Source organism: Anabrus simplex, chromosome 1 (genome assembly GCF_040414725.1).
Source record: "Anabrus simplex isolate iqAnaSimp1 chromosome 1, ASM4041472v1, whole genome shotgun sequence".
Lineage (NCBI taxonomy): Eukaryota > Metazoa > Arthropoda > Insecta > Orthoptera > Tettigoniidae > Anabrus > Anabrus simplex.
The window spans coordinates 1,097,537,950-1,097,610,038 of NC_090265.1; the positions used below are offsets into that span (position 1 = coordinate 1,097,537,950).

Below are 72,089 nucleotides of genomic sequence, written 5' to 3' on the forward strand. Positions count from 1 at the left end.
AATTTCCAATGCGGTAGTGATGATTATTATTTCTGAATACATCCACTAAAAGGGTAGACATGCGTTGGGAATTATTACTCTTTCCCTAAAAACTTCATTGCACAGGCTGAGATTGTGTTTGAGTTGGGGGATTGTTCGTCACGTATATTTATTTTCGAGCTCACGTTTCGTAACGAGATAGAGACTTACTGCATTTTTTCGACTTGCATTCGTTTAATAGTAAGAGACGTGGTTCCGTGTGTGTTATTAGTCTGACCAGGTTTACAATTGAAATGTCAGAGTTGGTTCAAAATTGCTAGTTCGCTGGATATGCTAGGGGATGCGTAGTACGACCCATTTTTACGCCCGACCATAGATTTAGGACGTCACATGTTATCCTTGGAGTTACTGATAATGAGACGTCCTAGTTCACGCCCGACGATAGAATTTGGAAGGTATCGTGTACATAGAGATTAGTGTTAGGATGTACAGATTTTAAGTGAGCCCGACGATAGGTCTGGGATGTCAGCTGTACATACTCAAGTCTCAGATTATATGTTTCTTTTGTTTTTGCGAAGTGACCTGGGCGAAGGTAGCATCTACAGTAAAATATGAAATATGATGAGGGTTGCCCAAACATTGGATATCGACCTGATGGAGATTAAATATTTTACTGCAATTCTCCATGCGTGTTGAGTTTTAAATGACTTCGATATGTTATTTTATTTTACGGACTTAATTGTTTTGTCGTTCTGACGTCCGTTTTGTTTTGATAGTGCGCATATTGACACTCAATGTATTAGTGTGAGACTTGAGCTGCGAATGTGGTTTCGATTCGTCAGCCAGTAGTATTATTTTATTTTCAATCTTTGTCGTTCTTTCACTTTTATACGTAGTTAAATTCGATTAAGTGATCACTTTATAGGTAGTGTGTTGGGACAAACAATAAGTAGATGGATCTGTAATGGTAGTCATTGTTTGAGAAAGGAAAGATTTCCTTTTGTTGTATTTTTCAATGTGGACTGGTAATTTTATTAAGCGTAACATAACCATTTCTAACCTGAAAATCGGTTTGATAATAATACTTTTCAAGTGATTTACCACTTTTTAATTCACTTCAGTGTTTGGTATTTCTTCTAAATGCGTGATGAATAAGTGTTTCCTGCATTTCGCAGTTTTGTTCCTTCAGAACGACGTAACGTAAGATCCTCGCGGATCATGTTGTTGTTGGTTCCTTCCGAACAGCTGTTTGGGTGATGCACATTTAGCATCGGGATTACCTTATCACTTAAGGGTGTCATGAATGACAAATACATGGTGGAATTTTATTTCAATTGTGAATGATGCTGTTAACTCGTAGTGAACACCATGCTTTCCCATAATATTTCGCAACCTATCCAAAGCAACTGATAGTCAATTTGGTTCGATTAAGGGTCCATTCGGCGGGTGTTCCGTATCCGTAAGGGTATTCGACTGGTGGATAACCTTAATTGAGAGAAAATCAGGCGTTCTACTTGTTGAAAGTCAGATTTTCCACGGATCGTGTGGATTAATTCTCAGTTCTCGTTTGGAATGATAGGTGCCCGGTTTTCAGGTCTTTCCTTTTTCACTTTTCAGTTTCGCTGTCCACTAATTTATTACTTTCTCCGAAGCAAATCTTCGATATTGTGAGAAGTAATCAACGCTATGCAATGTGACTACGTTTGAAACATTCAATAATAAATGACTTATAATTTTTTTCAAGGATTTATATTAAAATAATAATGTTGTCGTGCCATTTCGAGTTTAATAAAAGTTAGTAAGCACATATTTGCTCCTCATTTCAAGTAGTTAGGCTCTCTTCTGAACTCCATCGTTTGGATAAGATCGTGACCGAATTTATTCCCGCAATGACCCATGATTTAAGAGTTCTATATTGTTCTACTGTAGCAGCCGCGGCCGACCAACGATGGAACGGTAAGTTCAAGGGTACACTATCAAAGTTGGTCCTATGATATGAAAGTACGTCTCGATCACGGCACGTTGGATTGCTATTTCCAAATAACAGCCACGGTCATGAACCTCTTAGCAAGAAAGATACTTTATAAAACATGGCGGCGTGTTCCCATCCTCCTATATACAACATTTCTTACCGGATTCTCATGAAATAGCGTAAACTGTTGTCGCCTAGCGACAATCTGTCCATCATCTCGATCCAATCTTGGAGCGGATTTGCAATTAAATACATAAAATTACTCATTATAATAAAACTACCCATCCATCTGCATGAATTAGCCCATCAGTCTCAAGGAGCATAGTGTGGGAATGATTAATAAATCTTTACATCACTTGTGTACAGCCTATTCTTTGATTGGTTGTGTAGCAATACATGCAGGAAGGTAAACTAAGTACGAAAGTTGGAACTTAAATAGTAGCAACTATTTATTTACAACAAATACAAAAGAGATACATGTTAGCAACCTTTACTGTCCTTCAAAGTAGTCACCAGCGTTGTGTATAAACCGTTGCCAGCGATGTGGAAGTCGTAGTATACCTTTAGCATAGCCTATTCTGTTGATGGTGCGAATGGAGTGGTCTGCTGCCTGTCGAATCTCTGCAACAGTTCTGAAGCGAATGCGAGCTCACGAACCGCCTGCTTTCGATCACTGTTCAGTAACGCGGCAAGAGCATGCACTTCTTCACTAACGTTCGTAGGACGACCTGTCCGATGAATGTCCGCCACAGTTTGCCGACCATCGTTTTAGGCTTTTACCCAACGTGCCACTGTTCTTTGAGGCAATGCAGATTCCCCGCAAGCCGCTTGAAGACCTTGATGACACTGTCGTGCTGTGCGACCTCTCGCACATTCAATCTTGATCCATCTCCGTTGTTCCTGTTTGAAAAACATAGTGACAACGTTACGTTATACCCCTAGCTCACAAGTGACCGTGTTTCTCTCGCTTGTGCGCACGCAGGTGATGTGGGAAGGGCGAGTCCATTTGCTATGAGGTAAGGTAGGTATGTAACCAACGTGTGCTATCAGCGACAGTATTAGATTCCGTTGCATAGCGTCTCCACGGCAGTGTTGCCACTATTTAAGTTCCAACCCTCGTATGCAAATTACAGTGACCAAATGTCTAAATATCGTTTCTATCAGTGAGAAAAAACATCTGTGCAGCGAAGACATCAGTAGCAGGTGATACGTGGACAGCGCGGGTATTTTGAATTTTGCTGAATCAGCAGTTTTGATTGGTGCAGACATCATCAGGGTTAATGACCGCTGAAGTCCTCATGGCGTCATAACATAACCTCAAATGCTCCATGGAGGAGTGACCGGTTTTGGAGGAGAGGGAGCTAAGCTCCTCCTCCCCCCTTCCTGAACCAGTGACCCTGAACCGATCCATCAAACAATTGCCAAGCGCTGACCCAATGGGCATTCACCGGTTTCCCTTCAGCAGTCCTCCAGTTTCCCTCACACTCGAAGTCCAAGAGTGGAGACCATCTGGAGACCAGCAGCCGGCAGTCTGTCTTACGACAGTTTGCAAAAATGTGTGGCATCTCTTGATTTTTTATACGAACAGTGTGAGGTAGAGAGTGAGTAAATGAGAAGACGGAGGGGAATAGACAGAGCACCACTATCGTTCAATGGTGAGTGCGCTACCAGTGACCAGAGTTAAACTGTTTACTGATGGAGGGCAGCATGTGTCTTAAGATGGCTGATTGGGAATATGGATGGGGATACAGAGAGCACCACTATTGGTCAGTCGTGGGAAAATATAGAGTACGCTACCAACGATCAGAGTTCATTAACTGTCTGATAGAGGGCAGAGTGTGTCTGAAGATGGCGGTAGGATCATATGTTTTTGAACGAGGGAGCGTATTTTGAATGTTGACTGCTGTCAAAAAACACGGGTATATGTGCGAGAAAGTTCCTTATATAGTTGATAGGGCGCAGTGGACATATGTCTTGAACGGGTGTGCATGTTTTGAATGTTGATGGTTGTCAAAATCTACGTATACATAGATAGCTTATAGAGAGCAGTTTGAGTATTTCTTGAAGGATTATTGCAAGAATGGTATATCAAGTTACAATATCCAATTTAAGAATACATACATCACATGTTTAAGAAATAGTCAAGGTTTTAGAAAAATGAAACAAATGTACTTTGTGGGGAAAAAGTCACTCTCAGATTCGTAGTTTATTGATGGTCACATACAGTAGTATGTACAGTCTATTGTGTTGAACAAGTTTATTTACACAACAGGGTAGGAAGCTGCAGTAGCTACACCACACTGGTTGTTGTAATTACGGTAGAGAAAGAAGTATCCACTTTGTCCCCAGGTAGTTCCCCACGAGTTCTTGAGGGTCCAGTATGCATAGCCGTCAGAAGTTGTGCCGTACCCAACAACCAGCACAGCGTGGTTCGTATTGGAGCTGCTACAGGCGGTATCGTAGTAGATTCCTGAAACATTGTGTTCATATTTGATACTGTTAATGTCATGAAAGTTTCTTGAAAACGATTATTCTTGTTCGTCAGATTGTATTAGACGCCTGGATGCGAATATGGTGAAAACATGTACTTATACTTCAATTTGCATTTATTTTTACTTTCAAAGATAATTTTTCGACATAGTATGTGTTTCCATATTTTTATACCAGTTACTCACCATTTACTCCACCTGGCCTTGGATTGTGACCAGGATGCTTTGTATGAGATCACCGAGAGGCATCGCAATATGATGATGTTATGTTCCAAATTAATTTAAAATGCAAGGTGTTCGGAAATTCTCATAACAAACTGCTATAGGGAATCTGCCACCTGGGCGACTGCCCTAAATGTAGATCAGTAATGATTGATTGATATAGAGCTTTTATTAAGAACTGAATATACAAGGGTTTTGAATAGAAACCCACGTCTGGAAACATACCGTATTGTGAGAGGCAGGGCAGAGAATATTATGACTGTCATTTTGTCATGACGTAACTAAAATAGCCCTCTTCGTTATCTCCTTTTGACACATTGTCGTGCATTCCAAGGACTGTTGTAACTGTAGCAGTGAATCTCGACGCAATTAGGTCTTTTAGTGTTTCCCTATCTGTGAAGAGAAATGTGATACAGACTGTAATTTTTTGTTTCTTTAACTACGGTAGTTTATATTAGTGGAGTGCTGCATAGCGTGAACAGCAATTATGTGTGAGAAATTAAAATTACGTAGTCAATATTAATGTTTTAATCAGCTGTCCGATAGCTAAGTACTGCCGTTTAAATACTTCTGGTATGCATACTGCCTACATCTTCCTGGAATTCCGTAGCTGCTGAGTTCCCAGAGTTGTTCAACAAACCCACTCCTCAGGTAAGTACACAGCTATAAACATCTTTGCTTGCTATGGTTACACAATATGAAAGTTCAATTTTCGTATAGCAGTAAGAGATGTACCTAAATAATTTTGTGCTTGGATCATCGTAGTACCGGAAGGAAAGCACAGCAATGGGGTCAGAAAAGGCAGTCGTATTGGAGAAATGTATTGTTAACGACAGTATCGTTAAATCGAGAGGATATTGACATTTAATTAATTCATTAATTCCAGGACCGGAACATTTTACAGTTACATAGGAGATTATCATTGTATGGAGATTTCACTGTATTTTGGGTGAGTCAATATGCTGGTACCATTCTTTGGCATTTAATTTCGTTACAGTTTCTTTTGATTCTCTTTCCCTATATTATTTCACTGAGATATTTAAATTGTTAAATACTTAGTGAAGTTAGGTTTCTCCTCTTAGTATAAGGGAGATGCATTACCGTATACTACAATTAGTTTGTAATTTTACGTTACAAATATTTTAGGCACCTCACCTCCGCTGTAGAACTGGAAAGACTGCAGACTACCGTCAATGGCAACTGACACTGGTCCAATGGTGCCGACTGCTTCAGTCAATTGACCTTCGTCACCACGCGCGATGTTCACATAGGTAGAAATGGTTGCCGCTGAGTACTGAGGGCTATAGCGACAGCCGTCTTGCTGCAAGAAGAAAATGAATATGCAGTACCACAATTGATAGACGTCAGCTCTAGAAGAATTGGTGAAGCAAAACGTAGTGTGAGGATTGAATTTAAAATAAATGAATTTGTTTTAGGGCTGTGATTAAAGAAAGATGTGGATATACAGAGTGAAAGGTGACTGGGAATCCTACGATCCCGATTGAAGTTTTGAAGCTAACCTGATGGTAAGTTCTCCACGTGTGGAGCCATTTCTAACCAATAAGAAAGTTCTTCCCAGTGGAAGGATACTACTGTATAACTTTGTGACATCGAGCTTCTGACTGGAGCATACAGATGGATATTCCCCGATTGAACTATAGTTTTCTAGAAACAATACAAATGTATCCAGCCTTTAACCTCCCTATTTATAAAACTTAGTAGCTCTTTTACTTGTATCACTGGCAGGGCAGTGGAACTTAGTGGAACTCTTCAGTTCTTAATAAAACTGAAAAATATCGCCCACTACAAATGGCAGAAAACCCGAGCGGAACAACATAAAACAACCTGTTACGACAGGGTCGGCCAACTGGCTGGCGTGTGATGTAAGAGAGACCGTGTGACGTCGGAGAGACCATGTGACGTAAGAGCGCAGAAGGTGGGGAGCCGCTGTCGTAGACTGGAGACGAAGAGACAGCCTCGCTTCGTAGTAAACACGTGAAGTGCCATACATGCTGATGGCTACGGCTTTTATAGACACTTTTCACAAAAATCCACACAAATCCTTCGTATTTAAAAAACGTATCTCTTAGTTCTCTATCACACTGTAAATCTAATAACTCCAACTGTAGATCTAGATCAACGTTATCTGCAACAACTGAAAATGGCGTGGTTAAAAGTTGAATATAAGTTTCCAGACACTCCAAATTGTTAAATCTAGGATCAAATTCCGAAAAAAGGTTTTTATGATTTTGACATACGGTACCTATCAATATCCTCAGCCGTATGGTGTTAGTGCTACAGTACATAAGTATGGACGAACCGGGCACATCACGGTGCAAGAAGCTATCTACGACTCCTATCTTTTTATCTTTATAGGAAGATCTATATTTATTTGTTGAAAATGATAGGATTGCTACAGCTAAATGTTTAGTTTGTAGAAAAGAGCTACAATATATAACAATATATAATTTACAACGCCACTACAGTTTGTATCACGCTGCAGATTATGATCAGTATCAAGGCGAGGAAAGGGTACATGTAATTACATAACTAAAAGGTAAATTAAATAACCATGTTGAGCATTCGATCAGTGAGTCAGCAGTTCGACTGAGATAAAATTTCATATTTAATTGCAAAGAAACTTAAACCGTTCAGTTGTGGTGAATTCGTAAAGGAATGTTTAATTCTAGCAGGTGAGGAGTTTTGTGTAAATATCATTCAAGAGTTCGAAGCTACCAGCTTGTCCGCGCACACAGTGTCGACGAAAATTCAAGACCTATCTGATGATGTCCACCTACAATTATTAGAACTGACAAAAAGCTTCCGGGCAAACTCCTTTAGCAATTGACGAGGGTACAGATATTTCTGACACGGCCCAGCTAACCGTTTTCATACGAGGGGTTGACAAAAACTTTACAATTTGGGAGGAAATGCTGGATTTAGTGCCTATGAAGAATACCACGAAAGGCATCGACATTTTCAACTGCATTGTAAGTGTTGTTGAAAATGCTTATTTGCCATCGAACAAACTAGTTTCAATAGCAACAGATGGTGCGCACATTCTATGTTAGAGCGCAATTCTGGAGATTTTTATGCTTTCATTCCCCACCTGAAGGGCGGGGCTGGCCCCCTAGACCGTGACGCGATCTCTCGGGCCAAGAGAGGTGAAGAGAACTGATAGGTGTGGTAAATGAAGAAGAGGGAAAAAACGGTGTGAAAACTTGAAGGAAGTGCTACGGGACTGAGTTTATGAGGGTGTGCGGGAGGAGTGAAACATGGTGAGTTTTACAATTCAGAGTGATGGATGAGGTGATACAATTCTTAATGATGAGTATGATGTGCCTAAGTTGGTCGGAAGTAGGGTCCGGGGTAGCTATGGGAGGTTAGGAGCTGGAGGGTGGTGGTGATGTTATGGAGAGATAGAATGAGGAGGCGAAGAAGGTCATATGTTTGGAGAGGTAGGGGGATGGGTCCAGTTGGGAGAGGGTGCGGAGTTTGCTGTGGATATGGGGGAACACGGGGGAGGGTTGGCTGGGGACGGCGGTGTGAATTGTTTGATGGTTGGCGGTTGGGTGGGGTAGGGGTGGGGAGTGGGAGGGCTCCACTCGATGGCGGTGACCATATACTTGCACGCCGGTATTGATGAGGTGCTGGGCATCTGGTGGCGCATCATGAATGTAGGTCCATGGGTGCTGTGAATTCTTATGGCTCTACGTACACTGACTCCAGTTTGCCGTGGTTCTTGGATTATTTCTTTCTCGGTGATATCTGGAGATATCCCGCGTAGGACGCAGCTGAAGACGGCTGGTGGGGGCGACTGTTGTTGGTTTGGTGGTGGTGAGAATTCGGCGTCCGGCGGAGAGAGCGGTGGTGGGGTGGCTGGGGTCTGCTGGGATGGGGGGGGATGATGATGTCAGGCAGGATGATGACATTACTGGGGATGGGTGGTAAGTTGTGACGGTGGTGACTATGTCTGGGGAGGGGGTACGTGTTGACGGAGTTATGGTTGTGAGGGTAGTTGTTGTTGTTGCTGTTGCTGCTGCTGCTGCTGCTGCTGCTGCTGCTGCTGCTGCTGCTGCTGCGAAGGTAGGTAAGGTTGGTAGGGGCGATGGGGGCGCCTGGAGGATGAGGACGTGATAAGGGTCGGCTTTTAGTTGGTTCAGGTTGTATGGGGGGTTGGCACCACTGCGTAGGTTTTATTATGGATGTTTGCTGCGGTGGTGAACAGGCGGCGTTGGGCTTCTTCTCCTTCTAGTTGGACTAAAACGTGAGTAGATGATGCTACAGTCTGGCCGTCCTGTAGTCTGAAGGCGTTAATAACTGGAACGTCGGCTGCTTGGAGGTCTTCATATATGTGGTCTTCGGAAATGTTGAGTTCCACGCCAGGGATGAGGCAGTAGGTCATGATGCGGTGAGGCGACTGCCAACTAGGCGTATGCCTGTTTATGTTTATATTGGGCCGACTGAGTGGGCGATTAAAGGTGATGGCCACCCAGCCGAAAAAGTTCGGGCGTGTTTCTGTGCGTTTTCCGAGTTTTTCGGTTTTTTCCTCGCACCTCGCCCCCTCTCTCTCTCTCTCTGTTCTGGAGTAGTTGGGCTCATAATATTTTTTAAAAAAGGTTTCCCCGATTGCATAGGTTTGCAGCGAGAATGTTAAGTATTTTCGGTTATACGTATGCCTGTGAACGAATCTTTTCTATTTTAAATCAACAAAACCAAAACATTGAAGCCAGTTGTCATATCACGATTTGAAGTGTGCTCTTAAACTTAGTGTTTCCTCAAACATTAACTCCAAATATTGCAAAACTAGTAAACGAAACAAGACTACAAAAATCAAAGAAACCCACGAATGGCAACTGAGTATCGATATTATGAGATAAAACGTATGTTTTGAGTTTAAAGATTACTCTCTGTACTATTTTTGTTGTAAAACTGTACTGTTTTTCACTATTAGCACTATTTTTTACAGTGGGTGATATTGTAAAACACAGCAATTTTGTGTTCAATATCAGTTCCGAAGATACACCGGAAAAAGCTAGTTTAGTTTGTATATGTAGAAATAAAGTTGCTTTATAACTTTTATGTTAATTCATAACAAAGTTACATTACAATAAATTATGTGGAGAGAAATATGTACTACACATAACCGCATTGTACACCTGCAGCCCTTGGGCCTCCCCCTAGGAATGACGTTGTGATTCCCCTCGCTCCTCTAGCCTTCACTTCTCAGTTACAGTACTAAGTATTATCCGCGCACTTTTTAGCGATAGATTTACACCCTAGTGCTGAATTAGCAATATAATAATTAAGAACCTCCCACTGGCATCACTGGAGGGGCTTTGTGCTATCTACAATGCAGTAGTAAGAACAGGACACTTCTCCACACAATGGACATCTGGCGTACGCTTTACGTACTAGTACCGTTGTTATTTACACAGCAAAGCCAAACTATAGAATTCACTCTAGGAATAAGACTCGCATCGAGAAATGTTATATAATGTGTGTGTGACACAGTTGTTGGATTAAGATAACAAAGGTTTAGAAAAGGTTTAGAAAATTCATATCGATAGATCATATTATCGATTCAATTCAGCTTTAATTTCCATTCAGTTGGCAGTACTAACGGAACCGCGAGGGCTCCCTCCTTACTCCTCAAACTCGTACACAAATCTATCGCTAAAAAGTGCGCAGATAGCACTTGGTTTCGCTGCCCGAGCAGAGTGTGTGACGTGTCACCTGACATCACACGTACACGCAGTTGGCTGATCCTGTGTTACGAAGATGTACCGTAAAGATTATAGAGTACAAGAATGAGCAATGGAATAATATACTCTGTAATCTCTCGGTACAAGATAATATCATATGGACGATGACTAAAGCTCTCAAGAGAGAACCCAACGACATCCCCATACTAAGAGAAGGAAACGGCAACTCAACACCCGTTACAAACGCAGAGAAGGCGGAACTGTTAGCTCATACACTAGAGGAGCATTTTCAGCCAAACGAAGACGTTTACCCTCAGTTTACATGGGGAGCGGAGGAGGAGGTAAATAAAATACGTACCACCGTTGAAAAAATGAAATGTCGTATGGCTTTTAGTGCCGGGATATCCCAGGACGGGTTCGGCTCGCCAGGTGCAGGACTTTCTAGTTGACTCCCATAGGCGACCTGCGCGTCATGATGAGGATGAAATGATGATGAAGACAACACATACACCCAGCCCCCGTGCCATTGGAATTAACCAATTAAGGTTAAAATCCCTGACCCGGCCGAAAACGAAGAACAGGAATATCCCCAGATTACGATCCAGGATATGAAAAACACTATAAAGCACTTAACCAACAACAAAGCTCCTGGCCCCGATTGAATTAGCAATATAATAATTAAGAACCTCCCACTGGCATCACTGGAGGGGCTTTGTGCTATCTACATTGCAGTAGTAAGAACAGGACACTTCCCCACACAATGGAAACATGAGAAGTTAATAACGCTCCCTAAACCGGGGAAGAAGAGGGACAATCTCGGGAATTCCATCAGTCTTCTGGATAGACTGGGGGAAATTCTGGAAAGACTGATCTATCAAAGATTTGTTAAAGATACTAACATCCACGACACGATTCCCGAGCAATAGTTTGGGTTCCGAAGAGGACACTCCACTGTCTAGCAGCTTATCAGAATAGTAAATGCCATAACCAAGACGCTAAACACAAAGAGAGGGAGAGGCATTGTATTCCTCGGCGAAACCCAGGCTTTCGATAGGATGTGGCAAGAGGGCCTACTGTACAAGAACTTTCTATGTCGAAGTGGCAGGAGAAAAGTCAATAGCCCGCCAGATGAGAGCGGGCGCAGCGCAAGGCTCTATACTGGGCCCCTACCTCTACTTAAACTTCTGTGCCGACACACCTACAACAAATAGAACAGTATTCGCCTTACATGCTGAAAATTCCGCAATAATGGCCGAGTCATTCCAACCTTCAATAGTGACACGAGATCTCCAGCATGCGATAGCTCACCTTGAAATGTGGTGCCGGATGTGGCGCATTAAAATCAATGCCAAAAAGTCGACAGCCGTGTACTACACTAAGAGGTACGAGCGTAAGCTCACAGCAAACTTAACATTCAATGCATAGTGTACCGGAGGTTTAAAACTAGCGCCTTGTAGAAGGCCCCCTAGATCAGGACACCTGAAACTCATTAAGGAAATAGTGGGAACATTTCTCAACAGATGTCGCTACTATAAACTTATGTCGTGCCCTCTAGGGTGAAGATGAACTATTAAAATTCAAGAGTAATTTTGTATGTAAAGTTTTCCTAAACTGGAATGTTTAGTAGTCTATTTGTTTCTTGATGTTCAAAAGTTATCAAAACTTCCATCTCTTCCCGCCAACTTAAGGCGTTGGCCAATCAGAAATGTTGTATATTTATTTATTCACCAATGACAAAATTTTGATATTTATTTTATTATCCAATGATAATTGGGGAGGGCCGATGACCTGCGATATTAGGCCCCTTAAAACAACAAGCAGAGAATTGGGGGGGTGTCAGGGCCTTTGCCCAGAGTTTTATGGAATTTTCCCAACGGCTATAAAAGCTGGCACATTTTCGGACCAGGTTGTCTTCGTAATCGCTCCAGTCTAGAGTGTGTTTGTAATGGAGCCGCCTCATCCATCCTCGGAAGGTCCACCAGCTCAAGGTAATGGCAGATCCAGTTTAAAATCTGATAATCTGTCAAAGCTAGCTCGAGAGGAAAGTTTCAAATCTTTAGTAATGTAACTTTATTTTATAAAATGTAAATTTCAAACTCGAAAATGAAAAATTTCAAACTCTAATGTAAATTTCAAACAAGCCGAAAGAACTTAACTGAAATCAGGGAAACACTCTCTCGTTTTCCCTCTCAACTTGATTTTGAGGTGACTATGATTTTGCAACCTTTTCTATCTAGTAATTTCTGTTATTTAAATATTTTTCTCCACCTAGTCACCTCCGCAGTATAGGCTTAGCCTCTGTGACGTGGGGCCATAAGCCCAAATAGGGTTTTATGCCTTTAATATAAATTTTAAGAAGTGCAAGTGTTGGCCTCTTCACCATTTTCGTTTCTGGGCCAGTAAATTATTTAACCTATTTGTTTTTACCAAAGGCCTTGTAGAATGAGTACTTGCTACCCCTGAAAATTCCATTTCATTCTTTTCATGTTAAGGATATCAGGCTGTTGAGCAGTTAAGACACTGAATACTGTTTAATTTTGCTAAATGTAGGTTGTGCCTTTGAGGCCTGCAAAGTGTGAATTTTCGAAAATAGATTCCTGAGTGTAAATTGATAAAGTAATACGGCTCTTCCTTTTGATGTGAAAGAAATTGGGAGATCCGTCTCCTTGACTATTGACTTAAAGGAGCAGTAGTGCTCAGTTAAAAAAAAGTACTTGGGAGCTCGAGCTCAGACTGTAAAATTGCTATCTGATTATTCTAGACCTCTCTAAAAGTGTTTTTCAAGCTTACGAACTAAATTTCTGTAACTGATTGTTAATTACTTGGCGAAGTATTAAGATTTCGAAAGAAAAAAGGGAAGGTTAAGAAAGGAAATAAAACTACCAATTTTAAAGTTTTAAATCAATCTTTCTATTTTCGTATAACCACCCATTCATGCTCGCACCTTGCTTCACCTCTCTGCTCCACAAAAGCACTCTAACAGAGAGGAAATACCATGCGCAAGTGAGGCGAAGTACTTGGGGGTCGTACTAGATGAAACACTGTAGTATAGGGCGCACTTGAAGTATCTTCTGGCAAAATCACAAAAGGCCTACAAGGCAATAGAATGCCTGGTAAACAGAAAGTCACAACTCGATACAAGGAATACGCTTCTGATATACAAGACACTCCTTAACTCCGTCATCCTATACGCCTCAATAATGTGGTGCACGGCTAAGGAGTGCTATAAAGAAGCTCTAAAAATACCAGAATAAAGTCCTCCGGACAATCGTTAGCGCCCCTTACGACCTGGATAACCGAGAAATCCACAAACAGCTCGGAATCCACACAATTAAAGAGGAGGTTGTAAGGGCGGGAAAGGACTTCTATAGACCGGGGCAAGAACATGCCACTACAACAATACGACAAATAGATGTGGACGGTAACGTATTTTACTGTACACATTAAAGCATCCGGAAACACTCATCAATGAGTGTAACAGATCATGGTCTCCAGGAAAACAGATAACCTATAAGAATCCATTATAGATATTGTACCAAAATTACCATATGTTGCTGAGAGATGCCTGTTCTGTAGATTATTCTGTATTCATTTGCGGCAGACTTGTCAGTGTCTTTCATTTTCTTCACGTCTGCTTATTGTATATTACTCCCTGCGTATGGGCGGAAGAGAACACTGATCCATTTGATCCGTGTGGATGATGAGTTAGTTTTTGATTTGGTTGGAGACCTTTTATTATTTTCTTGGCTTCGACGTCTGACTTTAGCTTATGTTCTGTTAAAATGTTTTAACGCTAATACTGTGCTTTAATGTTCGCCCTTTTCGGGCGATATGAATATGTTATGTGGCGTGTGTGTTTTGGTTTGGTTATGATGTCCATTGGGTGAGCCTGACCTATATTTCGGCGACCCAAATTTCTGATCTGTGTTTTCGGATCAAGCTCACGGGCCTTGGATTTACTCTTGTCATGCTGTTACGAGCCTTATCGTAACGTGTCTTGATACTATATTATTTATTCTACCTTGATTATTTGTTCTCTCTCTCTCTCTCTCTCTCTCTCTCTCTGTGTGTGTGTGTGTGTGTGTGTGTGTGTGTTGGTGTTGCGTGATTGCTGGATCTGTGTTATATTTCAGTGTCTTACTGATGTTGCTTTATTACTAATATTTATTCATTTTATCTTACTGTCTGTTTATTTGCCTATTTTTGGGGTTTTACTCTCAATTCTATTTATTTCATTTAAGACATGTTTACTTACTTTCGTAACTATGGCAAATACTTCAATCTCCTTGTGTTTCTTGTTTGTTCATTTTCTGCCAGGTTATTTCTCTGGCGTTTGATTTCTGGTAGATACAGTCTGCTTAGAGATTGTTGGGATCGTTGTTTCTTTGAAAATGAATTGATGTTAAGCCTTGCTTAATCTGATGCGAATATTGTATTCTTTTAGTGTGAAGGCTGCTTCTTTCACCTGTTATCAACGTCTTGCCCTTAGAAAAGAAATGCTTGGCATCGAATATTAATTATCTCTGTCAAAAATAGGAGAAAGGAATTGAATAGAATTGTATCACTTTTAGCTATGCTTCTGTTGTGTCTGTATAAGAGTTCATGAGATTGAATTTTATGACTCAAGACTCGATTGTGATTACGATACCCTCAAGGACTATGTATGTGAGTACCCGTTCCCCTTTGTATCTCCCTATTTTGCTTTTGTGTCCACATTTTAATATATTTGCCTAGTTCATGTTAATAAACGTTATTTTAGCTTTCTAATCAATCTGTTTTGGGTATATGCCTTTTTTTACTCCATTTTTCAGTTTAAAAGGCCCGAATTCAGCTTCTGGCAGTTTCTAGCCAGTTTCGACCGGTCCACGAAAGTTAGCTAGCTGGGTGGGTAGGTAGCAGTTTTGTGGACACTTCGAAAGAGCTTTCATTCAGCCTAAATGAGAAACGAGTACCAGGTTTATTCCTGCGGAAAAAAAAGCGATGACTTTTTAGTTTGGTGGCCAGGTGGTGGTGACAATACGGCCCTAAAGCACGTAGCTTTTATAGTATTTTTGAGGGGAATATTCCAGAACTCTTCACTGATAGGCTGGGTTCCTGTATACGCCCCAATTTTAATTGGCTAGAGGAAATATTTGTAAATTTCTGATAGGTCGATTACAATTCAAGAAGGCGCAGCAGAAGTATAGACAACTTTGATAATTTAAAACATCCTAAGAACCAGGTTGATAAACCTCAAAATTACAAGTTTCTTTGTGGAATAATTATAGTTTACCCCATAATATGGAGCAATTAAATCTATGGTAGAGACATATAACAGTTGAAAAGAAAATGAGATCAGAATGTTGCTTAGATGGAAGTAGTGATTATGTAAATGAACAAATGGACAGGAATTTAAATGGTAACGAGGACAATCCAGATTCAGCAGAAAGAAGGGTAGCGCACTCAGCAGAATGTCATCTTTTGTCAGAGCCAGACAGTAGTGGTATATCGTAACCCTAGATCAGCTGGCTCTTGCAGGAAAAATATGAGTCAACACCAGGCTGTAGCTTGCATAACGAGATTGCCTTATTTTAAGATATCTGGTTACGTAACCTAATCAACAGGTGTCGTACCAAATTTTATCATTTTCCAATAGTGCCGATTGCCGTGGTCCTAGAGTTTCTATTTAGTTTGAGCTAAGGACCTAGTCGATGGTCCCGAGTCTTATTTTGTTCCTTGGACACTCATTCTGGTTTTGGTTCGCTTTTTTTCCTTTACAGTTTATACTAAAAGATTGTTCAGTTCATTAGCTTTGAGAACATGTAATTTGGGCGAAGAGCCTGTAATGTTCGATGTTTAAACAAATATAACAGTTGAAACCAAACTATTTAGTACTACAGCAGTTCAAGTTAGATTACATAGATGGCCTTATAGAAGGCGCGCAGTTTAACTGGCCGGAGAAGGTGTACCCCCGGTACAATAATAATAATAATAATAATAATAATAATAATAATAATAATAATAATAATAATAATAATAATAATATAGCAAACCATTCGTTTTGACGCAAGAAAATGGAACACAAAAATAAATAAAGATAGGCTATCTTCATGTAGGCCTACATTAGTGCAGTTATACCTAATAATTTTAATAATAATATTTGAAATAATTATTAACAGCAACAATGCTGACCTGGGACTCCTGTTGCACGAACTAGCCTCACGACACTCGGCCGCCTTAACTTTGAGACGTTCCTGATAAGTCTCCTAATTCTTGGCATTCTTTTCACAGTGATCACTTTTGGAATCTAAGAAGCCTCTCTATTCTCTTGAATGCGTTTTCGTTCATTTTGATGCCCTTTAATGTCCGTATGATGCGACAAGTTTCCCACTGCTATGCACCATATGACCTTAAATGGTCACCATTCATTTTTATTACCGTATACTCGCTGAGACGAAACAAATGGCACGTCACACGACGTGCCACCACGCCGGAATCTAGAGTTCCACTAATTCTGAGCCACGTGTCATGCCGATTCTAGCACCTCAAGATGGAGGTAGAATTGCACCACCCGAGGGCGTCATTCGGATATCAGACTCTTGTTGCAGAGTACACTGGCCCTTCCTCTTAAACATGAGATACTGAACACTGCCATCACAAGTGTTGACCAGAAATAATTTCGTTTTAAAAACTATCATGCTTTTTTGTAATATTTACCGGCCCAAGTACGGTTTTGAAACCATAGACGTACTGAGCGTAAAAACTGCGAATTCTTTTGCCACCCACTTTAACTACAAACTCTGTCACCCGTCAACCATCAATAATGAGAGTTAAAATGTTGAAATTCTTAGGCTTCGTAAGACAATTCTTTATGTAGTGCATACCTGAGCTTCGTAAGGGTAAGAACTTTCAGAATCGATACCACCGTTGTCGATCACATACTGGAAGGCGCTCTGAAAAACTCCACCATAACAACCATTATTTCCATACTGAGTGGTACAATCGATCAGGTTCTGTTCACTGAGAGACACAGCCTGGCCTGTAGCCCTGAAGTGCTGACCTTCGATGGCACCAGTCTGGAAAAAGGAAGAAAATATGAGAGCAAAAAGAAATCCAGATTTATACAGGAATATTTTAACGAACTGTACCTTTACGTCCTGGTATCTGTTTTGCATAACCTATATCAATATCATATTAATATATTCAGAAGAAGGGTAGCCAGATGTCCTTATTTTCCGATACACGTCGTGATTTACAGTTAAAATTCCCGCATGCCTCTTCGAATCCAGGCAGAATGCAAGGAGTTCTGCATTTAGAAATTTAACATCACTTTAACATTTTTGTCATTGATTGTAACATTGTAACTTTCTTCCTAATAATTATTTAAGTGTAAATGTAATTTACGAACCAATGAGCGTGTCAACTTTTACGCATTTTAGCGCCCCAATCTGCAATCTGAATCTCTCATAAACTGAAATGAGATCCAAATATTTGGTGTAAAATAGATCCATTATTTGAAGAATCGAAACAAATCAGGATGCAGATTTTTGTAGGGAGAAAGCTGACAAAAAATAGGTTCAGTTTCTTTCTTTCCATATATAACTTCGTAAGTCAGTCTGAGAAAATCATTTATTTTGCGTTTTCTATACGGTACCTCACCGTTATCCCTCTTCAGAAATTAGTTTCTGTCTGATGAATGCGTTTTGGAGAAAATAAAGAAATAGCTAAACCATAACACCCACGAGGCTGAGTTATTGGTAAAATTAATTTCTCATGCCAAGATGTTCAAGGAATTTTTAAATCAGTGAATGAAAAAAGGGGTTGTTGAAAATCAAGTCCAGTGATAAATATGAATCTAGTCCCTCAGTAAGTACATGGTATAAAATAAACGGTCAAGACCAGATAAATATTCATACGTATCTAATACGTTGCTTTAAAATTATGGCTTTTGAGATTCATATTATTTGAAGCCTGCTATCAAAGAAAGTTGTAAATCACATATGGCAACTTTCAGGAACTAGTAACTAGGGGAGGTCTGGTTTAATTCTTTCTGTACATAAAACTTACACATTCTCTTTCTTAATTAAATAATATATTTGCATGTAAATGTTATCATAGAAGGATTACAGTGAGGAAACTGCAAACTCCCTGGAAGAAAGATGTATATCACCAGATATTTAGAACGTTGTATATAAAAACATGAGTTCTGTAGTGCTTTTTGCTTTGAATACACGACAACTCGAAATGTACATTGTTTTGAAAAAATACACTATCAAGGCAGGAACATGTGTACTGTTGTAACTCAAATGATCTCGAAATACAGTCATAACATTCCATTTAAAATCAACCTTTGGGATTGCACACCCGGACCTGAAAGGAAACAAAGATTTCAGTAATAAACTAGTTTGTTAAACAGAAAATCATCGTTATGAAAAGAACGTTACGCAAATATAGCACTTGACAGTGGCGGCTCGTGGCTGTAAAGTACGGTGAAGAGCTATAACCCGTTCGGTTTCGAGCGACAGATTTAGGAACTTCTATATTTCTTACCCTCCAGGGTTGGTTTTTTCCTCGGACTAAGCGAGGGATCCCACCTCTACCACCCCAAGGGAAGTGTCCTCGAGCGTGAGACATTGGGTCGGGGATACAACTGGGGAGAATGACCAGTACTTCGCCCAGGAGGCCTCACCTACTATGCTGAACAGGGATGGGAATTGATAGGCAACGACGAGGGAAGGAAGCGGCCGTGCCCTTAAGTCAGGTACCATCCCGGCGTTCGTCTGAAGGAGAAGTGGGAAACCACGGAAAACCACTTCCAGGATGGCTGAGGTGGAAATCGAGCCCACTTCTACTCAGTTGACCTTCCGAGGCTGAGTGGACCCCGTTTCAGCCCTCGTACCACTTTTCAAATTTCGTGGCAGAGTCGGGAAATCGAACCCGGGCCTCCGGAGTGGCAGCTAATCATACTAAACACTACACCAAAGATGCGGACAAGATTTAGGAATTACGTGTTGTTTTTTGGTTGTTTTGTACTCGTACTTGTGACTGGTGGAGGGTCCAGCACGTGACCACGATTTATTGAATTTAATGTTCTAGTTCTTGCTTACTTAAATAGAGCACTGCATCAATTACAAACTGAAGGAAAAGTCTATTTTAATGTACATTTTTATTGAACTGTACAGTTACAATATACAGTCTGGCATTTTCCTTCAGGACGTCAGGGATCGTATTTTGGTTTGTTTCCAATGTCTTCAAATTTAGCTGCCATATTATATGTTCCGCAGAGTCTGAGTGCTTATGTGAAGAACGTGTTATGTTCAAAAGGGCTGAAAATCCTTCTTTATTCCAAACGTTATTTTTGTTGATAAAAGGTAAGCAGGCCCAACAAAACAACTTCTGTAGAGCTGGAGAGGAGCACAACCATGGAAATTCCTTAAACCACGATCGTTTGAAACTAAGATTGTAAGATTTACCGGAATGTTTCACTTCTTTTGTAGCACAAATCTGCAGTGATTCAGTAGGGCGATCAAAACGTAGAACTTCATTCTGATCTTCGTTTCTCCAACGTGAAAATTGTGTTTATAATAAAATACCCACTATGTCATAAATAGAATACATGTTTAAATAAAACAGCACAACACTACGAATGAAGCACGTATCGTAAGTACTCGTGCTTCACACAGGATGACGCACGGAAGACGAAACATTCCGATCCTCCGACAACTTCACTTGCACATTCTGTTATGTGGAAAGCACATGTCTTTGGAAAGCACGCGGGTGACGTCACGTTTGTCATGGCAACCGCCAAGGCCAAGCGCTAGGAGGGAGCACTTGGGAGGTAGAGGCAGCTGCGGAATCTCTCGTCTTCACTCAGTCTCACGCGCCGTACTGTGGCCGACAGCCGGCGCTTTCGTGAGTTCCCCTGGTTCTCATCAAGTGATGCGTGCTCTTGGTGCTCCAAACGCCGTACAATAAAATATTTTCTTTCCGTAAAACCAACAAATGTCATAAGAAAAATAAATTTAAGTAATTCATTATGGTAAAAATAAGTGGTGAAGCGGCACTTCACCTACTTCACCTGAAAAGCCGCCCCTGGTACTTGAACAACCAGCTACCTGATATACAACGTTCTTCCCGTACCTGAGTTGGACGTTGATTTTCTTCCAGTACACGCCCTGATGTTCATGTATAACTTGTTCCGCTATCCCTCAATCGTTAGTGTACGTTGTCATTCTAATTCAGCTTATTAACCTTTTTCTTCCTGCTCTTATTCAGTGTTAACATCGATCGACGTGACACACTCAGATTACTGACGTCGGCCAAATTTGTTGATGTACAACGTTCTTGCAGGGAATCCAATTATCAAACAAAACTTTCACTGTCATTTGTTTGAATATAGAGTAACCTTCTGGTGCCAAGATACTCCTTAGATGATAAAAAGCCTTATTCCATGAATATCTCAACTTGTCCATATATTGATATACAACGTTCTTTGACGTCAGGCCTAATTTGTTTTAATTCGTATGAAGGTAACTGTTCACCTTGTGAGTACTTGTATCACAATTCCTCAAGAAAAATATAACTACAGGTTCTGTACATTGGCTAAAGTACCGCAATCAGGCAATTCTAAAATCTAGTAACCCTGGTTAGAAGCAGTACTATATAATATTTTTTAATGAACAAGATTGGAGGAAATTATTGCTTGTTAGTACTTAATACAGGGTGTTTGAAAAAGAACTCCTTAGTTTTTCTGTATCCTAGAATCTGTACAAAGTGACATACACTATTCTAGTTTGTGGTGTGTGATTCATTAACTCTCCAAGTTTGGCTCCTGCGCAGTTGACAGGTCTGCTTGACCTTGAGACGGCGCCAGTGCTGTTTGTTTCCTCTGCTCTGCACTGCACTGCACTGCACTCACGCCTGGACTGAACTGAGGGAACAGAGGAAACATACAGCACTGGCGCCATCTCAAGGTCAAGCAGACCTCTCAACTGCACGGGAGCCAAACTTGGCGAGTTGATGAATCACACACCACAAACTAGAATAGTGTATGTCACTTTGCACAGATTACAATACACAGTAAAATTAAGGAGTCCTTTTCCAAACACACCGTATAACGTAATACGAGAATACAAGAAGATAAAAGTATTAAATGTTGATACTTAATAGATTAACTTAATAAAACAGACACATTTGGCTCAAACGAAGAAAGAAAAGGACGAAAGAGCATTATCGGTACAAGCTGATATTAGACACGGAATGCTCCATATCCACACAGTATCATCAGACTATCATAAGGAATATTTTCAGAGAACTAATTCAAGTTTGACATTTAAAATTTACACTATAACTTGGTTTAAACTGAAATAATTTATTTCAAAAATAAAAAAAGGTTTTGTATCCGATTTTTCTGAGTAGCTAATTTTCTTAATAGAATCTCTAACATTTCACTTACTACGAAAATATCCTTTCAGAATATTAATGACAACAATATAAATGCAATTATTAAATTTCAATACCCTGCATTTAAAAATGGTTGAGAAAACGTCCTCTACGTATTAAAAAAGATGCACTGGAAATGGCTTTTACAGTCAGAGCTTTAATGGATGGAGCATGTGTACTGTTTTAGAAGGAATACTACAAATATTTCCGGTTTGAATATTAACATAATTTATACCCTCTTTTAAAAGGGAAGTGACCACGGATTCAAAATTAAATGTTTCTTCTTAAGTGTTGGTGTCCCGTGCCTAATTAATAAACTAATTATTATAATAAACACAATATAACCACCTCCGCCTGCAGTAACTACTGGATGGATTTAGTAACTCAGTAGTTACTGTTGCAGGTGCTAAGCTTCGAGAGAGGTTTGGCTAAACGCCAGAAAACATCTTGAGGTAACCTCATTAGGAACTCTGAAAAGTGGTGGCAAAAGGGGCTCTGGTTAAGACGCAGCAGGTCGTTATGTTACTTAGGTTTCAAAATGGGTAAAAAATAAATAAATAAATGCAGTGTAAATTTTAATCTTATACCAGTTGTATAGTATTATTGGAAGTAATTTCACATACTATATATGAGTTGACTATGTTTGTAAGTACAGAAGATATTATAAGTAATTTTGTAAACAATATAAATTTATTAAGGATGAGCTGTGTGTTTAATATAAAAAATTGTTAGCGTAAATTGTATAATATTGTATTCTAGGAAAATTTTCTCCTCTTGTTAATTTAAAATTTAGTGCTTGACAATAATATATTTTAGTGTACCATTTGCCACCGAGGTAGACACTTCATTTGCAAATAAAGATATTTTGATTTGATTTGTTGTAAACACTAAGATCGACTACGATTGATCTCCCCATTACCTTCAACTGACTAGCATGATGGAAGAATCAGCCAATAAGGCAGCTATCTCACGATACTAGGGTATCACGGTCATCGGATTCTGAGGGACAGAGAACATTATGTGAGAATCTCTTCACCTAAAACGTTTACACTTAATGGGTATATCAAAACATTACTTAAAACTGGCAAAATAAAAGAACTAATAGTCAAATTTGACAGATTTAACATTCAAATTCTAGCATTACAAGAAATTAAACTTGCAGATAAAAATCTCTTCTAATCAGGAAACTACAGAATTTATTAAGGAATATCAGCATTCTCTGCGGTTAATAAACCACTGTAGTTCGACACAGCCTTTGTAGTCAGGAAAATCATTAACCAATTCAGTACTAAATTGCACATCTCATTCTGAAAGAACTTGACTGTTTTCAATCAAATCAGGAAACAAAGCACACATATTAATCAACGCACACACTGCCGCAAACAACTTCAACTGGAAATATCCTACAAAAAGTAGATGACTTTTGGGAACTAATGGAAGAAGTAACAAAATTCCAAAACATCATATCAGAATACTGTTAGGAGGCCTGAACGCGAACATTGGTAAAGAAATTTTTTTTAGAACAACGTTAATATTACACCCTGCACACGAAGGAACCACACAAATAGAGAAATATTAGTAAACTTTTACCAAATATTCAACCTAAAATTTCCAACACCTCCCGTCAAGCATAAAAATCGGAAGCTATGTACTTGTCATAGCCTCAAACGTTTAAGTGACGAATGCGTCGAAATTGAAGAAACAGAAGTCAAACGTTATAAAGTAAGTAATAAATTATATGACTTTTTAAAGATTCATGGTAACTGAATTAAGATACACGAATGGTATTTTAGGTGTGCACATTTCACCATGGTTCATAATAAACTGGCATTTGAAACAAGAAACTGACGTATAAAAATACCAATCAAATTTTGCACCTTAGCAACTTTTAATGGAATTAACTAACACAAACGGTATGCATATCATTGGGTTTATAGTTTCTTTCCTTTTTCAACGATATGCCCAGAACATTAATACGTATCTATTTTACTTTCAAGTCAAACTGAGAACATTCCAAGGCCTGCAGTTGGAAAAAGAGGGTGAAATTTGACCACTTATATATTGAGACCGTATGGTTCCATTTTAATTCCACGAATTTTCTCTAATATGTAGACCTTCTTCTTTCAAACGACATCGATCTTAAATATAGAGAACATTGTAGATGGAACACGTTTGCCAAGAAAATGTTCCACGTTACCCTGCATCAGAACCTCGTAAAAAGGTAATACTGTCAAATTAATACTTAGGAGAATTTCGAATTGATCGTGTGACAATATCACCAAGCAAATTCAAAAGTAAATAATTAATCTTAAAGTAAAAAAAAAGAATTATAGATTTTTATCATCACTTAACACAGTAAAATTAAAGTTTCAACCCAACATATCCAGTGTGAGAACGACTAGGACGTCAGGAATTGACCGAAAAGTCCACAAACTAAATTCATACCTCTTACTTGCAAAGGTACCCTCAAAAATCCATCAGGTTCGAGTAACCTCAAATACATATTATAACAGGCATTTCAAAACATCGGAAAGCCACCCAGAAAACGAAAGCATGAGTGGTGGAATGACATTTGTGACAAAACGGTAGACCTAAGAATTAAACTATGGCAACTATTGAACACTCGAAAATCAAAATCAAATGGCAAGAACTTCTCAAAGTTCAAAAACTTATATCCAGAGTCATCAGCATATAAAAACGCAAATATGACCAAAAACATTCTAACGTAGATTGAACAAGACTTCAAGAAAAAGAACACTAGAAATTACTATAGGAAATTTAAAGAGAAGCTCCTAAATTATAAAGCCCTCAATCTGTGCTTCAACCGTCCAGACGGAACAACATAAGAAATAACACAGAAATCTGCAGATAACTTTAAAAGCCTACCAAATCGTGAAAGTCCCACAGGCCAACTCACCTTTGCAAAACAGATATCAAATCCGGACTCAGCAAACTTACCCCCACATTCCTAAGTATTAAAAGGCTGGAATTAGTGCCTTTAATTCCAAGGTGGAACATAGGGCTTCGACGAAATGTTTCCAGCTCGTTTTATCTGCCGTCAATGCTTTCACCTCCCTCCATGTTTTGTTGACTCCACCGGTCTCCCTGTCTATGGTTATTTTTCAGGTGATTCTCGGCCTGCCTTTCCTACGACTACCTTGTGGATTCCAGCTCAGTGCCTGCCTTTTGGTACTTTGCTTGCGGTCTTCTCAGGGTGTGGACGATCAACCTCCATTTTCTTTTTATTATCTATTGCTGTACGAGACTTTCACTTGTGGCCTCCCAAAGGTCTTTGTTTGAAATAGTCATTGACCTCTATATTCTCATAATGTACCTCAAGTAACGATTGATAAACTTCTGTAACCGTGTGGTAATGTCATTTGTCACTTTTCAGGTCACAATTCCATACAGTAAACAGATTTAACATTTGAGTTCAATTTTCTTAGTTTCGTTTTTAAGCGAACTGAGGGGATCTTCATATCAGTCGTAACTATGCAAAAGCTCATTTAGCTTTATTTATATGACTCCCCACATCTATAAACACACCTCCATCCTTGCTGTCCACACTTCGTAAGTGTCAAAATTTCTCTACCCTCTCTATACATCCGTTCAATCTAGAGTCAAGCTAAAATTGTCACGATGGTTTAAGCACCTTTCCTTAATATTATTCATCTCTGAGCCTACTTCTTCACCTCCTACTTTTAAGTCATTTAATTTTCTTTCCATATCCCGAAAACAGTCCTCAAGAAGACAGAGATCATCTACATTATCCAGACCTTCCAATCGGCTTTAAATCCCACTGAATGCCCCGCTCTCAACATAAAATCCACTGTTATGAGTAACAAAAGTGGGAACAGGAGACATCCTCGTCTCACTCCAGATTTTACAGCAGAAGCTTCATGCAGCTTCTATTTTTGTTCTATTTGCTAAGTATAACAACCATACATTGCCGGTGTAAGACTTTTTTCGAATTTTCCATATTTTCTCCGGTTAACAGAATCAAAGGCCTTTTCAAGGTCAGTAAAAACTAAATACAAAGATGTCTAATATTCAGCAAATTGTTCAATGATAATCCTTAGTGTGTTAATCTGATCCACAGTAGACTGACCTTCTCTGAAACCTGCTTCTTCTTGGCGGAGTCTCCTATTCTGATCATGATGACCCTTAACATCACTTTTTCCCCATATTTTGGTTGGTAATATAGTGTTGTATGTTATACAGAAGTGTGTTAAGACGAACACAAACACTCAGACCCCGGGCCAGAGAAATTAACTTTACACAGTTAAAATCTACGGACAGGGCGGGAATCGAACTCATGGCTCTGTGAACCGTAAACCATTCAGCCAATAAGTCAAACAATCTAACCGACACAATATCAAAAGTTAAATTCTTAGGGAAATTTTCCGGACCGTTTGAAGTTAAAGCAAATTTCTTATAAAAAGACACAATCGCATTGCCCTAGATAAATCATTTAAAATACGTCCAGTCCATATATTACCATAACGTGTGCATAGTTTAAAAGGTAAATGATCACAGACTCATAATATAATAAAATCAAAATTAGTTCTTTTATTCATTTATCCTTTAATCACCAAATTCGAAAAAATCCAAGTAGGTAGATTCAAATACCTAGGCGAAATTATTTAACAAGTGAGGATATATTTCTACCATCATGGCGACTACTGTAACGTACGCATAGGAGTGCGCTGTCTACAGTATATTTCGTAGAAGCCACGTAACTAGTAGAATATCTTTTTTTTTTACTAATGAAAGGGCACCCGAGCCGAGGCTCTTAACGGTGCAATACAAGGATAAAATATTGGCAGAGTTTACAAAATATTTGAAGTACAGTAATAGACTACCTTATTTCTAAATACTGAACCCAAATGGCTCATATCATTGGCCTAGAATATTAAAAGTATTAGAAAGTTACGGGAATAATGAAGTGAAGTTACACGAGATGCCGGATATATGTTGCAATCCCGCTTGCTCAAGTCAGTAGTCAGATAGTACAGGTGTCATGGTTATTTGATTGCACAAGAGAGAAGCAATGGATTCTTCCACTCTAGAGAGAGAAAGTATGCGACAGAGCTATTCAAAATTTAAGTTGGTAGGACTTCTGAACAGCGAATCAAAGCACAGCGCGCTCGTGGCTGAGTAAGAAAAAAATATGGACGCCAAAATGAAAGCCCTGCTATATTTGTAAAAGTCCGCAGGGAGATAGTATAGAAGAAGATTTAGATTTCTACGTAGTCGGAAAATTAAGACGATATATCCTAGTAAATTATTGTAATTTATGAATGTGGCTATTAAAGGCAGGATGTTATGCAACTGATCAGGGAATTCCCTAAGCTCGACGCCACGAGGCAAGCGCACAACAGGAACCCACGCTCTGATCCAGGAGGTTCACGCTGCTTTTTGGTTCAGGACGACTCGGATGGAGATGTGCGGTGTTCGCCGTGGAACGGGAATTTGAGCATTTCTCAGCCTAATACATACCATGTTGAGAATGTATAACTGAATCCGCTGGATTTATTTTATTAGAGAACTGGGAGTATGAATAACCAAGAATTTTGAGATATACAGTCTCACGTTATAAACCTGTTCGTTGGACATTAAGGACCGAAATGGTATAAAGTCACGGGACGCTTTGCAGTGCCACGTGTCGGAAATCGCTAAGTTTTCAGAGACGGAGTATTTGCTAAATTGTGACAAAAGTGTAATATGTACTTGTGTATAATTCATGTATATTTTCCTGTGTGTATTTTAGTGTAAAAATGCGAGTGATGTAGTGTGCAATGTTGTACCAAACAAGAGTGAAGAAAATGGATGTCGAGGAAGGCATTTATGCACACGTTAACGCTACCGTTATGATGGTGTGAATCACATAATGGGGCCTACTGGAGGGCCAAAATGTTGTACGGCTGACCATGAAACTACACCGGATTCGATAAAAATCTCCTGATTCATATTCTTGTCACATATGCATGAAAAGCTGTAGCTAAACTTGCAATTAATTTTCTTGCATGAAATGATTAAGTTCAATTTTTATTTTTCAATGTAGCAAGGGTTAGCTACATATAGGGAGTAAATTTCAATACTGATGCCTTGGGGGAGTGAATATGTGTAGGATAAGAAACTGTGTTGAGATATGATTGATCTTCTTTAACAATAAGAAACGTGTGTCTTCTGTAACGCGTGATCTTCTAACATGATATTCGTGTGTGTAAATATATTAATTAGAATAGATGGCAATCAGTATGTGTTTATAGTCACTGCGATAGGCTAGTGATAGTTTGTGGCATGCTGCATGGATAATTGTAATCGTCGAGAGAGAGAAAGAGTTCATTGACATCATGAAGATATGAACCAGTGACCGGTCATGCACAATTACAGTGGATACTTAGAGTCCGTTTCATCAATAAGTAACATGCATTTGACCAGTAAATGAAAATGTGCTGTGAGGGAATAGGTATTCTGTCATATAATTCATTTTTGTGAGTTAGTTGAGATTAGCTTGGAAGTAAGACCTTTAACATACGAGCGCTAGTGGCAGGTAATGAACCGGTGATATTATGGAACGAGATATTTGAATATAGTGCCGGCAAATGAAGTAAAGTGTTTCTCGATATGTTATGATGAATCCTGGTAAGAATTGCACTAGCAGACATGTGAAGTGTGAGATAAATATTGTGTATTGAAAGCGTTGTATGCTCATGAATGATTGATATTATAGCCCAAGGGGATACAGTTATATGGAAGATGATTTTTGGAGAGGAACATATGGAGTTCATTAGAACGGAGAGATATTAATCTGTATTGACACAAAGATTGCCGTGCGTGTGAAATAGTAAATAAGTTGCGCTCACAGATAAGACGTTCGTACTGCTATGCATGTATATTAAAGGGAGATTTAAACTACGTTGATTAGGGTCATGAAATGAAAGAATAAATGCCATTTATTATATAATTCCGATTGAATGATTTAGGAACAGCACATTGAGATTTAAAGATTTAATAATATTATCCGCGGTACTCCATTGTAAAATAGGAAATTTTAGGTCACTGTAATGTTGCGATCCAGGTGGTCGGAACTTCGATTCCCGACCAGGTCAATGAACATGATTTACCTGGTAATTATGAATGTGACTGATTTGTTTTTGTGGCATATGTGACTTGTATTTACTGTGTATTTGACAACGCAAATTTTGATTTGTGGTTGCAACCTTTGTGTTTGATGGTGTGAATTCATTTCATATGTTGTTGTGTTTGAGGCAATAAGGTTCTGTCCTATTGTCATCGATTCAGTGTAGATTAAATTTTTGGTGGGAATTCAAATTAGTTTAGGTCCCTTCGCTACAAGGTCATTGTTTATTTTATGTATTAGTAAAACAGCTGATTATGTGTATGTGAAGTAATATCGTAATGGTAAATTAAAATGTTAACTTGAGTTTATTTGCATCAGGAGTAGTTATCGATCCGGTTGCGTTCCGTGTTAAGTGTATATAGATGAGGGGAGGAAGCCGATATAAAATAATGATTTAATGAATAATTTAATAAATGTCATGAGATTTAATAATTCTTGAGATTTAACCATCTTTAACATTGTAATGATTTAATCATTTTTAATAATAAATATAATAATAATAATAATAATAATAATAATAATAATAATAATAATAATAATAATAACCTTTTTATAATTTAATAATTTTGAAAGTATAATGATTTAGTGATTCAGTATCTAGTTCAAATGTTTATATTCAGAAAGAATTTTATATTTTGCAGTGATTCATGGAAAGAAGGGAGAGTGGATACGGAGTAATGAGTTCATGTATAAAGGAATGTATTTCGAATTTTGGATATCAAAGGTCACTCAGGAAGATAATTGATGTAATGATGATCAATTATATTATTTTTTAATATGTAACAATGAAATACAATTTAAAAACCGAGATGTATTAGTAAAAGGAACAAGTTGATTAAATGTCGGCAAATGATAATGAGATGAAAAATAAGAGTTCAAGTAAGTGAGATGTATTGAATGAATTTGGAATTCATTAACATGATTGTTTTTTTCATGGTAAAATTGATGATGGAAGTAAATTGATTGGATACTTAGGCCGACAAAATTTAATAGATAAAGGCACTAGTTAGTGGCTTTGTGTGAATAATTGAGTGAATTAAACACATTTTACATATGAAATAAACCATAATATGGTTATATTTGACACGAGGTTATGAGTGACGTATCCATGTACAGTGAAATGTTAGCCGAACGCCTTTATTTTGTTTAGGGATTTTTTCTTTGCCAAAGTTTAATCTTTTATTTAATAAATTTGTGTTTTTACCAAAGGTTCTCATTTAGATCTTTTTATTTAATTTATCTTCTCTCTCATCTTCCCTGCTAAATAATTTAAGGTTACTTATATTATTCGAAGATAACTCTGTGGGTGATACCCGTTTAACGACCCTGGGATTAATTTTTGCCTGTGCCACATTTCAAAGGCTGGAAGGGTAGAGGGTTGAATACGGTATTTGGTATGTTAAATTTACTGCTCATTTTCTTTTATCCGTTGATTATTTGTCTTTTGTTTAAATGTTGACATTGTTGGTGCCTGTTGTACATGTTTAAGGAGAGCATTGCACACCTTCACAGAGTAGTGACATAAGGAGTTACTACCATACTTACTTGTTTTTACAAATTCTGTATGGACTCTCTCAGCTCCTCGGGTGTTACACGAGTGTATGTCAGTGTTTACAATACAGATAGTGTTTGCATGAATCAAATTACGGATAATTTTACATACCATCACAGCTGAGGCTCTAGCACCTAACAAATGGAGTGGCAGGAGTCTGCATTTCTTATACAAATAATCGGTATTCGTTAAGGGCGGTAAATTATTAATCATTCTCGTGCTCTTTTTTGTAAAACGGTAACTTTCTCAATGAGTTCCTTATTGCAACATCCCCAAATATGAATCATGTAAACCAGGTGATTTTAAAAACTTACGGTTGAATTTATATCTTAGTCTGTGAAGCACTCCAATTGCTGGAGTTATTTTTGTATATGGTTTTAATTTGCTCATTCGAGTCAAGCATTATCTGAGCGGCAAATTGTATTTATACAACTGTCATCCGAATTTGAGCATAAATATCAACAGATATGTCAATCCAGATAAACAAGCGCACTAATGCATGTGAAGCAACGATGAAAGCTTTTCAGGCACACCTTCAGTTGCTAACGAATGATGCCAACTTCAAGAAAGAGCCCCTAGACTCGCTTAGTTAGGACTTCCATGACTTTCGAGGCGCCATCTCCTCCGAACTTACCGTGCTAGAAGAAGAGCTGTGTAAGTTAGCACGGCAGCTCGACCATCTAGAAGAGCTCATGATGAAGAAGAACAGTACAGCAGGAATCAATGCAGTCACCGAGGAACTGCGGTAGGATATCTATGAGAAAGTGAGGGACACTTTTCCGAACCAAGGTGAACGTGGACTTCCCAATGGTGAGTTTCGACCAGTGGCAGAGGAGGTCTCAGCGATCAGCAACTGAAGTGGTAACTACAGAGAGTCACCCCATAATAGTTAAATTCACGCGCTGCCACGAACGTGACCGCGTGTGGAAAGCGAGTCCCTCATCAAGACCCCTAAGACAATATTGAACCCACCGAGGGATCACTTCGGACCATCTGGACTCAAGACGGACGTATTGTGATCGACCTTACCAATGAGAGGAAAGGATCTGTCACCACTGTTACTGAACTGGAGAGGATACAAAGTCTGAAACATAACAGAAAACAACTGAGATGAACCTATACAGCTCTACATCGCATTTGTTTGTTAAGTGTTTTTATAAGTGTGTCCCCGTGCGTGTAGTCAGCGGTGGCATTATCAGGAGGATGAGGTAAAGCTGCATGCTATTTTTGCTATACCGTACTGTTCCGTTAAGATCTCCTTATACAGCTGATGCAGATACCTGTACCTGACAAAGACCCTAGCAACATCCTTCCTTTCACTCCCTCACCGTCCGGCTCCATGGCTAAATGGTTAGCATGCTGGCCTTTGGTCCCGGGTTCGATTCCTGGCAGGGTCGGGAATTTTAACCATAATTGGTTAATTTCACTGTCACGGGGGCTGGGTGTATGTGTCGTCTTCATCATCATTTCATCCTCATTGTGACGCGCAGGTCGCCTACGGGAGTCAAATAAAAACACCTGCATCTGGCGAGCCGAACTTGTCCTCGGACACGCCCGGCACTAAAAGCAGTACGCCATTTCATTTACCCCCTCACCGTTCACCACAGGCATTCTTCTCAAGCAGACATTGTCCCGCTTTACCAACCATTTACAGCGCTACCATGTCAACATGCTCTGCGTGGTAGAGCACTTCGATGAAATTCAAGTTACAATGAGTGAAAATAATATCCACATCATTTGCATTAGCGAAAGCTGGCTTACCCCAAGCAAATCCTCCGGTATGATATAGCTAGACCGGTATTCCCTCTTACGCCACGATAGATCCGATGGCAGAAGACGAGGTAGGATGACCATATACTTCAGAAACGACTTTAAAAGCCGGAAAATATGAGTATCATCAAACAATGCACAGCTAGGATCAGAGTTCATGTTTGCTGAAATCATTGTTACCAACAGAAACTCCTCATAGTTTTTGTATTCAAGCCGCCCAAAATAACAAATATGACTGAATTCCAATTCCGTTTACTTGCTACGTAGTTCAGGCATAAAATTGCCATAATTGCTACTTCCTAAAATATACGAAATTAAACAATTTATTGACATGCTTTTTTTCTGTGATGTGACCATCCTCCGTTTAGAGCCTACGAATCACATTTACTGTACGCAAATAACTACGCAACACACACGCTCATTGGCCAAATTGTGACAAATAACATAGGCAAAGTTATAACTCACGGCCAGATTCCCGTTCCAGCCATCTCCACTCACGCCTTTATATACATATCTTACTCCCTTCGAGCGCCAAAATATACACCTACGTATGTTATTTCCAGAAACACAAAAGGCATTAATATGGAACAGTTAGGACATGACGTTTACAATCTATCCTGAAATGGCAAACTCCTCTTGGACGATATAGACGCGAAAGTAAACAAGTAGACACTCTGTGAAATAAAAGACAGATAAAAGTTACTCGTCCTTCTTGTCCTTGGCTAAATAGTGAAATTTAAAACATGATGGTCCACCACGATGCAGTTGTTCGACGGTTTAAACGAACTCGTGACCAAAGTGACATCGACAACTATCGTGTCCTTAGAAATCGAATTAAACAGTTCATTAGATACGGTAAATTTACTTTCTTGCGAAACATCATTGCAAATACAGTACTTAGGCATTGCAAAATCTCAACAACAACATCATGTGCCGGACATACCATACTTCTCAATTAATCCTTTACCTGATGAACAACGTTTTACATTCCATTCCATTACTATGAACGAAGTTAAAAGTATTACATTCTATGAAACCAAAATCCAGAGGAGTGGATGATTTCCCTATAACTTTCTTACAAATATTATTATGAGGCGCCCAGATGCAAAATGCAGTAAATCCACTTTTCTCGAAAACAAGTTGTTGCCACCATTTTGTTCTCTATGCTATTGTCTGTTGATTAGGCCCTTAAAACTCAAGCAAAACTGCTTCAGTCTGCTTTAAATCGTACCTCAAAAAAGCCTACAGATGCAAAAGTGTGTGTATCCACTTCTGTTTGCAAAGCAAAACTGAGTGAATCTTGTTCTTGATGCCTGAGGTGGTTCATTAAGGATTCCTGTTGTATAAAGGAGACTTTTCCTGGACTTTCAAATGTTGGTGGGCAGGTTGATATTTGAATACCTGATGACATTACCTCCTTTAACCGTCACTGAAAAATGCTGAGAAATATAATGAACTGCTGTAATGTTAGTGTACAAGAATTAATGTCGTGTTCAAATACTGACAAGTATTTCACTTCACGGGCATATATAACTGTCATTATCAATTATACATCAATTATAAAATGTGATTAAGTCCTTCACTAACACTCTCTTGTGTGCGATACTTATTACTGTCCATGGTACCAATCCTGTTTCTGTATTCGAAACAGACATTGGATTGTTCTTTAGGAATTTTACTTTATTGCTTCTGCACGTTTTCTGCCTGTATGGAAAAATACCCTACTTCAAAAAAGAAGTTGCTAATCTTTCAAAATCATTATAAGAATGTACTGCCGAAGTAACAAAACCAAGATGTGCGAGACATGGGGAAACTTACAGCGCTGAATGCCCAGCATGATCCACAAGATCCCTGGTTCTTAATCGCAGACACGGCTCCAGTTGAAGTCCAGTCAGCTGAAGCGGGAGCCTTGACGTTGGGCTGACTAACGTACGGAGTTCCCTTCTTGCCCATTTCTTCGGCGTGGGTGCTGTTGTATCCATTCATCATCTTCACAAACTCATCATGAAGCTGTAAATTGAACATAAAATTGAGTTAACATGTCCTGTGAAATGTATCGGTAATATTAGAAGATAAGTATTATTCATCCGGTAAGATAGTGGTAACAGAGAAAGAGTTGAGAGACTTCGTCAGCAGGAATACTCACTAGATCTCCAAACTCATTCATGGCCATAGAGAAAGTGACTTCTTTCATGGCATATCTGGCATTATGCTCGGCGATCAGCTCCCTGTTCTCCATATACACCTTCATACGAAATTCCTCCTCTGCAGTGCTCGAATATTTCTTGTCATGCTGGAGCTAGAACCAAATATAGCAAACCAATAATCCTCTCACTGTAATGACTTCGTTAGTCCTCCAGGATCCATAATAGTTATTGAGTCCATTCTTACTTTAGAGAGTAAAATGTGAATAGCCGTAGAAACCATATTTTCAAAAACAGACATCGTGTACTGTATGCATGATTTTATTATGACAACGAAATTTCTTCTCGGGTGCAAATGTTAATTTACTCTTATAAGCACCCTTAAATGTTAGGTTATTAAGTTAAATGAATAAAATGTCAATGCAAGGTTAGAAACATTATAGTTTATATTTTTTGAGATATAGTTTTAATAATAGTAAATATTATAAATTAATTTTAAAATGTTAAAATGATTTTTATGATGCTTTACATTTCATTCAAATTACATTTCACATTAACTTTAAATTATAATAAACTTTTTTAATTTTAAGTAGTTGTAATGCTCAGTATATTATGTTTATGCAGGTGCATAATTATATGGTTTGGCATAATAGCAGGCTTCATCTGCTAGACGAAAGTTGGGAAGAAGCAATCTGATTTCCCCTTATATGTCGACTCAGCAGTGCCAGACTAGAGAACAAGTCCCAGACACAATGATTCCATTATTAAAGTGACTGTCGTTTGTTTTGTGTCTTTGATTGTCCCTTGAAGACACAGTGGTAAGCGGACAATAACTTGAGGGTGTAGAAATATATGCTTAATACTATGAATCGACACTGTCGACATATCTTTGCCTTTACAAGTTATTACGATACGACTAGTGACTTGCTGTGGTAACAGATCCAGTGTAATGACAATGTTTAAACAAATTTCGATTAAGTGAGATCTATTTACTAAGAACTTTGTTCAATAAAGTCAGCAAATCAGGCTAGGTGGTTGTGTTGTTCTTTAAATAAGATTTATGTATATGCGGCGTTCTTTGTATATGACCACTCTGGCCTTGTCTGCTTGTTTCGTTAATGACTACCTGCTGCAACCTTCAAATGACTGAACTCAATTTACAGTTGCTCAAGAATGAAAACAGGCTTAGGCAGATATGTTCCATACCTAGAACTTTGATCTTGCGATTTATTTATAGACACCAAAAATGCTAGGTTTAACAGAAACTGCAGCCTTCACGTGCAGAATGGTATATTTGGTACGATGAATTCTTCCAATAAAGAATTTCTGAAATACAGGTCGGCCCTGCCCTGCTATAACTTTCAAAACGTGTGTACCTGAAATGATTGCGCTGAGATTCATTATGGAAACTTTCTTCTGTCCTAACCGTCCGGCTCCATGGCTAAATGGCTAGCGTGCTGGCCTTTGGTCACAGGGGTCCCGGGTTCGATTCCCGGCAGGGTCGGGAATTTTAACCATCATTGGTTAATTTCACTGGCACGGGGGCTGGGTGTATGTATTGTCTTCATCATCATTTCATCCTCATCACGACGCGCAGGTCGCCTACGGGAGTCAAGTCGGAAAACCTGCACCTGGTGAGCCGAACATGTCCTCGGACACTTCCGGCACTAAAAGCCATACGCCATTTCATTTCTGTCCTAACCAACCTCCCTTAGTCAACATTTGTTCTTTTCCGACCCCGACGGTATCAGAGCATTCGAGGGTTTGGAGGTCTTACATTTTTAAATAAAATTTTTAGACTTTTATTTTGCTGATATTTTCTTATTTTTCTCATTCTTTCCTTGTTTATTTTCTATTTACGACACACACACACACCCAGTCCCCGAGCCAATGCAAGTAACCAAGTAAGATTAAAATCCCCGACCCGGCCGAATATCGAACCCGGTTCCCCTTGAACCAAATGCTAGCACGATAACCATTTAGCCATGGAGCCAGGCATTTTCACACCCTGGGTGGCACTTGTCTTTCCTTCAGTTTTCGAGGTGTCGGATCCCTTCCAATTTTCCCCTCTGGTTATTGTTAAAAGAGGATGGTTGCCCAGTTGTACTTCCTCTTAAAGCAATAATCACCACCACCACTATGGAAGACACAACCACGTTTTGCTGGCTTTCCGGGCGTAACAGTAGGCTACTCATCACAGGTAATGTAAACACAACACAACTCCGTTTGAATACACTGGAAATTCCATTCGAATGAAGTGGCCAACGGCCAAGCTGAACTGAACCTTAAAACCAGCAGGCGATCATATGATCCCCCCCCCCCCACTGGACCACCTCAAAGCCCCAGTCACTGAAACGAAAATCAGGAGAAGCTTTAACTCAGTGTATACGATCCAGTGCTTGAGATTAAAACTAATTAAAACTGTCACTGAAACTCAGGGATTTGCGGAGTGGCCGCCTTGTTAACGCGCTACGGTCTCTGGAACCAAGTTCTACATTCGAGAGACTCACCGTCGGTTGTCCTCAGAATGGTTTTCTGTGGTTTCCCATTTCCAGGCAAATGCCGAGACAGTTCTTATTCAAAGGCCGTAGCCGATTCCTTCCACCTCCTTATCCACCATCATTGATTTCATTTTCATTAGCTGCTCAATTGAGGTTGGCGTCAGGAAGGGCATCCGGCCGTAAAAAGCATGCCATATAGTTTCATCTCATCTCACCCCCGGTCCCTTGTCAGGAAACGGTACAAACATAACATCAACAAATATTCCCCCTAACATACGCAATACTTTAACTCCCATTTAGTGAGTTGTAGAGAAATTCGTTTTGATTCTGCCATGAACCTGAAACATTAAGGTAGACGTCCCGCTGCACAAGTAAATCAGAGAAGGTGCCGACCTACGGTACGGGGAGTAGGGACTCAAAAGCTCTTCTTGAGGCTGCAGCATTATTTGTCCTGTGGTTGGCTCCGCGGTTCGCCTCATATAACTTTGCACTTATTATTCGGGTGATGATGAGTTCGAATCCCATGGAAGATAGTTTTCCATGGTTTCCCATTATCACACCAGACAAGTACTGGGGTGTATCTTAATTAAGACCACCTCTATGTCAGTTTGCTAATCCACCTACAGATTCTTAATTTTTTCCCAGTTTCGTTATCCTTAATTGAAGTCGTTGTGTAGAGAGTGATAATCAGCTACTGTATTACAAAAAAAATTAAGATCGTTTTGCTTGAAATGTAATATTGTTTCCTGTTATTAGGAATTTTAACCATAATTGGTTAATTTCGCTGGCAGGGGGCTGGGTGTATGTGTCGTCTTCATCATCATTTCATCCTCATCACGACGCGCAGGGCACCTACGGGTGCCTGCACCTGGCGAGCGGAACTTGTCCTTGGACACTCCCGGCACCTAAAAGCCATACGCCATTCCATTTCATAATTTCCTTTTATCATTTTTGAATCCATGTAGGAATTGACAAGCAATGTATAGGATACCAAGAATAACGGCCGAAAGGATTTGTCGTGCTGACTACATGACACCTCAGAATCTGCAGGCCTTCGGACTGAGCAGCGTTCGCTTGGTAGGCCGTGCCTTTCGGAGCTGTTGCGCCATGGGAATTTGATTTGATTTGATTTGATTTGATTTGATTTGATTTGATTGGATTGGATTGGATTGGATTGGATTGGATTGGATTGGATTGGATTGGATTGGATTGGATTGGATTGGATTGGATTGGATTGGATTGGATTGGATTGGATTGGATTGGATTGGATTGTCAAGCAATATTATGATTTATTGGAAACCTCCTAGTTTCTCTTCCAGTACTCTACAGTATTTCTGATAATTCAGTTTCAACTTCTGATCCAATAAGTCTACTCTTATCAAGTACAGTACTTGCTTCAGAATGTCATACCTTAAAACTATGCCACTCCTGCCTGACCAGAGCAGAGTATGTGAGCGCCTGACTGATGGCGATTATTGCGCTCAATACCAGAAATATCTTCATGATTTCCTGTAACATAAAACACATATATGATCGCAACTTTACATAAGCCAGAAAGTTGGTTCTTGGCCCACAAATACCTATTCAATATCACTTGTTACCGTCGTATGTACACTTGAGGTTGAAAGCGCGCTTTGCCCACCAAGCGAGTTGGCTGCGTGGTTTGAGTCACGAAGCTATAAACTTATATTCGGGAGATGGTGACTTCGAATCCCAGGGTGAACAGACTTGAAGACAGTTTTCCGTGGTTTCCCATTAACACACCAGACAAATACTGGAGCTGTATTTTAGTCAAAGTCGCTTCTATGACTTTCACTTTTTGGACTACCGTCTTGCACAATCTCCTGATAATTTTCTTTCCCAGAAGTATCCCATTCCCATGCCATGCAGTAGTTTCTTCACCCTATCCGCAGAGCAGTCCTGATTCCGATGTTTCATTTGGTGCTGACTATGCAATGACCAGTTCAGTGTAAAGAGCGTTTTCCCCCCACAGTTCAAGAGGTATTAAACAATTTTGTGGGAAAGGAATATTACTTTTGCTAGTGGAATTAGCGGCGACTAAGGGGGGGGGGGCGAGGGGGGCAGTAGCCACCCCACTTTGTAGAGAAAAACATTACAATTTTATTCCATTTTAGCCGGCTCAAACTAGGAATTATTAAAAAAAACATATTGTGCAAATTTTTAATTTTTAACAAAATTATTATCGAAAATACACACAAAATGTCGTTTGTCGCGGCTAACAGATTTGTATAGCGCCACAGCAAGTAGTGGAGGCTTCGCAAATGCTATGAGGAAGGGTGACAGGGGTATATTTTTTGCCAAGGTCGTGGATAATGAGATATGGTTCACCTGCTTGCCGAGTGAATTCGTCAGTCTGGCATTCTCTTTAATATTGTCTGTTAGTTTCTTACAGTGTAGTGAAATACTAAATGATTTTTTAATTTTATAATCACGCCTTACTTCTATTTAATTGTAATACGTGTGTAATATTGTTTCCTTGGTGAAAAAAAAACAATTATTGCCGCACTTAAGTTAGTAAACTGTCAACCTTTACCTTTCTGTCGAAATTTGCTCAAAGAGCATTGAAAACTTACCATTTTGTATCTTTTTTGTTCAGTTTTGATGTGTATAACCCGCCTCCCCACCCGCTATATCCCACAACCCGGCTACTTTCTGTTATCTGTATATGTTTTTGCCCCCCCCCCTTTTAATCCCCAATCGCCGCTACTGGCTAGTGGTTCTACATCGCACTAACACAACGAAGGTTTTCGGTTATCTAAGGGGGGAAAGGCTGGGATTGGTAAGGTAATGGTCGTAGTCTTAATTAACAAACAACCTCAACATGTATCTGGTATGAAAACAGGAAACCATGGAAAGCTATCTTTAGGACTGTCGAGGGTGGGGGTCTAAACCATAATCTCCCTAGTGCGTACTCACAGCTATATGACCGAACGCCGTAGCCAACTCTCTCGGTGAGAATATAAGGAAAATCAGTATATTTTATTCAATAATGATATGCAAGATTCCAAAGAAACCTGGAAAATAAAAGAAATATATGCAGGCAGATAGGAAAGAGGTAACATAGTAAATGAACTTGTACTTTGCATTTTGTTAAGCTATTAAACAGAAAATGGAAGAAACCTGGGAGAAATCAAACTAATATTATTATATTATTCTCAGGGTCTCATCTCATGACCTGAGTAGGCACGTTTCTGGGTCTTGATGGTGTTCATAATCTTCTGCTCCTTTCCCATCAAGACGTCTTCCTGTCCTATCCGATCTACCCAGTTGATTAGGAGCGTACGATGACAGCACCACATAAATAAAGTATATTTTAATTATTTTTGTGACATTTTGGTAGCTGGAATACCTTTATAATGTTGTATTATGAATAACTAACTGCATATTTTTAAAAATTATTTTATTATTAGGTTTATACCATGAATGAAATCAAGGTGCCTTAGAATGAGCATATTAGGGTTGTAGTTAATTATAACGTTTGATTTGCATTCAAAAAGTATTGATGTCTCAATCTACCTTAAATAAGATCACAACAAATGACTACTCTCTCCCGAATAGCTGGTCATCCATGATTGGGAGAGAAGAGCATTCTATTCTGAAGACAGGATGCAAGTAAAGTTGCCAATAATAATAATAATAATAATAATAATAATAATAATAATAATAATAATAATAATAATAATAATAATAATAATAATAATAATAATAATAATAATAGAGTTGTTTGCTTAACGTCTTCCATTATTGGGAGAATACGCTAATAATAATAATAATAATAATAATAATAATAATAATAATAATAATAATAATAATAATAATAATAATAATAATAATAATACGATCTAAGGTACCGTGTTAGTCCAGCTCCTTGGCTGAGTGGTCAGCGTAGTGACCTTCAGCTCAGAGGGCCCTGGGTTCGATTTCCAGCTGGTGTAACGGTTCAAATCAAGTTACATTTGTATTATTATTATTATTATTATTATTATTATTATTATTATTTTATTTGTATTACTATTATCGTTATTTGTATTATTGTTATTATTGTTGTTGTATCTGTATTATTATTGTGTCTGTATTGTTAGTATAACTATTATTGTTTGATTCAATTCCATAATCTGATTTCGCTATGTATTAGTTACGGTAATTATCGCTTGCTTCATTGTAGTTAATTTTTTATTATATATGTGTGTGTGTGTTAGCATTAAAATAATGTAGAGTGAGACTTAATGCCTAATATCAGATATGGATATATTATTTGTGATACTACCTTTTAAAACATTGCACATGGTGCAATACTGTTACAGTAACTGTCGAGTCATCGCTCTGTCATTGTATGCATTTAGCGATGAGATCATATTTAGGGAGTTCCGTATTCGACTGAGCTATTTGAACATAATATGTGACATTTGTAGCCGGGTGGGAGTGACATCATATCTATGTTGAGCTCTGACGTGGGTGTTATACCATGTGACAACTAATGACTATATATGGGCTGTATCCTATAGCGACAGTCATTTGGATGGTGAGACCTCAGTCGGTCAGATGAGTTGGAAGGAGAGTGGGCCAAAGATGGTCAGTGAGTTCAGTTGAAGAAGTCAGTTGGATAGCTCAGTTGGTTGGAAGGAGATGAATGGATAGACTTGCCATGAAGTCAATTGAGTCAATTGGTAGGGGACGAATGGGAAACAGTGATATGGATACGTAATCGTCAGTGAACAAATGGATTATATGTTCGGAGTGTGTTTTCGTGTATCTGTTCGGTTGAGTTCTTGTGTCAGTTCGGTGACAGCCGAATACTGAGTCATCGTAATGCAGACTATCAGTTATCAGTGAATTACTTGTAAATTTGAGTGTGAAGTGTAAATATAATTTCAAGTCATACTATATCTCGTTTGTGAAACTAAAATGATACATCACCACATTAGGCTTGAGATACTTACAGCTGATACCAATTCAAAGGAACACGTCGTAATAACACTCAGGGCCGGTTTCATCAACGTGGGTTAAACCTTAACCCCGAGTTACACAGTTTTAACTCTGAGTTTGACTGGTCATTCCGTTTCATCAAGGAGGGTTATTTTTAACTCTAGGTTAAGACCGGAGTTAAGTTAACCCCTCCTTTCACCTGGGTTAAACTGTTTATTCGAGGTTAAAAGCAATATGGCCACAGTAAATCATGCATTTGATGCAAAGTTGCTTTATTTAGATTTGTTAAACGGTGTTCCTAACAGAAATAGGCCTATAATAAGAAGGAAAGACTTTGAAAATCTATCTGAGGAATAATTTCTGAAGAGATAGACTTCAAAAACCGTCGTCAGAAAATTCGTCGATGAAGTTCGCGAGAGGTTAGAATACACAGCTGATCGAAACAAACTTGGGCTTGCGAACTAAAAAAAACTACATTGACCGTAATAGTAGCAATAGCGGTATTACACAATATTGCTGTGGAGACCCGAGATTAACTTCCTCCACAGGACTTGACTCTGCGTCAGTATCTCACAGGAAGGAAAAGGAATAGGAATGTTGGAATTGAGAATGACATCATTCTTCACATTGATAACGACAGCACTGCAGTGGCATATAGGAATGCAACTGCACACCACCACTTCAATAGTACAACACTTATGAACATTATACTGTGTATTACGTAGTGGTTATACAGAAATGCACTTTTAAATTAAACTGTATATTTACTTCCGTGTGTATTATTGCTGTGAAGGTGTGCCAACTTTCAAAACAACTCTTGGCACAGAGAAGCTAAAATTTTTATAGAACTGTTTTAGTTATTTCGTAGATCGCACTGTAACGTGGGCAATATTATTAAATTCCCCTGTTATTCTTTTCCATGTATCCTGCTTTTCTTTTAATTGTATACCGTCAATCTTCTTGCATTCTATAATACTTCGGTACTCGGTGGCTAATTCAATAAGTAATGATTTTTCTAAAGCAGAAAAATTCGTGCCACTATTTTTCTTCTGCACTTCTTCCATTTTTCGTTCAAGATCAGGAAAGAATAATATCTACCATGGACCTAAGGAAGAAAACGAAATACAGCGCAAGAAATAAACAAAAGAACCACGCAAGAAGTGTGTTCATGATCTCTGATTTTTAGTCACTGCCTCCTTGATTATTAGGACAGCTGTTTCCTGCGAGGGTTAACGCGGTATTAGTTAACCCTCTGTCGAAATAGCTTGGTGAAACGCGTGACTTGTAAGAATGAGTTAAAATATTAACCCTAAGTTAACAAACCCAGAGTTAGAGAATATTTAACCCACGTTGATGAAACCGGGCCTCAAAGTGTTCAAGGTACAATTAAAGGAACCAGTAAGGGATAAATTTCTTGTACAACTTTTAAATGTCCGGTCAAGATGATTTCAAATTTAATGCCTACAGTTTCCTCTTTTTTTTTCTTTTTGCTAGTTGCTTTACGTCGCACCGACACAGATAGGTCTTATGGCGACGACGGGACAGGAAAGGGCTAGGAGTGGAAAGGAAGCGGCCGTGGCCTTAAGATAGGTACGAACCCAGCATTTGCCCGCAGGAGAAGTGGGAAACCACGGAAAACCACTTCAAGGATGGCTGAGGTGGGAATCGAACCAACCTCTACTCAGCTGACCTGCCGAGGCTGAGTAGATCCCGTTCCAGCTCTCGTACCACTTTTCAAATTTCGAAGCAGAGCCGGGAATCGAACCCGGGCCTCCGGAGGTGGCAGATAATCACACTAACCACTACACCACAGAGGCGGACGATCCATGAACCTAGCAAAGGAAAAACTACTATACACAGTTCCGCGCCAAATACTAAGGACCATTCTGCAAACATGTGATTCATTGCGCCTTGAAATAAAACACGTACCCGTAATACGATCGAATTAATAGGTTATGCCCCGCATTCTGTAATGTAAAGAAATTAAATGAACACTATAAAACATCATTGAATACTTTGACACGGACATTAACTTTCGAGGTGGAACGACCATACTTAAGTATTAAACCACTAGCAAATGCGGTATATGGTGACTTCGTGGCCGAAGTTGTTAGGGGCTGGAGCACGAGGTGTTTGGGATCGGCAGCGGAGAAGTTCGAATCCAGCGGAAGGTAATTTTTTCAAACGACAGATGTGCTCCATTTTACCGGAGATATAATAAGAATAATCAATATTTCTTTTCCTGGCCGACTCTGTGGTGTAGTGGTTAGCGTGATTAGCTGCCACCCCCGGAGGTCCGGGTTCGATTCCCGGCTCTGCCACGAAATTTGAAAAGTGGTACGAGGCCTCGGGAGGTCAACTGAGTAGAGGTGGGTTCGATTCCCACCTCAGCCGTCCTCGAAGTGGTTTTCCGTGGTTTCGCACTTCACCTCCAGGCGAATGCCGGGATGGTACCTAACTTAAGGCCACGGCCGCTTCCTTCCCTCATCCTTGCCTATCCCTTCCAATCTTCCCATCCCCCTACAAGGCCCCTGTTCAGCATAGCAGGTGAGGCCGCCTGGGCGAGGTACTGGTCATACTCCCCAGTTGTATCCCCCGACCGAGAGTCTGAAGCTCCAGGACACTGCCCTTGGGGCGGTAGAGGTGGGATCCCTCGCTGAGTCCGAGGGAAAACCCGAACCTGGAGGGTAAACAGATGATGATGATGATGATGATTTCTTTTCCTGTTGGTTTTAAGGGATGCGCTCTGATTTGGCATCCTTCCCTTAAGGATGGGTGGGGGAAGAATTGGAAAGGAAATAGGCGTAGGTGTTTTAAGGTGCCGTCCCAGCATTTGCCTAGAAGTAAAAATGGGAAAACCGAGCGAGTTGGCCATGCGGTTAGGAGCGCGCAGCTGTGAGCTCGCATGCGGGAGATAGTGGGTTCGAACCCCACTGTCGGAAGCCCTGAAAATAGTTTCCCGTGGTTTCCCGTTTTCACACCAGGCAAATGCTGTGGCTGTACCTTAATTAAGCCCACGGGAAGATTCCTTCCCATTCCTAGGCCTTTCCCGTCCCATAGTCGCCATAAGACCTATCTGTGTCGGTGCGACGTAAAAACAACTAGCAAAAAAATGGGAAACCGAGGAAAACCATTTTCAGGACGGCCAGCGTGGGATTCGAATCCACAACCAGCCGATTCCAACGCACACATCTATGAGGTCACGTCACAGCACTTATTCATTTCCTCACGATGTATTCTTGTGAAGAGTACGTTGAGTTGTTGTTAATTTATGGAGAAGATCGATTTTAATATGTAAGCCACCGGGCTGAGTGGCTCAGACAGTTGAGGCGCTGGTCTTCTGACCCCAACTTCGCAAGTTCGGTTCAGTACCGTGGTATTTGAAGGTGCTCAAATACGTCAGCCTCATGTCGGTAGATTTACTGGCACGTAAAAGAACGCACGCGGGACAAAATTCCGGCACCTCGGCGTCTCCGAAAACATTTTAAAGTATTTACTGGGACGTAAAAACAATTATATTGTAGTATGCCTGTCACGTGTTCCGCAATGGTAGAAAATTAAATGAACATTATAAAGAATTATTGAAGACTTTGACACGGATATTAACTTTCGATGTCGAACGGACATACTTAAGTAATAATCCTTTAGCGAGCATTTTGTATGCTGTATTTATGGCTGAGTCAGTTAAGGACCGGTGACACAAGGTGGTTAGTGTGATTAGCTGCCACCCCCGGAGGCCCGGGTTCGATTCCCGTCTCTGCCACGAAATTTGAAAAGTGGTACGAGGGCTGGCACGGGGTCCACTCAGCCTCGGGGGGTCAACTGAGTAGAGGTGAGTTCGATTCCCACCTCAGCCCTCCTCAAAGTGGTTTTCCGTGGTTTCCCACTTCTCCTCCAGGCAAATGCCGGGATGGTACCTAACTTAAGGCCACGACCGCTTCCTTCCCTCTACCTTGTCTATCCCTTCCAATCTTACTATCCCCCCACAAGGCCCCTGTTCAGCATAGCAGGTGAGGCCGCCTGGGCGAGGTACTTGTCATCCTCCCCAGTTGTATCCCCCGACCTAATGTCTCACGCTCCAGGACACTGCCCTTGAGACGGTAGGTGTGGGATCCCTCGCTGAGTCCGAGGGTAAAACCAACCCTGGAGTGTAAACAGATTAACAAGGAAAGAAGCAAAAGTGCATACGTCTCGTAAATCAAATGCCGTCAGTATAGGAAAAAAACAGAAGGGAAGTCGGACCCGAGGCGTTAAATAGTGGAGCTAGTTTGGAACTTCCTATGATTTGTGCAAAAGCTCCGCATACTGATGGAAATTCTTCCTCGTTATCTAAATAATAATATTATTGGCTTTACATCCCACTAACTACTTTATTACGGTTTTCGGAGACGCCGAGTTGCCGGAATAGAGTCCTTTAGGAGTTCTTTTACGTGCAAATAAATGTACCGACACGAGGCTGACGTACTTCAAATACCACCGGATGGAGCCAGAATCGAACCTGCCAAGTTGGGTTCAAAAGCCCAGCGCCTCAACCGTCTGAACCACTCAGCCCAGCTCCTCGTTATCTTAATGATACAATCTTCAAATGACAAGAACTGTATCAACTCGACAACATGAACAATCGTAAACACATAAAAGAAGACAAACACGGCTAAAGCATTTTTGTTTTCGGAACACGAACTCCTTGTCTTCTTTGTCTGTCTCCTCCTTGTCTGTCCCTTCCAATGTTACAATCTCCCCACAAGGCCCCTGCTCCGCATAGCAGGCGAGGCAGCCTGGGCTAAGTACTGGTGCTCCTCCCCATCTGTATCCCCGACCCAATGTCTCACGCTCCAGAAGCAACAGAGAGATTGTCCGGCTCCATGGCTAAATTGTTAGCATGCTGGCCTTTGATCACAGGGGTGCCTGTTTCGATTCACGGCAGGGTCGGGAATATTAACCATAATTGGTTAATTTTGCTGAAACAGGGGCTGGGTGTTTGTGTCGTCTTCATCATCATAGCATCCTCATCACGACGCGCACGTCGCCTACGGGGGTCAAATCGAAAGACCTGCATATGGCGAGTCGAACTTGTCCTCGGGCACTCCCGGCACTAAAAGCCATACGCCATTTCATTTCATCATCATCATCATCAGCTGTTTACACTCCAGGTTCGGTTTTTCCCTCGGACTCAGCGAGGGATCCCACCTCTACCACCTCGAGGGCAGTGTCCTGGAGCTTCAGACTCTTGGTCGGGGATACAACTGGGGAGAATGGCCAGTACCTCGCCCAGGCGGCCTCACCTGCTATGCTGAACAGGGGCCTTGTGGAGGGAAGGGAAGATTGGAAGGGATAGGCAAGGAAGAGGGAAGGAAGCGGCCGTGGCCTTAAGTTAGGAGGAGAAGTGGAAAACCACGGAAAACCACTTCCAGGATGGCTGAGGTGGGAATCGAATCCACCTCTACTCAGTTGACCTCCCGAGGCTGAGTAGACCCCGTTCCAGCCCTCGCACCACTTTTCAAATTTCGTGGCAGAGCGGGAATCGAACCCGGACCTCCGGGGATGGCAGCTAATCACGCTAACCACTACACCACAGAGGCGGACCATTTCATTTCATTTCATTTCATTTCATTTCATTTCATTAGGTAAGGTAAGGGTTATTCTGCCCGAAGGCAGGTCGGAACCTCCGCAGAGGTGCTCCTGAGCCGGAGTTTACGTGCGGTAGGGTGGCCAGTTCCTTTCCGCTCCTCCATTCCCTTACCCCCCACCAACAGCGCGTGGCAACCCATCCAACTCCTGACCACGCCCAATGTTGCTTAACTTCGGAGGTCTCACGGGATCCGGTGTTTCAACACGGCTACGGCCGTTGGCTCATTTCAATAGAGAGATTTATAAAGAGATATAAACGAACTTGCCGATGGTTTAAGTGTACCAATCCCTGCAGATGGACTTTGCAAGACATCAGCATCTCAATACACATTATTAAAAAAACCTTTAATGAAATTTTGAATTTAGAAAGAACTCTATAATCCTTCGGACTTACCGGCCAGTACTCTCAAAGTACCCAACTACTTGTGTAGCAAAAACTTCAAGTGCATCTCACGGCTAAATTCCACAAGGGCTCTCTGGAGGGCCATTTCCGGATTTTCCATTCATTATCACATGATTGCCATCCATCTACAGTAGACTTTTCACATCTACATGTGTTGCAATCTATATATGGTCCTCTTGAACTCACCTTGGCATCAGAAGCAAAGTGTGAACCGAAAACTCAATCTCCCCTCACTTCGTTATTATATAAAATCTTGAAATGTGCATATATATTGAAGATAAGAACAAAGCCCTCCAGAAATCAGTGGAGGCGTGTATCAAGTAAAAAGTGCTTATAAAGAATTCACAGTGCTACGATTGGGAGTACGGTAACTGAACTGAAAATTGGTGCTCCTAAAGAGTGTCTCGTATATCATTTACAGCGTAGATAGTGAGGAAATATTCTAAAATTAATTTGAATACTGTGCTGTTACTCTAAAAGTCCATTTAATCTACCTGCTACAGTGTGGATGAAAAGAAAAAGATTACAGAACAGTGGTGCACCTTGAAGAATTCCTCCGAGATGATATTTTGCCACTAAAGTAGTGAGCAGTAAATAACGAGATTATTAATTACATGTTACTTAATGACAGAGTGGTCTGTCCTGAATCATTTCGACAACGTTGACATCCTCATTTAAAGGTGAACTCCATTCTTTTCTCCTGCGTAGCAAAGTACCGAATAGTTCTTTCAAAATATGAATCTTTCTGGCAAACGTGTTCCAGTAATGCTGCTTTAAGGAAAGCAGTGCGAAGTTTGGAAGTCTTTTCTTCTCACGTTCTGTTCCTTGTGTGAGTGTTTGTTCTTTTTAAAGCTGAGAAGGTCCTTTCCACTGACTCAGTAGACCTGGTATGGTACAAGTGATCGCAATTGACTTAGAAACTTATGGAAACAAGAAATTAATTATTGTTCTGAAAATAGGCTCATTAATCCAAATGGACTGTTTTCATTAAACTCCTCGCTTCTGTAGAATACTGTTCGTTTCTCATCATTATTTCGTCGAAATTTCCTGGGTATGAATGTAGAAGACTAGAAATTACAGCTTGAGGGATATTTTTCTGATAAATTTCATACTTTCCCTTCTCTTCAGATATATATATATATATATATATATACACTGACTGACAGTGACAATGCAACACCAAGGAGGAGTGGTTCGAAAGGGATGAAAGTTGGGGAAAAAACAGAGTCGGCACGGAAGAATAATTGATGTTTATTTCAAACCGATATGCAGGTTACACAATGCGCACGGCATCGACTCAGTAGGATGTAGGACCACCGCGAGCGGCGATGCACGCAGAAACACGTCGAGGTACAGAGTCAATAAGAGTGCGGATGGTGTCCTGAGGGATGGTTCTCCATTCTCTGTCAACCATTTGCCACAGTTGGTCGTCCGTACGAGGCTGGGGCAGAGTTTGCAAACGGCGTCCAATGAGATCCCACACGTGTTCGATTGGTGAGAGATCCGGAGAGTACGCTGGCCACGGAAGCATCTGTACACCTCGTTGGGAGATGTTGGGAGATGCGAGCAGTGTGTGGGCGGGCATTATCCTGCTGAAACAGAGCATTGGGCAGCCCCTGAAGGTACGGGATTGCCACCGGCCGCAGCACATGCTGCACGTAGCGGTGGGCATTTAACGTGCCTTGAATACGCACTAGAGGTGACGTGGAATCATACGCAATAGCGCCCCAAACCATGATGCCGCGTTGTCTAGCTGTCTAGCGGTAGGGCGCTCCACAGTTACTGCCGGATTTGACCTTTCTCCACGCCGACGCCACACTCGTCTGCGGTGACTATCACTGACAGAACAGAAGCGTGACTCATCGGAGAACACGACGTTCCGCCATTCCCTCATCCAAGTCGCTCTAGCCCGGCACCATGCCAGGCGTGCACGTCTATGCTGTGGAGTCAATGGTAGTCTTCTGAGCGGACGCCGGGAGTGCAGGCCTCCTTCAACCAATCGACGGGAAATTGTTCTGGTCGATATTGGAACAGCCAGGGTGTCTTGCACATGCTGAAGAATGGCGGTTGACGTGGCGTGCGGGGCTGCCACCGCTTGGCGGCGGATGCGCCGATCCTCGCGTGCTGACGTCACTCGGGCTGCGCCTGGACCCCTCGCACGTGCCACATGTCCCTGCGCCAACCATCTTCGCCACAGACGCTGCACCGTGGACACATCCCTATGGGTATCGGCTGCGATTTGACGAAGCGACCAACCTGCCCTTCTCAGCCCGATCACCATACCCCTCGTAAAGTCGTCTGTCTGCTGGAAATGCCTCCGTTGTCGGCGGCCTGGCATTCTTAGCTATACACGTGTCCTGTGGCACACGACAACACGTTCTACAATGACTGTCGGCTGAGAAATCACGGTACGAAGTGGGCCATTCGCCAACGCCGTGTCCCGTTTATAGTTCGCTACGTGCGCAGCACAGCGGCGCATTTCACATCATGAGCATACCTCAGTGACGTCAGTCTACCCTGCAATTGGCATAAAGTTCTGACCACTCCTTCTTGGTGTTGCATTTGCTCTGTCAGTCAGTGTATATATATTGCCATTTTGCGTTACATCGCACCGACACAGATAGGTGTTATGGCGACGATGGGATAGGAAAGGCCTATGAATGGGAAGGAAGTGGCCGTGGCCTTAATTAAGGTACAGCCCAGCATTTGCCTCGTGTGAAAATGGGAAACCACGGAAAACCATTTTCAGGGCTGCCGACAGTGGGGTTCGAACCCATATCTCCCGGTTGCGAGCTCACAGCTGCGCGCTCCTAACCGCACGGCCAACTCGCCCGCTTCTCCTCAGATGTTAGTCCTAAGAAGTTCAATTTCCGAAAATCCGGAAAACGCATTTCGAGGTGACTATTAACGTTATCAAATATTTCACAGTAAATTTTCTTGTAAATAGGACTGTTTCATTTTGTTGGCTCACCTACTTCTTGTCCTGTTTCTGCAAGGATGGACTCAAATTCGCCCCTTAACGAATAAATGGCCTTCCGAATGTCATCAATTTTTTCCGGCAGAAAAGGATGTCGGAAGTTTTCGTCTGGAGGATATTGTACAGAACATCAGTGAAAGCAAATGTTTTATCAAATGTCCTAAGGAGAAAGTAAAATGTGATATCATTCAACGTGAGGAGGTGACCCTTCACTGGAGCTAAAATTTCATTCTCAATTCCAGGGAATTGCGTAACAGTGAGTTAAAAACTTCACAAAAATCACTTCTGTGAATGAACACGGTGCTGAGTAATCTGTCTGTATAGTTCCACTTAGTAGGTGAAACACTAGGAAGTCTTCTCTGCAAATATATTCTTCCAGGAATTTGGTCCGTTCAGGGGAATGTGAAAAGGCAACAATACCATCGAGAGAGCTAAAAGATATTTTGCATTCAGACAACTTGTTCACACTAAGGGACAAAACTAGATTTAAGCAATGCGCGAAGCAATGAATAAATAAACTTGAGGAGGTGTTCTTTTAATTAAACGTTGCACTCCATTCATATGCCCAGCCATTGAACTAGTGCCATCATAAGACTGCGCAATTAACTTGTTATTACAGTCAAACTAAGTCAAATATTGTCTTACTATTTCTGAAATGCCTAAAGCTGTTCTATTTAAACTGAAATCGCCGTACCCGTCAAATTGTTCCTTTCTTTTCCCATTGTAAACATAACGAAGAACAACGGAGAGTTGTACAGTGTTGGAAACCTCAGTCGTCTCACTGCTTCAGTCTTATTATGATTTTTATTGGTACGCAATGTAGTGTGTCGTAAATATCATTCTGATTCTTCCAGTCGCTGGCATAGAGACTTATGTTTGTTTTAAAACCTATCTCACCGGGCGAGTTGGCGCGCGGCTGTGAGCTTGCATCCGGGAGATAGTAGGTTCGAGTCTCACTATCAGCAGCCCTGAAGATGGTTTTCCGTGGTTTCCCATTTTCACACCAGGCAAATGCTGGGGCTGTACCTTAATTAAGGCCACGGCCGCTTCCTTCCAACTCCTAGGTCTTTCCTACCCCATCGTCGCCATAAGACCTATCTGTGTCGGTGCGACGTAAAGCCCCTAGCAAAAAAAAAAAAAACTATCTCGCGTGCGCGCAACAACGAGCGTCACGTTGCGTCGCGCTACAGAAAGTGGTTTACGTTAGTGATCTAACTTCTTCTAGAGGCTATGCTTAAATTGTGCCGGTATGAGGCAGGTACTTATCCCTAATAACATACCAGTACCGTTTATAAAACTGGTTTGAAGTTTCAAACGTTAATATAGTATAAATATTGCGCTGTATGTGCTAATCTTCAGGATTTTCTTTACGAGATGAAGTTCCCTTTTATTTCTCACTATTGTGTATATTATTCCACCTCATGTATCTATTCGTTTGTCGTTAGTGTATCAAGCCACATCTATTCCCTGTCCACTCTTCATGTGAAGGCATGACCGGCTCCATGGCTAAATGGCTAGCCTTTGGTCACAGGGGTGCGGGGTTCGATTCCCGGCAGGGTCGGGTTAATTTCGCTGGCACGAGAGCTGGGTGTATGTGCCGTCTTCATCATCATTTCATCCTCATCATGATGCGCAGGTTGCCTACGGGTGTCGGATCAAAAGACCTGCATCTGGCGAGCCGAACTTCTTCTCGGACACTACCGGCACTAAAAGCCATACGCCATTTCATTTCTGTGAAGACATGCTTGGTCCTAGCCTCACTTAATTTTCATTACTTGCTTACGCAATAATGGCGTTTAGAATAAGTGAATAACATTAGTAATTTTATAGTTAATGTGAATAATTATCTTACGATGTTTGGACTGTATTATTGAGTTTACAGCTTAAAAGAATGCTCATTTCATAATTAAATTTCTATTAAGATAATTAAAGACGCAAGAATAAAATACAAAAGACTATCTACATTTCATATGGACGTGGCCTATTTTTACGGTCCACTGCCCTTTCTTTATTTTGCTAGTGATTTAAAGTCGCGCCAACACATTGAAGGACTTGGCGACGCAATCGTGGGAAAGTGACAGAATTGAGATTATAGCAGCTGTGGGCGTAAGTAACGTTCATCCCCAATATTTGAATGGTGTGAAAATTGTAAACCACGGAAACCATCTTCAGTGGTTTTGGCGGTGGGATTATAGCCTACCAGCTCCCAAATGCAAGCTCATAGGTACGCGACCCAAACCGTACAGCCTTCTAGCTCGGCGATGTCCTTTCTGACGCCAAACCTATGTGGAGTGATTTACGAGGTATTATCTACACTGTGTTTCTGTAGTGGTTGGTAGTGTGATTTGTTGTGTATGTAGATAAACAGAAGTGTACTGTCCGACTCCTTAGCTGAATGGTCAGCGTTGAGAGGGTCACGGGTTCGATTCCCGACTGGATCGCGGATTTTAATCGCGTCTGATTAATTCTTCTGTCCCAGAGATTGGGTATTTGTGGTTGTCCCAACAATCTCCTGTTCATATTCACACAACCCACCACACTACCAACCACCACAGAAACAATCAATAGTGATCACATCCTTCTACACAGGGTTGGCGTCAGGAAGGGCATCCTGTTGTAAAACAGAGCAAATCTCCGCCCGCGCGCTCCTGCGACCCCACGGGTGTGGGAAAAGCGCAAGAAGAAAGAGAAGAGTTTATTAAGGCGAGCATAAACACCCAGAGGCAGCGGAATTTATACGCCATTAAAATCTTCGGCCTAGTGGGGCCCTACAAACAGTACGGTGATCATTCAGCCAAGGAGCCGAACAGTTGAGGCAGATCACTCTGTTGACTGTATTATGAATAACTTTCCATTAGTATAATGCGTAATGTAGGCCTAGTTTTATGTTAAACAGTTATTTGTCATCATCATCATCATCATCATCATCATCATCATCTGTTTACCCTCCAGGTTCGGCTTTTCCCTCGGACTTAGCGAGGAATCCCACCTCTACCGCCTCAAGGGCAGTGACCTGGAGCTTCAGACTCGTGGTCGGGGGATAAAACTGGGGAGAATGACCAGTACCTCGCCCAGGCGGCCTCACCTGCTATGCTGAACAGGGGCCTTGTGGAGGGATGGGAAGATTGGAAGGGATAGACAAGGAAGAGGAAAGGAAGCGGCCGTGGCCTTAAGTTAGGTACCATCCCGGCATTCGCCTGGAGGAGAAGTGGGAAACCACGGAAAACCACTTGGAGGATGGCTGAGGTGATTAGCGTGATTAGCTGCCACTCCCAGAGGGCCGGGTTCGATTCCCGGCTCTGCCACGAAAATTTAAAAATGGTACGAGGGCTGGAACGGGGTCCACTCAGCCTCGGGAGGTCAACTGAGTAGAGGTGGGAATCGAACCCACCTCTACTCAGTTGACCTCCCGAGGCTGAGTGGACCCCGTTCCAGCCCTCGTACCATTTTTAAATTTTCGTGGCAGAGCCGGGAATCGAACCCGGCCCTCTGGGAGTGGCAGCTAATCACGCTAACCACTACACCACAGAGGCGGACAACAGTTATTTGTAGTGATTTTAAAATATGCTGCATTCTATTTCATTCTAAAAATTAAAATAATGTCTACAGTTTCCTTGAAATTGTTGCCCCATTGACAGATATTTTAGTTCCACACCACCACCTCCTTTCAAGCCACTTTAAGCTCTCACTTCTAGATTAGACACACATAATATTTATCTCATCAAACATTTCGTAAAGTAAAACCCCTAAACTTTATCTTACCTAAAATAAATTTAATTGTAATCCACTAAACTAAACCAAATTATACTACAAGCTCTATTAATTTCAAAATTCTAGCTGTAATGATTTCATAAATACAGAGACAGAAATTTGTCCATTATAACTGGCACCCTAACCTAATAGACTGAAAGAAAGAAAGAATGTCATATCAAATCAGAAGCGAAAGGAAAGAGAATAAGGACGAATGAGGATATGATGAATGTACCCAGATAGAAGAGGAGTGTTAGAATCAGAGAAATAAGGAGATAGAGAAGTTTGCAAAGTCCGGAAGCAGTTTTTGAAGACGGCGGATAAATACAGTTGAATATTCCTACAATCATGATTTGCTCATGATATCACCCAACTCTCAATCAATGACAAGTGTAAGCAACGCAAACAATATTTTACATATTAACCTCACACCCACCCCCCCATTGGCGCAACAGCCAGGAAGGACCATGGCCTACCAAGCGGCCGCTGCTCAGCCCGAAGGCCTACAGATTACGAGGTGTCATGTGGACAGCACGACGGATCATCTCGGCCGTTATTCTTAGCTTTCTAGTCCGGGGCTGCTATCTCACCGTCAGATAGCTCTTCAATTGTAATCACTAGAGTCCGGATTATTAGGTGCTGATAGGTTAGAATGCAAACTTACTTAACACGTTGAGTGCCGAGCCGATTGTAGCACACTATTCCACTGGTGCCAGGCATGTTTTTGAATTGCATTCCGCTGGTGCCAAAGCAATTGTACGCGTTGTAGACTGTTTATATAATCTTGGGATGTATTTATATGATGTACTAAGTAAATTTTATCTCACCATACCATGGTCATGCGTGACGCCATATGGTGTCACATCAATTTTTAGGAAAGATAAAATATAGCGTGACGCCATATGGTGTCACAGAATTTTTTGACATGGAATGTTCAATACGAATTTCCAATACGGGATATTTATTTCCTAATTCAAATTAACGCAATATTTATGAAAACCTAGTAAAATGCAAAACAAGTACTTATATTGCATTACATATTGTTGTGAACAGTTTTCGGATAACTCTAAACAATGAAAATATGCGTCTCGGCATGCCCGAGTTCTTGTTACTCGTTGTAATTTTTCAAACCTTATCGGCATCGTTGTTCAAACATCGTCCTTTGTACACTTGTTTCATGTGCTGTTTTCATATTTACGTTTTGCACATCTGATCGGGAAGTTGAGGGAAACGCGCTAACTGTACGCTACCTGGCTGCTGGCGCAGCTCGACGCAGCCCGGTTGGTTCACGTCCGATGCTTCGCTCCTCCCTACCTCTCCGCCACACCCCGATACTCCCGTGGTACTTCTAATTTCATGACTATTTATTTGCTCAATTTTGGCGTTTAAACTTGCGCTGGGTACATGCAGTTTTCACCTTGGCATCCTACTGCCTCCCACGAATATTCCTACCAAATTTCAACCGAATCCGAGTGTAACACATGTATGTGTTCCCTCGTAAGATTATTACCAATATCTTCCATTTTTTTATATTTTTGCACAACTATATAAACTGAGTGATAATACGTACGTAAACGAGGAATAAACAAAGCCTGGCGCGCTTTCACCTGTGACAAAGACCACTAGCCAGTCAGTGGCTTCGGAAGAATACTGTGGCGCCACATGGTGGCATACAGTAAAAATACATAGCTGGAATAGACCCTGAAGTTCGCCCTTCACGTAGTACCAATTTTACGCGCATAGATGTCACAGCTGATTATCTACGGCGCATCGCCTGAAACTCAACTGTGCCGCCATATGGCGTCACGCCAACTCTGATTTCAAGAACGGTGTGCCGCCATATGGCGTCACGCCATCTCAAATTTGTAGACCACCGTGACGCCATATGGCGGCACATGGCACCCAACGTGTTAAGCCAGTAACAAGTATACCCTACACTGTACAACGGTTATGCTATGAGATTTGCATAGATATTAGGGGTACAGCCTATAGAACTCCTTGAATTTATGCTACTCTTCCTACATTGTGGTACAACGGGTTGCATGACACTTTCTACAAACCAAATTAGTTTGCATTCTAACCCATTACCACCTACAAATCCGAGGTATAGTAATCACGTAGGCTGAGTGGACCTCGAACCATCCCTCAGAGGCAGATAAAATCCCTTATCTGTCCAGCTCTATGGCTAAATGGTTAGCGTGCTGGCCTTTGGTTACAGGGGTCCCGGGTTCGAATCCCAACAGGGTCGGGACTTTTAACCATCATTGGTTAATTGCTCTGGCGCGAGGGCTGGGTGTATGTGTCGTCTTCATAATCGTTTCATCCTCATCACGACGCGCAAGTCGCCTACGCGAGTCAAATCAAAAGACCTGCACCTAGCAAGCCGAACTTGTCCTCGGACACTCCCGGCACTAAAAGCCATACGCCATTTTTTTATCCCTGACCTGGCCGGGAATAGAACCCGGGGCATCCGGTTAAGAGACAGGCACGCTACCCCTACACCGCGGAGCCGGCATTTTACATATTAACGCATGATTTAAAGTGATTTCATAGTGTCTGAGGATGTTCTTGTAAAACGAAACATGTCATTCTTTGTTTGATAGTGTGTGTTTTTTTGTTTTTGTTCTTTTACAGGTATGTTATATATGTTGCCGGCCCCGTGGTGTATGAGTAGCGTGCCTTCCCCTCGCCCGGAGGCCCCGAGTTCGATTCCCGGCCAGGTCAGGGATTTTTCTTTAGACCTGAGGGCTGGTTCGAGGTCCACTCAGCCTACGTGCTTAGAATTGAGGAGCTATCTGATGGTGAGATGGCGGCCCCGGTCTCGAAACGGCCGAGAGGATGCGTCGTGCTGACCACACGGCCCCTCGTAATCTGCAGGCCTTCGGGATGAGCAGCGGTCGCTGGGCAGGCCAAAGACCTTTCGAGGGCGTTAAGTGCCGTGTGTGTGTGGGTGGGGGGATGTTATATATGTTACAATTAGTGTTTTCGACAGACTGAGAAACCTTAAAGTTACGTTAAGATGGAGAGGTATCACCAGTGTACAGATCTGGTGAATACTTGACTACATGGAACCTACCTTCTGAGAGTGTAGCTCAAGACTAGCGACTGTACTGCTGGGCGCTCGAATGTATCTAACATGCCACTGTCAGCTATCATGAACATGGCTTCGTCTCGGATTTCCCCTTGAATCACTCCCGGAAGACATCGGTACACTTCCTTCTTCAAATCCTAGATTGACGTACGTCGGAAATGGGAACGTTAGACCACTTACAAATTGCCTGCTTTAACCATTCTTTTATCGATACCTGTTCCTTCTTCCAGAAAGCAATAACTATTCTAATTTACTCCTACAATAATGTAACTCCTGAGGACCTGAGAAAGTTGAACTGCAGTATATCCGTAATAGTCCGGCCGCACGGTGTAGGGGCAACGTGTCCGTCTGTCACTCGGCGGCCCCGGGTTCGATTCCCGCCCAGGTCAGGAGTTTTTAATTGTAAATGATTAATATCCCTGCGTATTTGTGTCGTGCTTAACGTTTCTTTCCTCACAATCAACATTTTATACTTCCGCCATTTACATTTTACACGCAGGTTCCTCACATACGGTGCAAGTAGGGGCAAAAGATCTTCATAGGTCGATACCCCGAAAAGAGCATTTTAAAAAAAATAATCCATAATATCCTCAAATCGGCGAACTTCAACTTGTCCGCAACAATTTGTAGAGACCGGGCGAGTTGGCCGTGCGCGTAGAGGCGCGCGGCTGTGAGCTTGCATCCGGGAGATAGTAGGTTCGAATCCCACTATCGGCATCCCTAAGATGGTTTTCCGTGGTTTCCCATTTTCACACCAGGCAAATGCTGGGGCTGTACCTTAATTAAGGCCACGGCCGCTTCCTTCCAACACCTAGGCCTTTCCTATCCCATCGTCGCCATAAGACCTATCTGTGTCGGTGCGACGTAAAGCCCCTAGCAAAAAAAACACTTTGTAGAAAATAAAGAATGCAAAGGAGTTATTTCTTTCTTAATCTGCTTACCCTCCAGGGTTGGTTTTTCCCTCGGACTCAGCGAGGGATCCCACCTCTACCGCCTCGAGGGCAGTGTCCTGGAGCTTCAAACTCTTGGTCGGGGATACAACTGGGGAGAATGACCAGTACCTCGTCCAGGCGTCCTCATCTGCTATGCTGAACAGGGGCCTTGTTGGGGGATGGGAAGATTGGAAAGGATAGGCAAGGAAGAGGGAAGGAAGCGGCCGTGGCCTTAAGTTAGATACCATCCCGGCATTTGCCTGGAGGAGAAGTGGGAAACCACGGGAAAACACTTCGAGGATATCTGAGGTGGGAATCGAACCCACCTCTACTCAGTTGACCTCCCGAGGCTGAGTGGACCCCGTTCCAGCCCTCGTACCACTTTTCAAATTTCGTGGCAGAGCCTGGAATCGAACCCAGGCCTCCGAGGGTGGCAGATAATCACACTAACCTCTACACCACAGAGGCGGACGCAAAAAAGTTACAAGTCATGAAATACTTTGGAGTGGAAGGTAAAAAATTTCACTTTCCGCGGGAAGTGGAATTTTTCAGTACTTCTATGCCCGGCCACCTTTGATGTATGTATGTATGTATGTATGTATGTATGCAGATTGGCGTTACCTACTTTTTGCTAGTGGTTTAACGTCCCAAAAGATCATGGAAGGTTTTCGGTGACATGGATTTAGGCAGGGCTAGGTTTGGGACGGAAGCAGGCACAGATTCAGATACAGCCCCACCATTTGCATGATGTGAAAATTGGAACCACGAGAAACCATCTTCAGGGCTGCCGAAGGAACCCACTACCTCCCGCATGTAAGCTCATAGCTCGCTCGGTGATTGGAGTTACTAATAACGCTCTTACCTCAGTCTCTTTTATATTAAAGGAAAAAATGATACTGAGACTGAAAGGAAAGAAACTCGCTCTAGCTCCTGTATGTATGTCGGGCATTCAGCTGGAAGGATGGTTCGATCCTCCACAACTCCGCCAACAGATATCACAGATAGCCTGGGCGTCACTGAAGAGGCATACAAGGGAAATAAAGAGTGAGGTAGTTTCCCATTGCTTTCCTCGCCGATCCAGAAGTTGCTATTACCTATCAGTCTGCCAAGCCTCCTGAAAGGCATGAACTAACCAACCCTATGAGCGATATTTTCATACCGTTCATAACCGGGACTGGCTGCATAAGGAATGGTATTACTAGCATCGCTCATACTTCGGTCACTTTCATATTGCCGAAGCCAAGGGTAAGACTGAGACAAGTCAATGAAAATAACAAATTTATTCTAGCCCATACCAGAAGACATAGTGCACTGTAAACGCTACTTCTTTCCAGAAGGTAAGTTGCGTGAGTGCTAGGGCATGTGCCCCTTCAGAAGTGAACGTCTTGACTTCCAGGTGAACCAAACGCACTTTTACAGCAAATGATAAGGGACCAAGGAGCGATATTTGTGCGGCCTCCTTAGCATTAAGATACAGCGCCTCCATCGGTGGAGTTGGTTATCAGTATTTCTTCTGTTCCCAAGATAGCAGGTTCGGTCCCAAATGAAATCGGTGTAAAATTGTGACAACTCATTGACATAGACTTCCAACTTGTTAAACATATTTCTGGCGGAGAATATTCAAACCTGGTGTCTCTTACGATCTATAGCAAATGAAGGGACTTTAAATAATAATAATAATAATAATAATAATAATAATAATAATAATAATAATAATAATAATAATAATAATAATGGCTGAACTGAAATACAGTAATTCATGTTCGAAAATGTATTTTATTTTGCTCGGTCACGATCAAATGATAGAAAATTACCTGTTCTAGGTTTCGAGCGTATTAGTACATCCTCTTCTCTCAGGGTGTGTTGTCGGCTCTTCGTCACTTGGTGACATGACTTTAGGGTGTCAAGATAAACTATCTACGGTAAATCAAAGGCATATGTAAACTAACTGCATTTATTGAAAAATATGAGCAAGTATTATTTCGAAGAAACAAATAGGCCATGACTGAAAATTGAGTTCTAACACTTGCACAGAAACGAAATAAGTTAAAGACTTCACTTGGTTTTTGATAGAAGAAACATTAAGTTCCACAGTTCGAGAATTACAATAAGTTCAATTCTCGGCATGAGAATTTACAAGTCGCGTTCTACTTTGCAATCACCACGTCGTCACTTGACTCTCCTTTCCGTTGGACAGAATAGCATGGGATATAACCAGGCAGAGCACTTGCCAAATAATGTCTGTATGTCGCTTTTCTTCTCGGGGGGGGGGGGGCTCGAAGCCCGCTCCCCCCGCGTGACCATCGACTCAATCAACATGGCCTCCGACTTGCTATTAATTTCTAAGAAGAAAGAGATAGCAGGGGAAGAGTGCGAAGTGATACAAGGAGTATCTGCCGGTTTCCGAGTCAGACTCGCTACCACGGCAAAGTTTGTATTGGTTGGATAGTGTTAAGGTGTGGTATTGAAGGGTCAGGGAAAAGCCACGTAGGCAGAAAGAGAAATAGCCTACATGTAAAACCTGACATCTTGTGATAGCACATGCAAGGATGTGGGCTGGAAAAGGTCCAGTGGTAGTGTTAGTTGAGAAGAGGTATCATGCACCAGCCATGATCCATCATCTTGCCGTTCCATCTGTCAGGGTATCAGTCCGTCTGGGCACTGCCGTGACTAGCGCGGGCCTTGCAGGCTGCGGAGCCATGCGTCGAGTACCACTAGGGCCTGTCGCACAGCACCACCTCCTTGGGGTCCTCGTACCCAGTCTCCGATCCCGCCGAGGCGGGGTCCCCCTGGAGTGGGGTGGGTCATGACGCTGGGCCTCCTTCCTCTCTGCCCGCGCCATGGCCCGGTAGACTGGGCAACTGCGATGGGAGGCCGGATGGCCCCCCGCGCAGTTGGCGCACACCGGCGCCTCCATAAGTGTTGCGCAGGCAGTGTAGTGGTGATCACCCCCACAACGGTTGCACTTCACTAGGAGCCCACACCTCTCCTACCGGTGGCCCCACCTCAGACAGCGAAAACACTGCAAGAGCTGCTGAGGGGGACGTTTCAATCTCACCTGATTGCCGCTACCCGCTTAGGTCCTCTCCTGGTTGGCTCCTCGCTCGGCTGCTGTCATGGGAGCAGTCCTGGGTTGCGGCTGGGCGGCCCTTTCCTGGTGGGCCAGCGTCTTCTTCTTCTTCCTGGTTCTGGGGCGGCGTCTTCTTCCCGGGGATCTCTTCTCGGCAAGGGAAGAGGCCTCTTCCTGGTGGCCCTCCTCCCCGCCTGATGATCCCGGGGTAGCGGGTAGTTCTGCTGCGTCGCCGTCTTCTTCCTTCTCCTGGCTGGCGGCGGTGGCGTCGGTCGGTGCTAACACTCGACTGCGTTCCCTGTCCTGTGGGGCGCGTGTCGATGTTTGCAGCTAGACTGTCACACTAGTGGGCTGGGCCTGGACAGCAGCCTCTAGACGCCAGGGGGCGTCGTCCTCCACTGTTTTTTTTTTGCTAGTTGCTTTACGTCGCACCGACACAGATAGGTCTTATGGCGACGATGGGACAGGGAAGGGCTAGGAGTGGGAAGGAAGCGGCCGTGGCCTTAAATAAGGTACAGCCCCAGCATTTGCCTGGTGTGAAAATGGGAAACCACGGAAAACCATTTTCAGTGGGGTTCGAACCTACTGTCTTCCGAATACTGGATACTGGCCGCACTTAAGCGACTGCAGCTATCGAGCTCGGTCCTCCACTGTTGTGCAGCCGTCCGCCGTCCCGGGCGCTTTCCTGGATTGCGCCCGGGTAACAGGCCCTTCCTGGTAGACCTGCGTCTGCGTGCACTTCGCCCTGGCAGCCGGTCGGCGATCCTGATTGGCGGCCTTGTTGGTCTGCGTGTACTTCGTAAAGTACAGCGATCCAGTTGGGGCGCGCCGTCGCGGCGCTTGGGAGCGCCCCCGTCGTCCTCGGTCCTTGGCTCCGTCTGAGTGGCTACCTCCTGGTAGCCTGAGACGTCCAGATTCTCTCTGAGTCCTGGTTGTCGGACCACTTTGTGCTGCTGGGACGCCAGCTCTTCGTAGCTCCTGAGGCTGGTTGCACCCCTAGGGCGGATGATCACCTGCAGCCATGATCACCTCGCTGATGATCTCGAAGAGCGACTCTCCGATGAACTCCGCGATCGCTTTAAGGAGATCGATTATGTAAATCGTCTCCTCGTAGGTGTGCTTCCCCCGGCTCCCATTTTAGTAACAATGCTGAACATATTAGGGTTGAAAAGATTTCGGTATTCATAAAACAAAGGATTATAAGAGAATGTGAACATTAAAATAATAGAGAAAAGTAGTGCAGCGGAAGCTAAAGCTTGTACTAAGAAGTATTTTTAAGAGGCTTCTGCCACCGGTTGTACACCAACAGCGCCGGGCGTCGAAGATCGGGGGCTTCCGGAGCTATGAGCGCCGCTTGTAGTTTCGCTACGGCTCTCCCGCAGTCGTAGTCGGCTGGTCTCGCTGGAACAGTTAGCTTCTCCATCCTGGTCCTCCTGAAAATAAAGCTCCTGAAAGAGAAATAGCGAGCACTGAAAAGGGCTCAGCTCCGACAAATGCTCTTTCGAAAATGTACTAATAATTACAACTGCCTGGCTAATACTTAAAAAGTACAGAGCGCCTGGCGAGAAGAGGGACAGCGGAGCGAGGAACACGTACGTGTTCTCGCTAGCACAGTGAAGCTCGTCCTCTCTGTCTGTCGCTTTTTTTTTTGTTTGTTACGGGGGGCCCCCGTAGCCCGCTCCCCCGCCGTGACCATCGACTCAATCTACATGGCCTCCGACATGCTATTAATTTCTAAGTAGAAAAGAGATAGCTGGGTAGAGTGGGAAGTGATACAAGGAGTATCTGCCTGTTTCCATGTCAGACACGTTACCAGGCGAGATTGTGTTAGGTATATGGTGTTGAAGTATGGTATTGAAGGGTCAGGGAAAAACCACATAGGCAGAAAGAAGAAAGAGCCTACATGTAAAACCTGACTTCTTTTGATAGCACATGCAAGGATGTGGGCTGGAGATAGACCAGAGGTTGTGTTAGTTAGGATTATGTGTCATGCAAACATAACCATTTCCTTGCCATTTTCTGTTATTGAGGGGATCAGTCCTTCTTGTCACTGCCTGGTGCGGCTCGGGTCTGGTAGCGTCTGGGCTCTGGGCCACAGGTTCGTCCCATTGCCCAGCAGCCAGCAGTCCCTGGTGCCAAGTCTCCTTTTGGAGAGGGGGGAATAAAGCCAAGCCTTACGTAATGCAAGGGGCTATCTTCTTCCGCCTGTCGATGTCCCTCTATGCGGTGTTATTGGAACACACTTGTCTCTGCAACAATTTGTACATATATACATTTAATATTTAAAACTTTAGAGTGCGGGCCGCTCTCTTCCGCTCTCGTGTCCTGTGAAGCAAGTACATTGTAAGTTAAATGATATTATCAGGGGTGGGTTATCTGTCCACTCCCTTGTCGCTGGCAGGGGGCGGGGGTGGATTGGGTCGTCCCTTATTAAGGCTGAGTTGCCTTCGTCTAGATGTATTTCTTATCTCAATCCTCCCTCGCTTGATTACCGGTGGTGGCTAGGTCTGTAACATAACATAGCAAAAACATAACATAGCATAGTAATATTAGTATAGCTTAATCTAGGATATAGGTGATCAGGTATTTACATATATATAGGTGTTGCAGTGTGGTGTGTGGGCGTAATGTTAAGTGGAGCGGTGTAGTGGGTAGGTGTCAGCTTAGGGGCGAGGGCGGCTTTGGCCCCCCGGCCTCCCAACCCTGTGGCTGAACAGAATGTGTTTCGGCGTGGGGTATTTTGTGTATAGGTCGACGTCATAGCGTCCGATTCCACTAACAAGTGGGTTGACCTTACTACCCCATGACTTCTTGTACATTCGGAGTGTTTGCTTTCGAATGTGTTGCCTTATCGAGCTGACTTTCGCAATAGAGCGTAGTTGGCGTATTGGCGTGTCGTACGGGAGTCTAGCCGCTGCTCGAATGCATTTGTTTTGTATTAGCTCCAGCTTATCCAGATTTGTATTAGCAGTGTAGCCCCAGGCGGGGGCTGCGTACGTTATTATTGGCCTAATTAGGGCCTTGTACATATTGATTGCTACTCTTTTGTTAATACTGGATCTTTTGTTCAGTATGGGATAGAGCTGTGACAGTCGTGCGTGTGTTTTCCGCTGGATCTCTTTAATGTGATATAGCATGGTTAGTTTTCTATCTAGGACTACACCTAGATATTTGACCTTGTCGTGCCATGCTATATCTCGATTGAACAGTTTGAGCGGTTTTATATTGGCTGGCATGTGTGTGCGTCTGTTCTTCCTAGTGAACATTACAGCTTGGCATTTGTCTACATTGACCTTGATACGCCATTTGGTTAGCCAGGGCTCGAGGGTTCGCAGTGCTACTTGTAGTCTCTTTCGGGTGCATGCTAGTTGAAAGTGTTGTACTGTGATAGCAGTGTCATCCGCGTAGAGGTGCGTGGTAGTGAGTTCCGCTGTCGGCATGTCATTCGTAAATAGAATGAACAGGATTGGTCCTATTAGTGACCCTTGGGCTACGCCCGCCCTGATCGGTCGCGTGCTTGACAGTGTGTTATGAACGTCTACTTGGAACTCTCGGCCTTCCAGGTATGATTTAATTAATCTTATGTACCCTGGGTGGAATTCGAGGTCTATTAATTTCGCTAATAGGCCTTCGTGCCAAACTTTATCGAATGCCTTCTGGATATCAAGGAATACCGTGCCTGTGTCCCTCCGCTTGTTTAGTCCGATGGTCGCTTGTTCTAGGACCCGGGTAAGCAGTTGCGGGGCGGAGTGGCCGTTCCTGAAACCGAATTGTTCGTTTCGAATGATTCCTCTTTCCTTGATATGTGCTATTAGCCTTTTCAGCAGTATTTTCTCGAATACTTTGCTGAGGGCGTCCAGGAGACTGATGGGCCTGTAGTTATTAGGGTTAGATTTGTCCTTGCCTGGTTTGCCAAATACAAGGATTCTCGCCTTTTTCCATTGTTCTGGATAATACTGCAAGTGGAACATTGCGTTGTATATTTTAGTGAGTAGTGCGAGGGCTTTCGGAGTTAGCTTTTTTAAAATTATGTTCTGTATCTCGTCTGGGCCGGGTGCCTTCTTCGGGTTAAGGTGGTCTATTATCCACTTAATTTCGTGGATATTAGTCTTCTTAACCTCGGGCTTAGGTGCGTTTGCTAGGAATTCCGCTACCTTGGCCTCTGTTTGCCTAATGAAGGCGGGATCTGATGGTTCGTCATTGGGCGAAAAGGCCTCTTCCAGTGAGTCGGCTATCACCTCGGCTTTATCTTGGTTTTCGTATACTGGTCCGTTAGGTCCCTTAATTGTTGGGATCACGTGTGGTTCTCGCGTGAAATATCTCGCTAAGTTCCACACCGGTCTGGTATTAGTGTCAAACGTACTCAGTTTGTTATTCCAGATCTGAGACCTATACTCCACTATTCCGGTTTCGATTTCGACCCTGAGTTCATTTTTGCGTATCCGGTCTTCATCGCGGTGGTATCGGGCCCAGTTGCGCTTGTGTCTGTTGCACTGTCGTATTAGATCTTTAATGTGGGCCGGTAATTCGATGTTAGTGTTTTGTCTAGGTTTGTGAACCGGAATACTCGCAGTTGTGGCTGCCTGGATCGCATTTATGAGTGTTTTTAGGGATTCATCCGTTTGGGCTGGGTTTACTATTTGTATGTCCTCAGTCCCCTGTAGGAGTGTATCGAGTTTTCTTTCAAATTTACCCCATTTGGCTGCTTTATATTTGAGTCGGCGCTTGGGGTTATTCTCATATTCCTCCGGGTTCGCTTCCAGTGTAAATATTACTGGTTGATGCCTCGACCCTAGGTCGTTAATGACCTTTATGGTGTGTCTTTGAGGAATATTTCGCAGTAGGGCTATGTCTAGAATATCATCGACCTGTTCGTTTGGCGCTAGGAACGTGGGTTCGCTGGGGGCTGTTACCACATAGTCCTGGGATAGCATGTGGTTATACAGCCTTGTGCCGTCTGGGTTAGGTTTCAGGCATCCCCAGCTGGCGTGTTTCGAGTTTAGGTCGCCTCCTAGTATCGTGTTTCGATTTAGCCTTAATACTGATTCTATGTCTTGTGTGTTTAGATGTTTAGGTCTGGAGTATGCCGATATGACATTAACGAGTGTTCCTCGCACTGGCATGGCAATTCCGCATGCCTCCAGCTCGACCAGTTCTGGTAAGTCAATTTCCATATGTTTAATGTCCTTCCTTACCAGAACTGCCACTCCTCCGACTTTGTTTGCCTTGTCGCTACGGTGTATTTTATAGCCTCTTATGGTGAACTTCTTCCCCGGTGGGGGGAAGGTTTCAGTTAGGAGGGCTACGTGTATGGTGTTCGCGGCTAGGAATGCTTCGAGTTCATATTTCCTAGACCTGACGCCCTGGCAGTTCCATATTAGAACTCGAAGCTCCTGCGCGTTGTTATTATTATTATTGTTATTATTATTATTATTATTATTATCTTCGTTGGGTTCTTCAGCCATCCGGGGTTAGGAGTTCGGAGATTGCATTAGCCAGGTCCCTTAGCCAGGGGTAGGGGAGCATGTTGGCCATCATAACACCAGTGGTTATGGCTACCGAGAGGTTCAGGTTCGGAACGAAGGTTTTCAGGATTTCTTCTATCCTTTCCCTGAACGCCTTCACTGCCATGTTCCCCGCTGGCTGTTGTGCTTGTAGCTGTGTAGTTGGTGAGATTGGTGTGGTGAGAGGGGGGGGGGGGGCGAGGGGGGTGGTGGTGCGGATGACGGCTGACTATCGGCAGGTTCTCTGCGGGGGGTGGAGCTGGCTTGGGGCGGGCCCTCTAGCAGCTCGGGAGGTGCTGGCGTGGACTTAACCTGCCTTTGTTTATTTTCGTGGGGCTGGGCCTTCCTGTTATTGTTGTTATTTGAGGTCTTAGTTCGGACGGTGGTGGAGACTGGTTGGGCTGAGGGCCCGGGGTTGTGTTTACCTACCGTCCGTACGGGCTTGAAATTTAAGATGCCTCCGCCTGATGGGCGCTGGTTGTCTGAAGGACCTAGTTTTCGGCCCTGTGTGCCTGACGGGCCTGTGGGACCTGAAGGGTCCTTTTTACCTGAGGGGCCTAGGTTCTTTTTGCGTGAAGCGCCTGAGCCTGAAGGGCCTGCTTGGGCCTTAGGGTTGCCACGCTTGTTACCCCTTGGTCCTTTGCCTTGATGGGCGGCTTCGTAGTCCTTGCGGCTAGGACAGTCTTTAAAATTGGCCGCGTGTTTTCCCCCGCAGTTAGCGCACTTGGAGTACGCGGGGTCGTTGCCGTGGGGGCAGTCGCGGGACAAGTGGGAGGCGGCGCATCTGCGGCATCTGGGCTCCAGTCGGCACGCCGCCCCTGGATGGCCATGCCTCTGACACACTCCACATTGGGGGCCAGCGGCTGGGGGGCGGTATGGCTCGACCGACACCAGCATGTTCGCGAGCATCCGCATTTTCCGCAGATTGTCCGCGCCTGGGGTGTCCGCCACGGCAACTAGGAATAGGTTGCCCTTGGCTGGCCTATTCCCTGCTCTCATCCGCACAACGGAGAATGCGGGGATATCCTGAGCCTTCAAGGCTAGCTGGATTTCGTCCGCATTGCTTCCGTTAATGGGGGTCCTCACTACGAACCGCCTCATAGTGCTATTGGGCAATACTCTTACGAAGTTAATATTTAACCGTCTTAGCACCTCGATAGCGGTTTCATAGCTCTCAAAGCTCGTCATATGTAGCCGGATCGCTTCATGTGCGTCTACTCTCGGCCTGGAGAAGTAATATTTTCTCTCTTCATGCGGCAGCTTTTTGAGGAGCTCCATTTCAAGTGTCTTCGTGTCTTTGGTGTATACCGTAAGGGGTGGGGGGGTTGACCCCTTACGGGTGACCTGTTTCTTTTGTTGTGGTGGTGGAGGTGGGCTCTGACGAGTCTGCCTCTTGTGTGTGGAGTGCTGGGGTTGGGTTGAGCCGATAGATGTTTCGGTGCTACTATCGACTCGGGTACTTGGCTTATTTCTCCCACCTGCCTGGGCCTTGCGGCTCGGGGGCTGGGATACTTTCCCTTTCCCTTTCCCCTTCCCCCTCTTCCTCCCCTTTGCCTCCCTGAAGCCGTCGCCCTGGTTTCCCGGCTGGGTGGCTGGGACCTCGGGTTCGGTCACCCCGTGCTGGCTGGGTCTCTCTCCCTTGGAGCTCTCAGATTCGGCCTCCTGGGATGCGCCTGTAAGGTCGATCACCAGTGAGGCCTCGTCCGACTCCGAGTCCGAGTTTCCCGCTCGCCCGGGTGGGGGTTGGACTTTAATTGGCGCCATTCGCCGAGTCCGCTTCTTCATCCTCCTCCCTCCCTTGTGCGCTGATGCCTCTACGCTCAGGTTGGCGGAACTGGGTCCCGCTTTCCCGGCGTCCGGCTGGCTGACCACTGGGTTGGGTGTGAGGGTTCGGTTCTTGTTAGGGGGAGAGGTAGCCTCCAGTTTGTGTTGGTGTTGCTCCACAGTCACTGCCTCAGCGGAGGCATGTGACTGTTCCTTCCCGTGCTCGGGTTCCGGCACTTCGGGGCCTAGCTCCGGTTCCCGTTCGACCGAGCACAACGTCACGCACCCCAGCTCAGCTTCCAGGCTTCGCCTGCTCTTATTTCGGGGTTCAGCCCTGCGGCTGGCCGACCGAGTGGGGAGCGGCTGCACTGGTATGTGCGAGCTGGCCTGTGCTGACGGGGTGGTTATTGGAGATGTCGTGGTGGTGGTAGTGATGGTGGTGGTGGTGCACGCATAGTTGCGCATAGCTTGCCCCGTCAGGTAAACGTTTCCCGTCAGGTTTATTAGCTGTGAGTCAGGGGTAAAGTCTGCTCTCAGCTCCTGCACTTTTCGTTCCCTGCTCTCGGAGCACGCTAGGCGCTGAGTCATCCCCAGCTGTCGCTCGGCCGGGTCATTGACCGGAGCGAGGGCCGGTAGCGTGACGCTATGCGCGCTGGTAGTGTTGAACCCTAAGGACGTGTTCAGTACATTGCTACTGAAAAATAATATATTGCCCGTGGGTGTTATTGGCGGGGGGCAGCGCTGTGAGAACTGCGATTTGCCCTCCGCTGAAGAACTGTCGGCCGTAGAGTGAGAGCGCTGTGAGAACAGCACTTCATTCACGACCGGCGAAATGACGCCCGCTGTTTGGGTAGAGTGCTGTGATAACAGCTGCTCCTCCTTAGCGGTCATCTCTGGACGTTCTCGGCGATCGATGAGTGTCTGTGTGGTCCCAGGCTCATCGACAAATTGCTCTTTCGAAAGATTGCTCTTTTGGAAAGAATGAACCTGGTCCCGTGTGTGTAGATGTGGGGAAGAGCTAATACGAGCTAGTGAACGCGGGGTGATCCGACACGAACGGGCCCCTGGCTCACGGCAATCCCTGACTAACCCTAGGCACCGAGAGGCGGTAGCCGGTTGGGGCGAATGTGTGTCAATCTCGAAGTTCTTGACGGTCTCGATGTGGGGCGAGTAGTGCATAGCACTACCCGCAGCCGTTGAGAGGGGAGAGAGAGCGGAGCGATAGGCACGTAGGTCCTCTCGCTAGCGCAGTCGAACTCGTCCTCTCTGTCTGTCGCCCCCCTTTCGGGGGGGCCCCCGAAGCCCGCTCCCCCCGCGTGACCAACGACTCAATCTACATGGCCTCCGACATGCTATTATTTCTAGGAAGAAGAAAGAGATAGCAGGGAAGAGTGGGAAGTGATACAAGGAGTATCTGCCTGTTTCCATGTCAAACACGCTACCAGGCGATATTGTATTAGGTATATGGTATTGAAGTTTGGTATTGAAGGGTCAGGGAAAAACCACATAGGCAGAAAGAAGAAAGAGCCTACATGTAAAACCTGACATCTTGTGATAGCACATGCAAGGATGTGGGCTGGAAAAAGACCAGAGGTTGTGTTAGTTAGGAACAGGTAACATGCACAAAACATAAACCAATTCCTCGCCATTCCATCGCCTGGGGATCAGTCCGTCTGGGCACTGCTGGGACTAGCGCGGTCCTTGCCGGCTGCGGAGCCATGCGTCAAGTACCACTAGGGCCTGTCGCACGACTCCACCTCCTTGGGGTACCTCGTACCCAGTCTCCGATCCCGGAGAATGAGGCCAAGCCCGCCGAGGCGGGGGCCTCCTGGAATGGGGTGGGTCAATGCGCCGGGCCTCCCTCCTCTCTGCCCGCGCCATGGCCCTGTAGACTGGGCAACTGCGGTGGGAGGCCGGGTGGCCCCCGCGCAATTGGCGCACACCGGCGCCTCCTTAAGTGTTGCGCAGGCCGTGTAGTGGTGATCACCACCACAGCGGTTGCACTTCACTTGGAGTCCACAGCTAACTTGACGGTGGCCCCACCTCAGACAGCGGAAACACTGCAAGAGCTGCTGAGGGGGACGTTTGACTCTCACCTGACTGCTGCTACCCGCTGAGGTCCTCTCCTGATTGGCTCCTCGGTTGACTGCTGTCCTGGGAGCAGTCCTGGGTTGCGGCTTGGCGGTCCTCTCCTGGTGAGCCAGCGACGCCTTCTGCTTCCTGGTGCGGCGTCTTCTTCTTCTTCTGCTTCCCGGGGGTTGCTTCTCGGCGGGGGAAGAGGCCTCGTCCTGGTGGCCCTCCTCCCAGCCTGGTGACCCCAGGGTAGCTGGTGGCTCCGCTGCGTCGCCATCTTCTTCTTTCCCCTGGCTGGCGGCGGCATCGGTCTGTCCCAAGGGTTGCTTCTCGGCTGGGGAAGAGGCCTCGCCCGGGTGGCCCTCCTCCCGGTCTGGTGACCCCGAGGTAGCTGCCGGCTCCTCTGCGTCGCCATCGTCTTCTTTCTCCTCGCTGGCGGCGGCGGTGGCGTCGGTCGATGCTAACACTCGACTGCGTTCCCTGTCCTGGGGGGCGCACATCGAGGTCTGCAACTCGACAGACGTGCAGGCAGGCTGGACCTGGGCAGCAGTCTCAGTACGCCAGGGGGCGTCCTTCTCCACCGCTGTGCTGCTTTCCACCATCACGGGCGCGTTCCTGGTTTGCGCCCGGGTAACAGGCCCTTCCTGGTAGGCCTGCGTCTGCGACCACTTCGCCCTGGTTGTCGCCCTGTTGGTCTGCGTGTACTTCGAGGAGTACAGCTTTCCAACTGCAGTCGCGCCGTCGCGGCGCTTGGTAGCGCCGCCGTCGTCCTGGGTCGTTGGCTCCGTCTGCGAGGCTGCCTCCTGGTAGCCCGAGACGTCCAGGTGCTCCCTGAGTCCTGGTAGCCGGGCAACCTGGAACTGGTGGGACGCGCGCTCCTCGTAGATCCTGTAGCTGGCTGCGTCGTTAGGGCGAATTATGATCGCCCAGGTAGCAATCATAATGCCGATGATCGGCAGGAGAGGCTCTCCGATGATCTCCGCAGTCGCATTCAGGTGGTCGAAGACGCGCAGCGTCCCCTGGTGGTCGCCTTCCCCCAGCCGGTTGA

General features: G+C 43.2%; 1 protein-coding gene across 1 annotated transcript; it reads right to left on the reverse strand.

Annotated features, from left to right (window-relative positions):
* Positions 1–4,131: 4,131 nt before the first annotated feature.
* Positions 4,132–57,732, reverse strand: LOC136876511 (cathepsin L1). Its single transcript, XM_067150529.2, has 7 exons — positions 57,684–57,732; positions 38,313–38,411; positions 34,404–34,556; positions 34,076–34,267; positions 17,231–17,422; positions 5,818–5,983; positions 4,132–4,421 (listed from the first exon to the last, which is right to left on the reverse strand). Exons 2-7 carry the CDS (start codon positions 38,403–38,405, stop codon positions 4,213–4,215), a joined length of 1,005 nt encoding a protein of 334 aa, XP_067006630.2. The 5' UTR covers positions 38,406–38,411; positions 57,684–57,732; the 3' UTR covers positions 4,132–4,212.
* Between the last annotated feature and the right edge of the window lie 14,357 nt (positions 57,733–72,089).

Coding starts and splice junctions, on each gene's coding strand:
- LOC136876511 (XM_067150529.2), bottom strand. CDS start 38,405: ATGAAGATATTTCTGGTATTGAGCGCAATAATCGCCATCAGTCAGGCG. Junction 34,557..38,312: donor AGGAGTGGCATAGTTTTAAG/GTATGACATTCT, acceptor ATTTGGTTCTAG/CTCCAGCATGACAAGAAATA. Junction 17,423..34,075: donor CATGCTGGGCATTCAGCGCT/GTAAGTTTCCCC, acceptor TCCTTTTTCCAG/ACTGGTGCCATCGAAGGTCA.